The sequence below is a fragment of the Merops nubicus genome, unplaced genomic scaffold (assembly GCF_000691845.1).
Source record: "Merops nubicus isolate BGI_N331 unplaced genomic scaffold, ASM69184v1 scaffold22549, whole genome shotgun sequence".
In the NCBI taxonomy this organism is placed as follows: Eukaryota; Metazoa; Chordata; class Aves; order Coraciiformes; family Meropidae; genus Merops; species Merops nubicus.
The window spans coordinates 1-52,156 of record NW_008629269.1 but is presented as its reverse complement, the minus strand read 5'-3'; the positions used below and the strand labels follow the sequence as shown (position 1 = coordinate 52,156).

The 52,156-nt window shown below is 42.3% G+C and overlaps 1 protein-coding gene across 1 annotated transcript; it reads left to right on the top strand.

Annotated features, from left to right (window-relative positions):
* Positions 1–22,856: 22,856 nt before the first annotated feature.
* On the top strand, positions 22,857–51,972 carry JADE3 (jade family PHD finger 3). Its single transcript, XM_008946947.1, has 10 exons — positions 22,857–22,905; positions 24,000–24,082; positions 33,365–33,522; positions 35,375–35,565; positions 37,378–37,589; positions 40,184–40,351; positions 45,474–45,590; positions 46,028–46,501; positions 49,464–49,581; positions 51,086–51,972. The coding sequence occupies exons 1-10, from the start codon at positions 22,857–22,859 to the stop codon at positions 51,970–51,972; spliced, it is 2,457 nt and encodes an 818-aa protein (XP_008945195.1).
* Positions 51,973–52,156: the final 184 nt, after the last annotated feature.

Sequence of the window (52,156 nt, the reverse complement as noted above, 5' to 3'; positions counted from 1 at the left end):
AGAGGGCTGGGAGCTGACAGCTGGAGTTGGGAGGGAGGAGGCGTCTGGGCTGAATCTTGGTGGATGGACAGGAAGGATGGGAAGGTGGGGTGCAGAGTGAGGGACAGCATGTGCAGGTGTGGCAGCCACCAAGGCCTTAACACAATGCTGCATTGGGTGCCCGAAGAGTGTGTGCGAGAGGAGGAGAGGAGGAAGGTGGGTCCAAGCATGGATCCAGTTCCTGAAGGTATCTGTTCACACAGCTGCAAATCAGTACTTGAATCGGAGAGAGGAGACACTTCTAGTGCCTTTCCCTCTGGTGTGTGAGCTGGCTGTCCTGAACGTGCTGGGCACTTTGTCCCACTTGAAAGATCTTTTCCTTTGCTGCAGGGGGAGGTAAAGCCTTGAGGGGTTTGTTGTTTCTTGTTCTGGAGCAAGAGAACTAACTTGAAGGCACTGAAGTTGCTAGTTTAGTGTTGCTTCAGTCTGAAGTCTAAATCTGGCCCTTCATCTTTTATATTGTCAGTGAGTGGAGGATCCAGCAAGGAACAGTGATGCTGCTTCTAGCATTTGTTAACTCTCTTGTGTGTGTGGTGGGGTCATGGGACTTGTTACAGAGTGTATGAGAATGGTGTGGCTGTGCTATCAGAAATATAACATCTGTTGCCATACTTTAAAAGTTCTCATATGTGAAGAATAATGTTATCTTTTTTATTTTAAGATCTTCACTGAAGATATCCATAACTGTGCACAAATATAGTTGCATTAAATAATGGAAATTAGCTATGGGAAAAGATGCTTGTAGGTCATCTAGACTGTTGCTTCCAAAAAGACCTTCCTGTCAGAACACTGTGTGAGGTGGTACTGCCCTCACTCACAAGCACAGCTGTTCAGTACAAGTCAGATGAGGTGGATTGATGGTTAAAATCCAATTGAGCGACGTGTGGAGGTGGCTAATGGCAAGACATACAGTGCTCCCTTTCCTCAAGAACCAGTTTATTTTTTTGGCTCCAGATACTCATAAATAGCCTGGTTTTTCTGGTCTGTGGCTCACAGCCCTGTTCCCCAGCTCCTGGTAGTAGGTAGCACCAAAAGACATTTGTTACTTCTGCCTATACCCTTTTCCAGGCTTCATGGGTTCACCAGTATCCTGTCAGTTCCCAATACTTGTATGCCAATTTAGCTCTTCTACTGCAGACTTCTGCCCCGTGCACTCATGGGCTCTTTCTGCTGCACTCCCCCTGTTAGGACGCGACCCTCTGCAGGGAGTTCCGAGAGACGCCTCCTGCGCCCGGCGGGAGTCATACAGCTCCACTTCACCCTGAAAAATGCCCCATCAGGTACCCCAGCTGGTGTGCAGGAACTCCTTGCATGCTGCTGTACACCGTAGCGTCCCGCGGGGGGTGTGTGAATGGATATCCATCCCTCAGTCTCTGAGGTGGGCAGAAGAGAAGTCCACGTGGAACAGCTATGTGGGGTTGCTTCGCTGTCCCTGACGCGCAGTGGTGCGTGTGTGTGCCGTGGGGTGGGCGATGCTGGTGCTGGCTGCTCCACAGCTGTGTGGCTGGTGCAGCCCTCTGTGCAGACAGGCCGAGGGAAGTGCTCTGTGCAGGCCTCCTCTTTGTACTCGGGTCCTGTTGCTGCCTCGCCCTGGGAGCATGTTGTCTTGGCAGGACGGCCACCAAGAATCTTGTCCAGTCTTTGTCTAAGCGTCAAGAGCTACAGCCTCCGATCCTTCCCCTGGAGACAGGGACGAGCAGTTCTGACTGTCAGGATGCTTCCTTAATGCTCAGCTTAAATTTTCTTTTTCTTAAATGTATCCCGTTAAATCTCATCTCATACAGCCCCCTATCTTTGTTTCACTAATGTTAATACCCTACTGGCATATGAAGACTAAACAATTTGTGGGCACCTTAGGGTAGGTGTTTTAAGTAAAATCCTGCATACATGTCAGCCTCAGCAGCTGTTCCCTGTAAGGGCAGTTGTTTCAGCACCGATTTGCTTTTTTGCATGTATATCTTAACTAGACTGCATAACGAATAATTTCAAGTCAGAAATTAGAAGTTTTGGGCATTTTTCAGAATGGCTGGTGCTACATGCACACCAAGTAGCCGCTGTGTTGGGTCACCGGCCCTGTGCCCAGGGGCCCAGGACTTCAGAGTGCTTCGTAAAACTGCTTGACATCACTGGTTAGTTGCCTTATGAAACCTATCCTTCTAGACATCCTGCTGCATTGTTTGTCTGAAAATGGGGTAAGCTGCTGTGGAAATTGTTTTCCCAGCAAGTTTTAATTGGTTGCTGGGAACTACTAAGTCTGTGGCTATTATTAAGAGTAGGCTTATTGCTGTGTAAAGGTGTAATAAAATATTTTTGTGTTGGTGGAAGGAAGTGAAGGTGCTAGAGAGTTGCAGGCATTGCTAGATGCTTTCTGTGTCTCTGACTGACCTTGAGGAGCAATGGATTCTCTCTCTAGATGTCTACAGTGGGGTTGTGAATTTATACTGAATTACTTTTTTTGCTATTCTGGTGTGGAAGAAGGATAAAAATCAAGAAGCTGCTGAATTCTCACTGTAGTTATCACTTTTAGAAGGCTGTAAAGAAGCGTCAGATCACAGTTTAATAAAAGCAAAAATACAACCCTGTTTGTTTTGAATACTTAATAAGGATTTTAGGAGACTCTTCTTAAAACTTAGTGACTTTTTCTTTTCTACTCTTAGTCCCCATAGGGTAAGTATTGCCTGCAAGTATCTCTTCAGTTAAATACGATGGATACTGTTTTGTCATTTGGATACTTGTTCCTATTACGATTTTTCCAGAACTGTAAGGGGAATAGAAGAGTACCATTACCTCCCTGCTTCATACTATTAACTTATTTATAAAATCAAAACCTACTAGTTTTATTTCCTATGCTGTCTTGGCAGTGTTAAAACCTTAGTCTGCCTTTTTTAAGGAGGTCTGTGTAAAGTTACTGGTAGTCCATGGGGAGCTCACTGCAGTTGTTAGATATCTGATACAGTCTGGAAAAAAAAAAAAAGGCCATTATTTTCTAATACCTTTCCCACATAAGCAATTGTCAGATTTGTTTCAGTCCTGAAAGTCACTTGTGAGGTGGGAATTGCACAGTACATGATGCGAGACAATGCATGTTGTTTGAAACAAGCTAAGGAAATGTGTATTAGGTGGAATGCTCACAGGAATGTTTGCAGCTGCTTGGAAAACTGAGAGGATAGTCACTTATCAGTTTCAAACAAGACAGGAATTTGGTGAGATTGAAGTGATCTCTCCTTGATTCAGTATTAATTAATGTTTGCCATTAATGATGTGGGTAAAGGAATGAGGACTCTGCTCATTAAATACCCAGATTAAACTGGGTGGAGCTGCATGTCTGTTTGGGAAAATGCTTTGAACTTGGAGTTATTTAGACAGATTGGAGGAGTCTGGAAGGAGGGGTGGGTGGGGCTGAGCAGGGGGCTAAGGGGCAACTCAGTGGTGGGTTCAGCTGCACACCTGCAGGCTGGGAGCAATGGGCCCAGCAGCAATTAACTGTTCATGGCCGTGACCTGAGACAACAGACCCCTGCTGCTGCAAAAGCAAGTGCTCTACAGTTTGTATTTGGAGTTACCTGTGACTTGTGTGACAGCAAAGGGTGTTTTTCTCTAACAACAAAATAGTATTTTCCATATAGTGAAGAGTTCAGCTGGAAGACTTCGCCCAGATTTGGGCATCACACTCTCACAGGGGTTTTGTACGCCAGCCCTAGAAGAAAGGATGGTGGAGAGCAACAACTAGAAGGATCAGAAATGTAGGAAAGGTGGCCTGTGAATGGAGAGTGAAAGAACTGGTTTTTATTTAGTCTGGAGAAAAGCTAGGACATACTAACAAAAGAGTTAAGCTTAGTGTTCACACATGACATCAACTGTGTAAGGAAGAGAGGGATGCTCTCTTCAGGGTCCCGTACAGACAGAGGCCTGGAAAAGGGCTTAAGATGTGTGCCTTAAGTGCCAGGAGAAGGTTTTTTTCACTGGAATGTCTGTTATGCACAGTCTGAGCTCTTGGTCCCATCTTGGTGTCCTTTTTCAGGACCCTGGCAGATCTTTTTTTTCCACGACTGTCTCTTTTGAAAATGGCAGCACAGTGTGTGGGGCAGCTCAGGAGAGAAGGACTGAGCGCTGTTTTCAACCAGCACAGTTCTTGTTTTGGAGGCTTGGCCGTTGGTAAGTACTGTGGTAAATTACAGAGGGAGGGACAGTATAATAGTAGTGATAACTGCAAAAATAGGTCTTTGTTCCAAATGGCTTTCTGTTGTTAAAAGTTGTATTTTAAGAAATAAATCTCCCTGATGCTTTTCCCCTTGGTGATGCTTCGTTTCCAGGCAGTATTTATGCAAAGCTACTGTGCGTTTCTAAGTCTTGTTTTCTGCATCTGCATTTTCCTTTAGTTCCTATAAATTTTTTTTCTGTTTCTCTGTGCCAGAGCTGTGTTGCTGCCCCGTTGCTTGTTCAGGCACACCCAGGGAGCAGAAGTGCAGACTGCTGGCACGGTGTGTGCGGAGCGGAGGGCGAGCGAGCGTCTCCTGGGTGTTCGCTACCCTGCTCCTGAACTTGCTGCTGACGGGGAGCTTGGGGGGTTGGCACCCTTCCAGGCTGGGGAGCACTCTTGTGGTTTTCTGGTTTTTGACCTATTAGCATAGAGCCCCCTGCTCATTAACTCGAGGTGAATTTGTTTTAAAGTTTCCGAATCAAGGTTAAGACTGGCTTTCAAAAAAAATTAATTAAAAAAAGAAAAGGGGGAAGTGGTATTTTGTGGTATCAGCTCTACCTTTCACGCTATTTTGTACACGGTTGAGAAATAAGTAAGGTTGAGATTGAAGATTATGAGAGTGCAGTGTAAGGGTTAGAGAAAGATTTTTAGTTGAACCTTTTGGTATTTCAGAATTCATCTTGGCATTTAACTGAGCAAACAAATGTGTTTTTAATGAAGAGTTCAAAATATATTAGTTTTGTGGTTCAGCTGGGAGGCAAAAGCTGTGGTTTTGTTCACGCTTAGAAGTTGTAGGCTGTGTTGCATTTTAATGATGCCATTTGAGCTCCCGCAACCAGGGCTTTGCTTGTGTGCATGAGGAAGACTTATATTAAAGGGATGCAATCAGGACACTAAAGAATTATCCCATAATGAAACATCTCAAAAAGAATTTGTTGGAAGTCATGGTTGAAAAATTGATCCAGGCTTTTATAATTTGTTTTACTTTTGTCTCTTCTCTTGCCCTCCCTCTTCCAGTATGTTTTGTGGGTGAGGCTCTTGGCATTTCTTAGCTGGAGGGTAGAGGCAGTGTTAGTGCTGGGGTTTTGGGGCAGAGCAGCAGTGGGCTTTTAACAAGTCCCTCTGGCCACCCCCATTCACTGTGTGACAGCTTGGCACGCGGGTTTCTGCTGCACGAGCTGAGTCCCTCTGCATGGAGACAGGAGGTTCCCATCGATGCTCATGCCAAGTACACTTCATCTCCTGCTCATGGGCCCTGTGGATCGCTTCAGGCCACGTGTGTGGTGGTGACAGTGGAGTGTACCTGCTTATCTTGAGCTAAAAACCCGACCCACGGAGCGTGATTCATGTTTTGGCAGCCTTGGCTCTGGTACTGCTTTGATCTACACATCTTGCATTGCTCAAAATTAATTGCTTAATGCAGGGGTATAGCCAGAGACTGTCAAGGAGGTCGAAGAGAAAACTGGGATGATTTTTAAAAAAAAAAAAAAAGGGTGTGGAAAAAAACAGCCAACCAAACAAAAAAAACCCACACACAGAAACAAACCCCACACAATAACAAAAAAAAAAACCCACCTTAAAGTACACAGACACAAAACCCCTGAAGACAAAACCTTAAAGAAAATCATCATAGCCAAAACTTAAGAGTTTTATATGGCCAGTGTACAGGAGCTACAGTATATTGTGCGATTCTCTTCTTGATGCTTCCAAGTGCAAGGAAACGTTTTCCTTTGATGCCACAGCCTAAGCTGAACAATAGTTCTTAAGTAATAGGATCTGTGCCACTCCTCAGTGGATGGGTGGTGGTATCCTTTTCTTGTACTGCAGATGGGTGGAGAAGCAGAAAAGTTATAGCATGGTGCTGACACTTTTGCCAGAAACAGCCTTATTTCAGTTAGAAAGACATTGCTATGACCCCCTCTCCCTGCCCCCTTTGTATTCTTTTTCTTCTGGCAGGATATGCATTATCAGTTCCTTGGGTTTTACTTGAGTTTTTGCTCTCTAATACTTTGTTCCCCAGCTCATAGCAGTTCTGGTTTTGTTTGCCTTTTACTCTAAGGCATGGTGTGGACTGTCTGCCAGCACAGACTCTTGTTTAACTGCTGACATCTCCCAGGAGTGCTGCAACTAATCTGTTGGGTGTAGCAGCTTCAATGCTTTTGCTGTGTCCATCACAACAGGACACAAAACATATATGTGCATGGTCCTGCAGGAGGGGAATGCAGGCAGCTGGTGGAGGGAGAAATTCCTTCTGTTCCCATACTTAATATTGCCCAGGGCTTGGGACTAGATTAAAAATGGTGAGTAAGTGGAATCCCTGCCAGGGAAGCTGAGCTATCCGGGATTGTCAAGGAGAGGTCTGAAGGAATGTCTTGGGGATTTAAGGCAGGAGGCACATGGAGCTTTCCCTCCGTACTCTTTATTTGCCTTCCTATGAATTTGTAAGTGTACTCAGTTCATAGAAGACCTTCTAGAAGGAAGAAAGCATCAGTGTCTGGAGAAATCAGCCCCCTAAGTCAGCTGAATAAATGTGCAACTACTTGAATGTTTATTATTTTCTTACAATTCCCAAAACAGGATGGAGAAAATGCTAATTACAGTTTTGTTGTGTTGGTAAAGTTGGTTCCCATTCATGTTAAGAGGATGGCAAAATCAACTTGGAGATTATTCTTATGACTTTACTTTTAATTGCAGTACTTTGTGTATTTATATTGTAGTATGTGTACATACAGCTGATGAGTTTCATTGTTTATATTATGGGTGTATCATTTGCTTGGGAAAATCGCTATAAAAACATAATATACCCTTCACTTACTTGCCAAAAACTAATTGTAGCTCAAACATGAAACGCCTGATGTCACTCCTACTACCTAAATAGCACTCCTTTCATTTTTTTAGGAGCTTGTGATGTCATCAGCTGAAGCGAAAACATCCACCTCATGACCTGGCATGTAAGTGAAGGAGGAACTGATATATGAAAAAATGTGTGTGTTGGTGTTTACAATGTGTAAATTGCACCTATATACCTTCAACATTCAGATATCACCTTTTAAATGAAAGCTTTGTGGATTTTTAAAGGAATATAAAGTTTTTTTTTAAAGGAGAGGAAGTCATAAAAGAAGCTGTTAACAATGAATTTCCAGCCTGCAGAACTCCTTGTAATAATTTCAGTTAAAATCTGTGATGTATCCTGTAATGCTTAGAAGGCTGATAGGCATAGACAGAATAATTTTTTTTCTCACCACAATATTTACATGTGCTACTTCCACTCCTTTTTATTCTGTGCTTCTTTTCTAGATGTAAATTTCAATAGTTGTGCTGAATACATACTGCACATGGTGATAGCCTTCCTAAAATTATAAACTGTTTGTGCACAAGGTTTAGATTCTTCTACATGCTCAGATACTTTGCAGTAAACTTCTTGCAGTTTTGTGACACTTCTATTTTTTCCCCTTAAGCAAGCAAAAATATTTCGATCCTCTGAAGAGGCGTTTTCTGAGTTTTTTCTGTTGGTTTTTTTTTGTTGTTGTCCACCCGCTCACTGCTTTGCTTTTATGTGGCCTAAAGGATTAAAATGCAGTCAGTGCTTTGGGGGGCTGATGTCAGCAGTGAGCTGGGGACTCCTCATTAGTGCCGCCACCTGTACCTCATTAGGAAGCCTCCTTCAAGCTGTCCAGTGAACCGAGGGAGCTGCTCTCTGTTGCATGTCTCTAATGTGATTATAAAGCCTTCTCCTGATTCAAGTTTTATTACTTATTCAACTTTTGGACTGATGTGGGAAGTGAAGCTAAGTTGAGCCATTTGGCTGGCTACCAAGGATGGTAAGGAGTGGCAAAGGGAAGGGGTGCAGTCATCTCCATTTCAAGACTTCTAGTTCAAAGCTTGCTTCTGCTTTGACTGTTTAAATTTGAAGGGGAAAAAAAAAAAGGGAGGGTGGGTGTTGTGGGTTTTTTTTTGCCTAGTTTTTAGTGTCAGATACTCTAAGTCTAGTGACCAGATCTACAGACTCCAGCTGAGCTCTGAACATCTGAGTGCAGTTGCTGTTGTGCATAACCCATTGATTTTCTGCAAATCTTTGGCCTAGATTGCTCTTGCACTGTTGCTTTGTCTTCGAGGGGTCGGGGCTTAGAAACTCTTCTCCACACAAAACCAGTGTTGGTCTCTCCTCCCACCTGAGTATGCACTGCTAGGGAGGCTACAGTGCAACAGGCTTTGCTGCTGCAGTTGGAAAATAAACCTCGGAGACAGATTTGACTAATAAAATTCATGACTCAGATGAGGTGGATTGCTATCATGCTTGGGCTTTACAGACAAAGGTTTAACCACAGTTATATTTTTTTTCTAAGTAGTTTAAGTGGGTTTTTTAGAAGTTGAGAGTACAGAATTCAAGCTTGCAGCAACACAATGGTGGCTGCAGGGTTTGGGTTATTTCCCTGTGAGTGAGGAGGGAGACCGAATAGCTTCAGATGTGTATCTTTGGAAGTTTTGTGATAATAAACCTGTGAGGATTCATAGGAGAACACTGTACTATTTATTGAAATTTGGAAAAATGGAAATGGAAGTGTAGTGGATTCTTAAACTTCAGACATGGAACTGAAAATAATTATTAAAGGTTTGAATCTGCAGAGTAGAAGCCTTGGAGGGGAAAAAAGTGGAATAATAGGCATAAATGTCTGTGTTTTTCTGTATTAAATACCACTTGGATTATTAACATGTCACTCTACAAGAATGTCTTAATGGTCAGCTTCAGGAAAGCTATTATTCAAGTTATTCCTGCTCTGTAAAAGTGCTGACCATCAAGCTATTATATATTCTGATTTTGGATACTTAAACGGTTTTAGCTCTTGAGAAATTCTCACAGCCTGTTTGGTTTTGTGGTGGGGTTTTAATTTTATTTTTTTTTCCTATGGGGAGTGGTTTTTAATTTAAATGACTTTTGTTTATTTTTAAAGTTTCCTTGGCTTTAAATTGATGTAGCCATTTTTAAGTCCTTACAGCACATTGTCTTCAGTGTTCTCTTAGCTTTGTGCAAGCTTAACTACAATACCTAGAAATGGAATATAAGGTTCATTTGTATACTATAAGCTAAAATATCTTGTCTATGTAGATTTCTGATATACATTATCTTTTTATATATATGTGTCAGTAGATATTCATCTTAGATTGAGACATGACTTACAGGATTTGGGAGTAGATATAAATAGGTGCATCTCTGCTACTTTGTGGGAGATCTCAAAAAAAGACAAAGTAACAGATTTCAAAGCAGTTGTTTTGGTGAAACAGTTCTTCAATAGCTATATAAAGCTGAAAGAAGCTTCACCAGTGAGTTGCACAATGCTTGATGGTGATTTTAGGACGTAAGGTGCTTGATGTGTCAGAGGCATACCTGTGCATCCAGGGGCAGCAAGGTAAGGCAGAGGCTGCTCTGCTCTTTGCATGGGTTTGTGAGGTGCAGTGGTAGTTTGTGAGTGCATGCCTGTGCATGCACATATGTTTCAGGTTGTTCCAGGATGCTTTTTGGTTCTCCTTTCATTCTTTTGGGTTCTCCAAAAGAAAATCCTGAATGGATAGTCCCCTAAGGTGCATGTAGGCTGTATTTGTACAGCATGTTTATTTAATCTGTTGGGTTTTAAATATAAACCAGCAACTGTAACACACTGGGAATGGTGTAATCTTTTACTCAATCATTTTGACTAAAATAGCTCTCTCCAGTGAACATTGATTAACAAAATCTTCAGGGCAACAGTGTGTCAACTGTCAGAATCTGTTTGTTTTGCTCCTCATAATCAGAATCTTCTCTGATAAGCATACTCATTTCAGTATTTACCATGGCCCTAAAGACTGCCTATTAGATCCCCAGTCCACAGAGGTCAGGTTAGGAACTGCTACATTAAAAAACAAAATCCATTGCACAAAGGTCTTAAATTGTCTTAGATCTGGTTTCAGATGAGCTCCCTTACTGAATTAGGCCAATTACTGACTCTGATAATGCATAACAGTGGACACCTAGGTAAAGAAAGCATTAGAGAGCTCATATAGACTCTGTTTCTTGCAAAATTTTGACTTTGGGATTTCCAGCAGATTGACATGAGACACTGTGTTTAATAGCCCTTGTCCTCCATCTGCCTAACTTCTTTCAATCTGTTTACCTTTCAACCCCTGCAGCATCCTCTAGCACTGAGTTTCTCCAAGTAGTTTTGTGCAAAACTACTTCCTTCCACCCCCCTTTAATGACTTTCCCGTAACGTTTGTTCCATAAGTTTTTGTCTTCCTTGTCTTTTGGGCCATGAGAAGCTGTGAGTAGTCCCTTTATCCTGTTCACTTCTTTGTACGACTTGGGGCAGATATCTCCTATTCTGCCTCCTCCTTTCTCAGCTGCATAGTCTCAGCCTGTTTAATCTCTTACCCTAAAGCCATGCCATGCTGCCCTTACAGCTGTAGTTGAAATTTCACATTCTACAAATACTTCTCCAGTGGTGCTGGGGTATCTGGAAGATGCTCTTAGTCCAAAGGAGTGATCTACTACTATTGCTCATCCATAAAGCTTCCTCCATGTGGCTCAGCGGGTGTAGCAAATGAAACCAGAAAAGCTGGTATCACTGCTTGTCACCACTGCTCTTGGGCCTTGCCCGGGTGCCTCTCTTGTATGAACATGCAGCTCTCCATGCTTGTCTCCTCCTATAGCAGTTATTGCTACAGCTGATTTAGGAATGCCCAAGGACCCTGTTTTTAAAGTCATTCTCAGGGAGTGGATGGACTGTGCCTGAGCTGTTCCCAGGTCACAGCTTCAGTGTGAATAACAGGTCAATTTTGCTCTTGCAGAGCTGGGGATGGTGAAAGAGGAGTTTTGGGTGGAATTACTCTGCTGTGGCCTGAGCTCAGATTCAGTTGTGCCTTGTCTTGGTTGCAGAGCCCTGGACAGCACATACAGTGCAGCCTGCCCCATGCCCTGCAGCTGCAGAGAGGGAGACTTCTTCACAGTTTTATAGAAGCTCACTGACCAGCTGGAATTGCATGTACAAAATGTACAGGCTGTGCAGGTTTTGCGTTGTCACAAAGTCTTAAGAGAGATTCTGCTGTAAAGGTGGATTTGTTTTGTTCAGTTTTACAGTTGCATTTGTAGTTGTAACCTCCCCTTTTCCCCATTTCTCAGCAGAGAATATATTACTGCTCTTGACAGCATGGGATTCGGGTGCAGCAGCTGCAGCATGCTGAGGGCTCTTACCTATGAATAAAGATGTGGTGAAGCACCTCCCTACTTCCATTGCTTGTAGGCATTTCCCTTCTTTCCAGTACAGGAGTGGATGAAGGGACCTGCTTTGGAGTTAGATTCTTTACCTCACACCCCTGCAGCTCTGAAAGGTCAGCTGTGATAGTTCCTTATCCTCGGGATGGAAAGGACAGTATTTTCCTCTACTTTGACTCCACCTATCCAAGTACCAGTGCTGTTTGTGATCCACCCTGTGGGTTGGCACCTTTTTTCCTGTGCCAAAAAAAGCCACCTCCGTCCACTTACTCAGCTTTAGCACAGGTTGAGTAGCTTTCCACTAGCAACATTAGAAGTGTGGTGATCTAATCTTACTCATTTTAATCTTATTTAGACAATGGGGAGAAAGAAGAAGGGGGAATTTAAAGTGTTAATGATCAGTACTAATCAGCGTGTCCCCTCATTCAAAAAAATCTAGAAATACTTTGGCTTCACCTAGGCTGTTTGCTGAGAAATTGAACCTTGTGTGGTCTTTAGGATGCACCTCTTGATAGTGTTCTCAAACAAGATGTGCCATTTTAGAAACCTTGGACAAATATAATCATCCTTTGGTTCCCCTTCCCAGGATGGCATCAGCCCCAGTGGGCAAGTTTGCTCTTAATTTTGTCATTTCTGCACCTTGTGTTTATGACAAAAAATAGTAATTTTTCTTTTTGTCTCTGCTCTCTGCCAAAAAAAGAACCATTAGTTGGTTACAGTATCTCTTTCGTGATATCTTCTCCGACATCATTTTAGTGATATAGAGAAACCTGGAATGGTATTTATGTTCTTATAAATCTGTTTTAAATCTGTCTGACTAGAAGACCTCTCAATGTCTTTGTTATGTGCTACAATCTGCAATATACAACACATTAAATTATTGACAAATTTTGTTGTCATTTAGATAAGTTTTTTTTTAAAACTAAAAATTAAGTGTTTTAACAAATCTTACAGTAAATTTTTGCTCACGTTTTGATGTTTTGACATGGAGAACCAAAATAATAGTGTAACTGCATATGTATGTCATGTGTGACATGCTAGAAAATATATTAGGATGTCAGTATCCAACCAGTGATTTGGAGTATTTCAAATACCATTTTGAGTTGTAGCTGTGACAGTGCATTCTTTTTAATTGTTCCTATCCAGTGATCCCCTCAGTGCCCTTTTTTTACTTGAGAAAAATTTGAGCATCCAGATTTGTTTACTTTCAGCTTGTAAATTAAAACCATTTCTTGTCGGATCAAGAAAGAAATTGCCAACTTAGTGTTTCCTATAGGAAAATATTTGTTTTCTTTCTCTTTTCATTTGAGTAGAATATAAAGACACAACTTGATGTTTTCTGCCTTTTGCAATCCTTCACGTTTTGTTAATGATGCAAAACATCGCAGGAAAATGGTTAGCCCCTTCAGAGCATTATAAACAAGAAATAAGTGAGTCAAAACAGATAAAATATTTAATGCAGGCTGCTGTTGATTTTTTTTTTTTTATTATTATTTGAGATTTAGGAAAACCAAAACAAGAACAGTGAAACCTACTTTATGTATTAGCAGGTACTGAAAAATTAACCGATTATTTTAAACAAGTATTTTGCAGGATATGAAAACTTTGTCTGTACTATTAATAGAAAAGTTGTTGTTCTTAATCCCAAGTAGTGCACACAGTTCTAGATTCTTCCTTCTTTGATAATATCTCCTGCCTGTGTTCCTAGCTGTGATACTAGTTCCTTACCTGTGTTCTGTCATGAAAGCATGCATCAGTAGTACAGCTGGAGAGAAGACAAACAGATACAAGTGGGCAACTGCTGGCAACTTCAAGCTGATAGGGCAAAGTGGCAGCTTCACTTGAACTAATATAATACTGGTTATTGCCTAATTATTAAGTAGCAACAATTTTGTTTGGGGTTCTTTTGTGGTAATTTTTTTATCCCTTGCTCCCCTTGCTGCGTTGCAGTTTCACCTGTGTACGACAGCAGGACAGTACTCGGAAACTTAGTGCATCACAGGGATTTTTCTTGTGTTTGCCTCTGCATGTGTTTTTTTTTAGCGAGTGGCGAGGTCGTGGGATACACGCTTGGGAGACCTGGATGCAGCTGCCTGCTTTGCTGGAGGCTCCTGGCATGATGTATGGCTGCTTGGAACTGCAGCTCTGAAATGTCAGGGCTCTTGGTGCATGCTTAACGTGAGTTTATCGTGCGGGTAGATACAGTAAAGACTGCAAAACACTTAGAGCCAAGGTAACGTGAATCATACCGGTTCTTAAAATAGAAATCTCTGCTAAAGCTCTCTGAGGCTTTTCTGCTCAGTCATATTGGTGAAGCGTGTGTGTGCTGTTCCTGATTCTCGCTGGCACTTGGCACGCCTGTGACTGCAGTCTCCTTGCAGAGACAGTGCATGTGGCTGTCCTGGGGTTTTGAACCCCCTGAGGAGGCAGCTCCTGGACAGACAGCTCCTTGTTTACCTGGCTTAGCACCACGTGCAGTGACCTGGTACTGGTCCAGTTTTAGTAGCAGTGCGTCCACATCAGTCTTCCATCAAAGTGGAGGTTGTCCTTAGCTTCATCTGTTGAGTAAGTACATGTGGGCTTGTGGGGTTTTCTTTTTTATTTTGCCCCTTGCTTATGAAGTGCCTGAGGGTTAATGTTGGGTAAAAGTTTTCTTCTGAGGGAACCCTGTAAAAGAGATGACACGTGATCAGTAACTGCATCTCCCCTGTTGAGGTGTCTTTATAGTGAACGAGTGCACATAGATGGAGTAGCTGCTTTTCAGCAATGCTTGGTGCACAGGCACAGAGGGCTGTATGCGAGCTGGCCCCTGCCTCTGGGGGGGTCTCCTTGAGGGATCAGCTACCTGCTGAGGAATTTCTAACAGCCTGAGAAGAGGTGAGTTTCTTGTGTGATGCTGGCTGGGGAAGGGAGAGCCATGATGGCTTCCCTCGGGCGACATGGCGCCCTGCCCTGTGGGCCTGCCTGCCCTGCTGGCCACCTTGTCCTCTGGTGCTGTCCTGATGCCTGGCAGCCGAGATGATGACCCTGCACAGGCTGCCCATGTGTTTAATGCTGCTGTGACTTTGCTGCTGGAATCTTTTTCCTCATTTCATCGTGCCAGGGCTTTGTGGCTGCCCCTGGGAGGGGCTGTGGGGTGGCCCTGGCCCTGTGGGGGCAGAAGGGGAGCACATGCAGGGTGTTGTGTCCCCTTGGCCACACACAGGTGTCGAGCACAGTACCCTGCTGAGGGCGGGCAGCTCCCTTTCCTGAGGGCCATGCTCTCGTTTTGGCTTTTCCCTGGCCTGGGGAGCAATGCTGGGAGGTAGATGAAGAGCGTTCGCTGGGCCGTGGGTGGGCAGACACGCCTCGGGCATGCCAGTATGGCAGCGCCTGGCATCGCTGGGCTGGTTGTGGTTTCAGGGGAGGAAGGGCTTTTTCTTCCCCTGTTTATTTTATTTTAAAAACAGGCTTTTGCTCAAACTCAATGTGGTATTTTGAAGGAAATTTGTTGTGTGTGTCCAAATCTCTACCGCTGTTTTAGGAAGACAATACTTCTGTTAATAAACAGCTGGTGTAAAAACAGTGTTGTGTTCAGGAGTGGAAAGTAATTACGAGGCCTGAAACAGAGAGGAGCAGAACCACGTACACACGGGTGTATTTGCTTGAGTTAATGACAGTCTGATGTGATTTATTTTTAAAAATTGATTCTGTCCAGATCAGTGTCATCTACAGGATGCTAATGCTAAAGCAGCAGTATTTAATGTGCAGAACTATTTCCATGTGAGCCTGGCCCACCTGGCCGCTCAGTGTGCAGGCCAGCACAGGCAGCGTGCTTCAGAGATGACAGTAAGGCTGCTTGGTCTGTGCTGGGTGTCGAGGAAGCAGCGTGATTTCATCTCTTTCTAGCCTCTTGGAGTGTTTCTGTTGAGGTAACAGTGGCACTGTGAATGTTGCTGGTGACTTGCCCTTTCCAAGAAGGATTTCTGATTTGTAACAAGCTGCTTGACATGAGGTGATTGAGCTGTAGGGCTCTGGTGAGAATCTGTCTCCCCTGCCCTCGCGGTGAGTTGACGCACAGACACGGTGCCGGAAATTAAAAGCTGCACTTTAGTTTTCAGGGTAGGAAAGGCAGTTGTACTTGGTGTGTGCTGTGTTTTATTGTATCGTCAAAGCATGTTATGAATGTGAAGTAGCATCAATTCACCTCTTTTTATACTCATAAAGCAAAATGATGGGCGTTAAGTGGTTTGCACTAGACCGAATGATGAATCATCGTCATAGAAGGGCATGTGAAATGATGTCAGGGTTCCCTTTTGTCCCATAATCCACAAATGAATACGGGGGGGATTATATTTGGGGGTTTCTTCATTCTAGTTTTACGATCTGTCACCTGACTTCCATCCAGAATTTAACTATTTCAGGGGTTGTTAAGTCATGTTGGAGGATGGTATTTTGCACCTTTGGTTCTTCCTCATTTTTAAACCCATGGTATCCTTTTTTGGATAAAATTAAATGTTAAAACAATGTAGATAAAAAAAGGCTGCCAAATTGCATTTTATAAAAAGGTAATGTGTAAGGAAAGCAGAGCTCAAGACTGCCTAGTTGCTATCGCACTTCATGGAGACCCATGTTATTACCCACATTTCTGTAACATGCGGTTCCTTGCCTACTAAAATTGCTTATTTGCCTAATGACAAAGGAATTGGCTGTTGTTGATGGTGTGGCTTCTAAAAACTGGCAAATCTCTCTGTTGAATTGGATATTATGTTAACCAATATTTAGTATGAAATAGTAGCTAGAAAAGTTTTATTTTGTGGTAGGCCCAGGTACCGTCTTCAGAGAATAGTTAAAGGTGTTATTTTGGGGGTGAGGGGAGGATAGGATAGATGTGGTCACTCTGTTACAGGGTTCTTGAATTATGGATATATTACTAATTTAAGAGAAAATAATTATTCAGTTTAGAGTCAAATGAATAAATGTTCCTTTTTTGCTGAACTTCCTTTTCTGTGAGTTGTTTAATCTTGCAAACCTTCTGAGTACAGCAAATACGGCTAACCCAAGTTCTGAGTGGGTGTCTTTCCCAGTTTATATAGCCTTTTTGTGAGATTGGATAGGATGTTAAAAAATAATAATAAAAAAACCAAACATGAGTGATCTCCCTTCCTCTAGTTATTTGAAAGGTTGTATTAACTCTACTCATATTTCATAATTTCCCTGGCAGTTGACTATGAAATTTGACCTATTTAAATGGTTTTACTGTACTACATTTCTTGGAGACCTTTCAAGATAATTTGCTTCCTAATCTAAATTTAAAAGTTACGTAAACCACATTTTGGAGACTTGGAAATTTCTACCTACTGCCTCTGCCTTTGGGTTTGGGTGGGTGTGTTTTTTTTTTTTTTTTTTTTTTTTAAGACGAGCTATATTATAAAAATGTAAGTACAGAATTTTAATCTGAGATTTGCATGTAGTTTGTCATTTGGTTTTCATACATAGATGCTGTTTTTAATAAGTAGATTATTTTTTTTGTCCTGCTTGAAAGTTTCCTTAGTGCTGTGGCCAGTTCCACAAAATCTCACAGGTCTAGGATGTATTTTGTTACAGTTCCTATTTGCCTTTTACTTCTGTGTAGGTCTTTACAGGTACTGAGCAGCATATGGCTGTGTTTAACCTTGTTCTGCAACAAACTGAAGCCAGGAAGGAAGGACTGCCACTTTGTAGAGATGCTGTTCACAAATCTTGGCTGGATTTAATGATTAATTCTGTACACTTGCCACTGAATTCTTGCCTAATACACTGTGTGAATCTGGACTCTTAGATACCTAATCCTTTCTGCTGACTTTGCTACTGATGAGCTATGCTGAGGAATATGTCAGAACAAGAGGATAAACTTCATAGTTTATTTGGTCAATTTAGTTGTCTACTCTGACACAGACAGAAGAGGGAAAAACATTTGTTGATATTGCTTCTGCAGATATTTGAAATGGGGTTTTGGTTTGAGTAAGGCTCTGAAATTTTAAGTGTCTGTTGTTTACATAGGCTGCTTGACTGCTTTTCTTTCAGCGATGCGTGGTAACTAGCTTTTCAGAAATGGCAAGTGCCTCAAGTCAGTGCAACACGGATTTTCCTCAGGGAGAGGAAGGAATGGTGGTGGAGTCAGGTGGCTGTTTCTTGTTCGCTTCAGCAGTGCAGATATTTATGAATCAGCAAGCATACTTTATAATGAATTATTTCTAAGTTATCTCCCCTAGATTTTTGGAAATATCCATGTTATCCTTTTAGACAGATTCTTGCATGCACTGGCTGATATGTTGATTACTTTTAGCTTGAGATCCATGTTTAATTTCAGCCAGGTGAGTTCACGGTGGCTTTTTCCTGGCTTTCCTTGAAAGCGCAGTGGTGTGCTGGATCCAGCATCCTTTTTTTGCTCCAGGGTGAAATTCTGAATATGGGCAGCAGCCCTGGGGAAGCCAGGGAAATGCTGGCAGCTTGATGTCATTGCTGGTGGCTGAGGAGAGTGTTTCCTGCAGTTATTTTTGGTTGAACACCTGCAGGGTTCAGGGCATCTTCACCTGTGTTTAGGTGACAGTGGGGAATGAGGCTGATTTCTCTTCAAGTTCCTGTCTTAGGCTGTTGTGAGCAGATCAGGGATACTGATGCAGCCACAGCTTGACAAGTCAGAAGCGTGACAGGTGTGGAATATGGTGCAAGTTTAGGAACCACTCTGGTAATTGATATTAAAAGTGATGTCAGAATATGTTCCATTGCAATAATTGCCTGGAGAGCTGAGTATCTTTTTGCTGCGACATGGTGATTTCTTCGTGTCACTTTGGTGTTTTAATTTTCATTTAAAAGATCCCTGAAGGTGAGCATCTTTGGACTTTGTGTATGTTGCCACACAAGTGATTGATTAGTTGTTGGTTGTCCTGTGGATTTTGGGGGGAAAAAAAAAGGCAAAAAAGCGCTTTAGAACAAGGCATGTTATATTCTTATTTTTAATGGCAATTTTTAATGTAATCTGTGCTTGACCATAAGGCTTGAGCACATTTTGAATCCACAGTCAGACCATCCCTACTTACCTTTAGAGGTAGTGAGAGTCATCACTCGGGGACTGGGAAATAAAGATTTTCTTGGGGCTTTTTGGGGAGGTGGAAACACCTCTTTCCCTGTGCAACAGCATTTCAGCATTGAGTTGCTTTACATGTGTTTGTTTTTGTTTGTTTGTTTTTAGAACTGTTAGAAAGTTCAAATGCCAGAACTAAATTCTCAAGATTTAAACAAAACATTCAGCATGCACATTTGCAGGATGCCTGGGTGAAGATAATGAAAGTGGAAGGAGGCTGATGGGTTTAGCTGCGTGCTGTCTGGTGTTTCCATCATGCTCCTGATGATGGCTCATCTTTCCTTATCTCTTTTTTTTTTCTTCATAAGTAGCATCTGTATGAGACTGTTCTCTAAATTTCTTCTTGAATTATTCTGTGGAAAAAAATTATCTGCTATAAAAATATACTAAGTTTTTAATTTTGTGTGTAAAAATAATATTCACTTGATTCTCTGTTGATGTTGCCACATGCTGTTCATTATAAATGATACTCTGAGGTAGGAAAAGGGCACTGGCAGCCTCATGAATCTACTTCTCACCATTTCATTAAGTCGTAATGCACATGTTGAAAAAAAAATTGTTCTCCTTTATTCTTGGCTTTGTCACCATAGATTTTGGGGATTAAGTTAGAAAAAGGGTAAAGCTAGGATATGTGAGAGATTGTACCCATTTCTGTGGGATTTTTTTTGTTATGCTCGATGTGGGTTTTTGCTATGTATGGATTGTCCTTTCTACATTTAAGGCCTTTTAGGGATGCTTGTGTGTTTGTTGTGTGGGGTGGTTTGGTTTGGTTTTTAACTTCACAGTACTTTGGGAGTGATAAACTGGACAGAAGAAGCAGGATTTTGAGTTGCTTGCATCCTTGGTCTGATCCAAGTCACCTGGCTAATGGTATCATTGTCTGAAATAGAGGAATAAACTGGAGGGTTTTGGGCTGCTCTAGGGGGAGTTGGGCTGAAGCAGGGAAAGGCTAATGTTGGTTCCCATGTTGTGGGGTCTGTCTTCACATCTCCTGTTTTTTTGATCCCAGAAGCTGCTGATTCTTGCACGTTGTGCAAAGGCAGGTGAAGGAGTGAGGCCCGAGCTTTACCACAAAACGAGTGTTACTTTGGGATCCTCTGTAATCCTCTGTAGTGGCTAGAGAGCAGAAACGTCATTAGCCAACCTTTCTGATGAGCCCCCATGCTTTGGGGTGGAAATAAGCTGGAAGTTCTGTGGCCATCCCAGCATACATAAAGGGTACAGCAAAGGAGTCTCCTAAAACCAAAAGAGAAGCTCCCTGCAGAGGTGGTCCTGTCAAATGATGCCAAGGCCATTACTCCTGTATCATGTGGGGGCATGTGGAGAACTTGTAGCCTGTTGGTCACTTTAATAACCTGTCCCACTGAATGTAGCACACCTGTGATTTGTTGCAGTTCTGTGGGCTCCTGTTCATTGTTGGTGTGGTTGATTTGCTACAAAAAATCAGGCAGGAATCCAGTGTTATTCCTGTTCAGGGCTTTTACACTGACTGACTGCTTTTTCCCTTTCTGTCTGCTATGATGGAGGTGTAAATCTCTTGCCTGAGCTGCTACAAATCCACTTCTCAAATACAACTTTTAAATGTTTGGGGCTTTTTTTTTTAGTTTTGCTTTGTGGATAGTTTTTTGTTATTCAGTTTTGGTTTTTTTATCCCCCTAGACAGTTGTTGGCAGAGGTGTTCCTTCTGTTCTGAAGTTTTTGTTACAGTTGCAGTTTCTGTGTAAGCTCTTTGAAGTAGCCATTTCCCAGTTGCCCAGGCAGAAGTCCAGGCTTCCTGGGTGTTCCCTCCCGCAGTGGTCTCTCTCAACCTTGTGGTTGACCCTACTTTAATTGAATGTTGGTGTTGTGCTCTGCAGAGAGCCGGCCGTCTTTAGTAGGCAGTGAGAAGGTTTTATTGCTGCCTGTTTATATAGGCTGTAAGAGATGAGAATCACCTGCCATAAGCTTTCAGCGCCTTCTAACAACTACTCAAAAACTCATCTGAGCATAAAAAAGCAAGCAGCAAGCACTTGGGTCTCTTGCTAAGGAATGGAAGCAGGGAATACTGCTTGGCACACCTTGTTGCATCTTTCATCATCTGCCAAGGTCTTGTAACATGCCCGATGGCCCATAAGCCAGGGCTGTTTGGAACTGAAGGTTGCCAGCAGAGGAGGTGTTGCCACAGGCAGAACCTGCTCCTTTTTAGGGGAGGGTTGTATGCTCCTGGAGGCTGGGTTTGGCTGCTGGAGTACAAGCTCTCAAACAGACAATACCATTTTACTTGCTCTTGATTAAAGTCCATGCCTTTAAACTACACGAGTTGGGAAGATGAAAGTAGTCTTCTAATCATCGCTACCCGGGAGATAACTTCAAGTCTGATGCCCCCAAAACATGCACAAAGACAGGCCCTTCTGGCCCAAGTGCCTTTTACCCATCAAACAGCTTTTGCCTAAGACATACATGGATGTTTCTTCATCTGACAGGTGCTTGCACAAGCTGGAAGTGGAGTCCTTTGGCCTTCTGGGTGTTCTGTTTTTGATGTGAATCTTGGGTTTGACACTGGTGTCTGTATCTGGTGTGGCTGCCTTGCCTCCCGAGGTTGCTTGTGGTTTGAGAAGGTGAATTGCTGTGAAATGAATCGTTGTGCAGTAGGAGTGTATAGCTCCCCTAATTGATAACAAATTACACCTATGGATGATGTCCTGTCCTGTTGGCCACTGTGTCTGTCTGTCCTTACCCCAGGGTAAATACCTGATGCCAAAGTCTTGTATCTACCTGCTTGTAAAGTGCACACATTGCTTCCTTTTCCAGCTTCCAAGAGCATGGGCAATGTGTTTTTGTAACACATACGTTAAAAGGATCATTCTGAACTTCAGAGTCATCATTGCATTTAGATTCAGTAAACTCACTCTTAAATATAAAGGCTGCTGAAAATTTCCACTAAATTCAATGTTTGCACAGCAAACAATTCAATTGCAATCTTTTCAAAGCCTTTGGAGAGGCTGCTTTTACCTGAAAATATTGTTTATCCCATGCTCTTTGGATAATCTCAAGACCCATTGTAGAGTAACTAACTAGAATAACTAACTCCGGAGGGTTTATCAAATGGGATATTTAGCTGTGTTGGGTCTTTTTAGCGATGTGTGGTTTTGTTTAAGAAAGGAAGTTGCTTTTACATTTCAGGTGTGGCCAGGCTGGCACTTCTGATACTGCAGACATCTCAGGTTCAACTGTCTGTAACCTACTTGTGCCTGTCTTCTGCTTACAGCAACAACAAAAAAACCCAAGTTGGTGTCTACTCTTGCAGACTCATTTTTTACTACGTTTCTCTAATGATTTGCTCATTCAATCAATTAAAAAGATAGAGCTGATTTTACTGTTATTAATTGTAAACTATTATTAGTTCTTGTTTAACAAATGTGACATGGTATATTATGGAATGGCAGGACTTCTAGGAATGTGTATGGATTTCTGTTGGCACTTGTTTAGAGTGCGTAGCTGATCAGTACTTGATCTTTCTTTTATCAAGTAGCAGTGCAGAATTTTCTTCTTACCTGTTCTCTGTCTGTGTTAATTTTGAAAATCAATTTCAAAAAGCTCCATACCTTTTCTAATGGAACCGGTGCAGCACCACAGAAGTATTTCTCAGCAGTGCTCTTGATCACTTCTCAAACTTCTGAAGACGACATTTCTTGTGAACTCTGCGATGATCAGATGATTTAAATTAAACAGTATCAGCCACCATTTTCTGCGTTGTCCCTGTTTAAAATCTGCCTTCTATCTTGTGTGGATACCTTCGGAGTTTTTTCCTCTCTTCTTTTTTGGCTTGTTTTTCAAAGTGAGTTTTATTTCTAAATCCTTGCCTTGCTGTGTGCATCCACCTTATTTCCTGGCCTCCACCCATCTCTCAGCTAGCGACTGGCACCATGGCAACTCTTCCTCTGGCTGAACAGATGGGACATTGAGTCTCCTCGGAGAGCGGAGCGCCGCTCACGCCCTGCCGGGAATCAGCTGGCGGTTGTGCTCCTCTCTGCAGAAACCAGAGCAAGCTTTGCCCAGCAGAGGCATGCGGGTCTGGAGGGTGCTCAGTTTCACAGGCAGTCCCGTGCTCTAATAGTTGCTTGCAGAAAAATGGTGTAGTGGCTGAACTGAGACTGCTTCCGTGTTTGAAAGCTCTTCAGAGGCGCTTTGCCTTCAGTGCAGAGAGCTTGGCGTCAGCCAGCAGCCGGGGGTTTTCTGGTAGAATGGTTGCCATCAACTTTTTTTTTCTCCTTAGGATGCGTCAGGATGAAACGCCACAGGCATCTAAGCACCAGTGACAGTTCAGACAATGAGAGTAAGTAATACCTACCAGTTTTTCTTTGGTCTGTCACCCCCTTGTGGTTTCCTTCTGTGGTTTGAGGGCAAACCATTTCACCTCTTAAAATTTAAGAAAGATGTTTCTTGCTTGATTTCTTTTTGTGTTCTGTGGTCTTTGGCTTTCTGAATCCTGTTACAGGAAGAAAATGAGGTGAAGGGTCCTGTAAACCTGGGGGGAGTTTTGAGTCTACTTAGAGTTTGAAGGCAAACTTGTCTGTCCTTCCCTTTCAGAGCTGGGAAAAAGAAATCTGTAATTCAACAGAAATTGTACTGTCCAGGGTCCTATTTGGTACTTACTTTTTTTAAAAGGAGATCGGTTGTCTCTTGTTTTGCAGAGCCTCCACTTTAAAATACTGGAGGTGGCAAGCTATTTGAGCATTTATATGTTAGCTATATATAAGATGTTTATAACCAGTATATTGATTGTTCTTTTATACTAGTCCTTGATCTACTCGACTTTGATCTGTTATACAGTTTAATAAAGATGTATTTTAAGTGTTCCTTAGTACACATCTGCCTGAGGTTGCATTTGTTTCTCATAAACGTGTACCTGTACAGTAATTCCACACGTAACGATGATTCATTGTCATCTTCATTGCAAGTCATCAGGCTGTCCTGTACTGAAATAACATCTTGCCCAGAAATGTCTAGCCATCACACCATGATTTTTTTTTTTGCATCTCTCATCAGCACACTTTAGTACTATTGCTTTTTTGTTGTTGTTGGTTTGGGTTTTTTTAGCACTTGCAAACTCTGTCGTTGGTTTTGCTCCTCCTTCCACTTTGTTAGAAAGGAGATGAAGAAAAGTGATCTGCCTGCTTGTCTGTTTACTTCTGCTTGCATTGGACAGAGCAGAATGTACTATAAACTCAGTGTGCTGTGGTTTTACAAAGAACAAGTGGAACAGGAGGAGCTGTAATCAAGCCTACAGACTGCCTAAGTTTTTTGCCCACGTCTTGTCAAAAAGTTATGATAATTCAAGAGATTGAAGTGCCTTGTGCTTTACTAGAGAGTGAATGAATTGAAATGATCTATAATGGTCCTTTTTTTTTTTTTTTTTTTTTTAAACAGGTCCTTCCACTTCCTTTTCTTCCTGTTCTAAATACAGGAGCAAGTCAAAAACACCAGCAAATGAACAGAAGAAACCTGCTGAGGTAAGAACCAGGGTTAAAGATTGGTTGCTGGTAGGTTTTTTGTCACGTAGTTTTCATGTTTCTAAGCCTTGAAATTGTGAGCTTTGAACTAGTGCCAGTGAGTCCTTTTGTCACCTGTCAAATTCTCCACGAGACTGTTTCCCCACTGCGCGAGTATTGTAGGAGCTATGGTGTTTGATGTCCCAGAATGACTTATGGCATTTGCAGACAGTAACATGAGTTCTTTCTTGCCCTGAAATTTAGTCTCATTTTGAAACTGAAAAATCTGGGATGATCTTATGGTTTGAGAGCATGCCAGAGAAAGAAGCAGTTCGTGTGTGTGTATGGGAAGGAGACTTTCTCTGCTTTAGGATAAAACAGCGGCACATTAAGTGGGCAGGATATGTGTGAACAGGGCTTACTGATCTGTCACTTTCTCTCTTAACTTTCTACCTGCAATAAGGTGTTTTCATTCTGCTATCCCCACCTGTTGGGACTGCTACACCTGTCACTGCACTGTGACTGCATCTGCACTCACCGGTTGGATGAATTGGCAGTTATGCTCAGTGCTGTGCTCAAATTCATCCTGTGAGCCATTCCACTGGCAGCCCTTTTCGGGAGGATTTGTGGGCTGCCTTCTCCAGATTTGCTGCCTGCTTTCTTAAGGGCTGAAGTAAGATGATAACTGCAAATGGGAGAAATGTTTCTTGTAGCTAATTCCCCGTACTTGCTATGACATTCCCTCTGAATGAGTCCTTCAGCATGCTGGTGTGACTGTTGATGCCTGAGGTTACTGAAAAAAGAGACTGACAAACTCCACTTTGTTTTTCTAGATTTTGAAGCTGAGAGTTATGTCTGAGAAGTAATTTTGTGCACTATACCAGCAGCTTTTTACCTGTTTAGGTACTATTGCAAAGAGTATCATAGAATATACAGATTGTGCTTATACAGCAAAAGCTATTCAGCAAATGTGCTTCTTGCTTTTCTAAATGCTGCTAAATAGATGAGTTTGGTTTGGTAAGAACAAGGTAGATGTTACAGAACACATCCTTTCTTTGGAAGCGTCGTTTTTATCACAAGCCAATTGAAAAAAACTCGCAGATTAATTTCTAAAAGAATTCTAATTAATTATAAACAATAATTGCAAAGATGTGGTCAATGCCTATAGCATACAAGTATTCGGTTCACTTCTAGCAAAAAGGAGCAATGTTTTCAGTTCCTCCTCTTGAGTGCATCTTTGCTGCTTTCTGCATGTTCCAAGACAAAATATTGAACTATTTAATGCCTGAAAATATGAAACTTTGAATAACAAAATCGGGACTATGTAGACTTAAGATGTGTTTCATAACATCATCCTTCCAGTAATACTGGCATCTTTTTGTTGTCTTTCATGTAAGATCTTCCTCCTGGATGAAGATGGGGGGAGAGGAAAAAAAAACACACATAGCCAACCAAAAAACACTAAAACTTTAGAATATGTCCTCTTCTGGAGGAGTATACCAACTACAGTATTTAAAACAACCCTAAAAAAAAAGTCCTTTGGGAAAGGGAATGGAAATGAAGGTGACAGTAATAATCTCTACTGATGGTATATAAGTGTCTAGGCTGTCCTTCCAGTTTCTTTTCCTTCTGTTAGAAGCAAGGACTCCTTCCAACCCCTTGAAAAGCATATGCTGGAGAGTGTATTACATGAAATGCTGTTGTCAGCAGAGCATTGCAATTGATTTTTTATGCACCATGTGGTGACAAGGGTGTAAAGCAAAGGCTGAAAAGAGACCCTACTGTGCACCCTTCGAAAAATCATGTTGTGATTCCACAAGTTTATTGTAGTAATAGTTGTCTAATATCTATTAGATAGAAATTTAAAATATCAGGCTGTCAGCATCCCTTTAGCAAGGGCTCTCTTTAACAACTTGGCATTGCTCTCCTTTCATTCACCTCTGCTTGCCAGGCAGCAGGCTGTTTCTTGAGTTACTGAAGCAGAAAATCTAAAAGGTCAAAGCTATAAATAGCTGTTTGGGAATCTTTTTGCTCGTGGTCTTCATACATTAATTTTTGTTTCATACCAGAAAGCCTGGCTTTCTCAATTAAATCACATGTGAATGTATAGGCTTTTTTCCAGTTCCTCTGCCATCTCCAGCCCAACCCAAGCACCTGGGTTCTCTCTCCAAATAGAGTTTGGTTTTGGTACTGTAACCAACAAGCAAATTAGTGTGTCTGTCAGTTGGTTCACAGGACTTGTCTGTGTGTGCTGTGGTCGCCTGCAGAAGGTGGTGAGTGGCTGCAGTTGAGGGCTGCTCTGTCTTGAGTCGCCTCCCGGGTGCTTCAGGATGGAGGTGGGTGCAGGGATGGCCTCAGTGGGGTGAGGTCACCTGATGCTACTGCAGGCAGCGGGGTGCAGTGCCAGAGTGCAAATGTCAAAGCCCATTCCTAGAGCCTGACTTACCCAGGGGTTTACATCAATGCCAGAGGGATGTTACTGGGTCAGACCTGGGGCCTGCTTACCCTCTTCTCCTCCTTGGAGAAGAAGGTGAGAAGAGGGCAAGCCTGTAGTGGCGCTTCTTCAGACCAGTGTATTTCTCTGTGTAATTTCAAAAGCAAGACTGTGGCCCTTTCGTGGTGCTCCCCTCCTGGATTACAATCTATTGCAAACTACTAAAACAGTGACTTAAAAATTCTGCTATCCAATCAGCATTTGCTTTGTATAAATAAATTCTGTTTAGGTTACAGGCACACCAGTACTATAAGTCGTAACAGTTTTTCAGACCTTTATGATTATGTTGGCCTCATGCTGTGTGTGGTGTTGCCCCTCACAGATTTAAGTGTAGAGAGGAGGGGCTCGGAGGCCTGAGCAGTAGGCAGTGTGGGAGTAGCAGGGTGGGAAGCATTTGGATGTCTGGCTCAGCATGAAGCCTGTGCTTTGCAGCTTCCTGTCTCTGTCTCCGTGGAAGCTGCAGCAGAAAATGATGGCAGAGTAGTTGGAATAATTTTTGCAGGGAAAACGTATTAGCTGGACCTGTCTGACTGTTTCTTTTCCCTTAGGCTAGTGGGGTCACAAAAGAGCCTAAGAGGTCTTTAGACACTGAAGCTTACATGTACTTTTTTTTCCAGTCCTCTTTCCCTCTTGAAATTGTAAAAAAGTTAGTATTGTGCTTTTCTTAACCCTTCCCATACAAGATGGCAGTATTTTACTTCTCTTTGCAAATATGGTTTTGAATGTCACAGCAAGGGCAGTTTTTAATCCCACTTTGCTGATAGTGATAGCTGTGTTATCATGTGAAATGTGGCTTGTCTTGTGCAAGTCAGTGGTCTGCTTTCATTGTTTGGGTATGTGAAAGTTTTCTTCATGGCATTTGACTGCCACATAAATTGCAGGACTTGATCCAGAGGAGCATCCTGTCAGACGGGACTCTTGGCAGAAAATTGATTCTTTTTGCAGTTTGAAAGTAGTTGGGTTTGGTCTGAAGGTGAATAGGCAGCGTGGTTAAATCATTGCTTTGTATATCCCGTGGTTGTAGGGTAGGAGGCTGTTTACTTTGTCTACACACCTTTACCTTAGAAAATCCTGAACGAACTTGAATGTCTGTAAAGGCTTCTCCAGACCTCTGGTGAACATGCTGTACACATTTCAGTGAGCTGCTTTTTAGCCTGCTAGGGTTAGTTGGTGTAACAAAAACAAAAAAAATTTACAATACTTTTATGTAAGTCAGAGGTGCAACCTTGTTGGTTATTTTTATGACCTTTTTTCCTTTGAGATATGATCTCAGGCTATATGAACTCTTTAGCAAGAGGTGACCCAAATGCACAGGGGCATGGAAAAGCTTGCCTTGCCTCTGAACAGGCAGAGCTGTTTTACCTTTGGAAGTGAATGAGCAGGAGTAGCATTGAAGTATGAATGGTCTGGAAGCAGCAGAGCTAGAGCTTCACTCCTGCCTGTCTTTGTGATGGAGGAGCTGGGAAGGAAAGGTGGGGGGAGGGACAAATGAGGCCAAAAGTTAGGAAATTTGTAGCAGTTGAAAGCATAATCCTTTCCCTGCATAGTATTATCAGACTATGAAGGCTCATCTGCTACAGGAAGTTGTTGGGACTGAGAATTAAACAAGATTAAAAAAGGAATCAGACAGATGATAACGAGTACAGATTTTTCTAACTATCTGTATAAATTAATATCCTTTTCTGAATGGCTTGTTTAGGATTAATCCCAAAATCTGAAGCTTGTGCCTGATTAGCAGCCAGAAGGAAATCTGATGTGTTCTTGCACATTCTTCTGGCTCTTGAGATACTGTCAGAGACATGATGTTATATAGGGCTGATTTTAGTATCCGATATCCTGGCTTTTCCTATACATGCTTGTAAATGAGACTAGGAAGATACATGGCTACTTAGAAGCATATTTTATTTGCTTGAGTCCTGGATAAGTAGTTGTAGGGAGTAAGGATTCAAACGTTAGGATTTACTCCAGTGCGTGCCCAAATTGTGTGGATGTTTGAGAACTAGAAATTCAGTGCTACACTTATTGCTGTCTGTCCCAGCTTTTTTAACTTCTGAAGTTTGTCAGTCCGTTCCATATTCATGCCTGGAACTGTAGCTTCATTTCCATTTAAAAATTCTTGCCTTTTATTTACTTTGTTACCAAAGGAAAAACCCACGTAGCCAAACAAAAAGCATATAGAGAAGTCTGGAGAATCAAGACAGTATAATAATTCAGAAATTCAGAATTCTTAATTCAGAAACTTCATGTCCAGACTGCAGTGTAGTAATGAGGAAAAATTCTAGCTCTCCAGGATGAGCCCACCACATTTTGTCCTTTGAGCTTCATCCTCTGTAAAGGGGCAGTCTTTTGCACTTACTGTGGAACATCTATACAAAGATTAAACTGTGCTTAGAATCTGTGTGGCTATATTACACTTGTAATAGGTCATCTTACAATTTGGTGTGTGTTTTATTATTTAGGAGGTAATTTTAAGTGTAAAGTGCTTTATAGGTGTGTTTAAATTTTGCTGAGGGTGTTCTGCTTGAGAGCTACAATAGTGGAATAAACTTTAATGCTTATGGGAATAAAAAAGTTACTAGATCCTTTCAAAGGTGAATAAAAACAGACTGACCCCAAATATGATGGAGAACTCTTGTGTAATTTGCTTTGCACTTTACAGAAGGTGATCACTGTAGTTTTAGTGTTTGGCACCAATTTCAGAGTTGGCCTTTGAGATGGGTTGTGAAGACGGCCATAGATCCAAGAAAATGCTACCTTTTTCAGCTTTCTGGGGTTAGCAGCATGGAACAAGAGCTAGTATCCTCTCTTTCTGTAAAAGATTTCTGAGAGTATGTTCTTGGAGGGGGGACAGGACGGGGCACAGTAGTTCCCCCCTACCTTTTAAAAATCGTGGCTCTGTTTCTGGAGCAGTGGGTCTCCTGACTGCCGAAGTGGAGGAAAGGAGGACTTGCTGGGGCTCTGCCAGGCAGAGGGGAAGCCTTATGCCTGGAGCAATTAGATGCAATCCAGCAGAAATCCTGCTTTGACTGTAACAATAGGGCAGTTAACTCATAATTTACTTAAACCTTTGAGGTGGGGTTCCCAGTGGGGGCCTAGGTGCCTGTGACCAGCTGCCTACCCTTGTCAGGGGTTTGTAAGCAGGTGATCAACCTACCTAAAAGTTCAGAGTGCCACAAGAAGTAGTACTGTTTTTCTTTCCAATCTTCAGAGATGATACAATCCATTTGTTTCCCCTCACACGTGCATTTGGCAAGAGAAGGTGAATGAGCAATGGCATCAGTCAGCTTGTAGAAGGGTATTGGAAAAGGTATTTGACTATTATTTTTTCTTGTCTCTTTTATGTTACTTGAGCTTTGCAATGATCGTGAACAAAAGCTGCCTGACAGTCTGTGCAGATCTGATGTTTGAATTGTTCAGTGAAGATGGGGTTTGTAGAAGGCTATTGTAGTGTCCAGACCCACTCTGTTTTTGATGTTAATACTTTACTGTAATTCTCTATAGCATTACTCATATCCTCTGTCATCTGCAGTGGATAATGATACTTCACACAAAATAGTGTTCTTTGTTTCATTGGCTTGATTTATTCACAGAGCAAGCACAGGAGGGTCCTGTGAGGAATATTATAGAGAGCTTTCACAGAGTGCTTCCAGAAGGAGTTTGGGCTAAAGTCATAGACAGCTTTTGGTCATGCATTTATGAATGGATTCTAAGCAGTTAATTTTCCTTGGACATACTCTTTTAACATAATTTCCAAATAAGACGTGGAAGTCTGGAAAGCAAATGAAACGTGTGAGCCATATTTTCCTTCCCCAGATCCGTGATACCGTTGTTGCTTGGTGTGTTAGTGCCATGGGGGAGCAGACTATCCTTATTTCTGAGGAATTTTTGTAGAATTTGGCTTTTAAAGGCTTTAGAGATGACAGTGCATCTCTGCAGAGGTGACTAGGAAGTTCTCATTGCCTCAGCAAATCCAGGCAGACTTTTACTGCAGAGCAGCAAAAAGCTACTCTTGACTTAAAAACAAGGTCTCTTCTAGATTTAAGCCCCAGGTCTAAAGCATGAAATTATTAGTTTCTTAGCAAGTCTTCTCAATATGTGTGGTGTTTGAGATGACGTTAAAGTTGAAGGGTTGTGTTTTACATGTGGTAAGAAACAGAGTTGCTTTTGGGTGACTGAAGGATGATTGCTGAGCTTCACGGTCTAACTGTGGAAGTGCAGGTGGTCCTTGCCAAGAGAAGTATTTGCTGTGGAGTGTGGTCGCTGTTGCTTTATGGATACAGTTAGTGAAGGAGCTGTATTGTTTTTCAAATAAGTGTCCAAAAATAAATGACCATGAGGAAAAGCTGGCTATCTAAGTCCCAAAGGACTAGGTCTGCTCTTTGAGATGGCTTAGTTCATAGCCTTGAGACTTGACTGCTGGAGTAAAGTTTACTTGATTTGTCAGAAAACTCTCTTTGGGTCCCTCTGGGTGCTTTGGTTTGCTTTAACAACAAAGGAAATACAGAGTGAGTGTTCTTATATGTTGTCCTCGGAGTGTTTTACTTTTGGAAGACCCTTCTTGGCCACATGTGAAGAAATGAAGAATGACGAGTGCTTGAGATTGTTGAAAACTTAAAGCACCCCAAAACTCAACCCAGACATCATAAGAATTGCCTCTTCATACCTGGGAAAACAGTGCAATGAGTCCCTGGAATCATAACGGTTATGCTTATATTGGTTAAATTTTTGGTTAAATTTTTGACCTTCAGTGATACATCTATCATAGTTTTTAGAAATTTGAAGCAGAGAACTTAATATTAGGGTGTGGTGATGGTGTGGTCAATACCATATACAAGTTTAAAAAAAAACAAACAAAAAAAACCACCAATCACTAAGAAGTCCATACTCCACGGAATTTGTGCTTTAAAAATACAGATGATACAGTTCACATATATAATAGGTAATCAGGAGATAAATTTGCTGCTAAACAATATAGTTAGAATACTGATACCTTTAATAGCATTTTTCATCTAGTGTTTAAAAAATAGTGGGCTTGATATGAAGCACTCTCCTATGTTCAGTAATTGGATTAAAAAGTAGTTTGTAAAGCACTTACCTCAGATAAGGCTTGAGGAATATCTTTTCTGGTAATTAAACCAGTCATTGCACTGCTCATTTATCGGATTTTTTTTTTCTTTTTCTTTTTGGGGCTCTTGGGAATTGTGCCATGTTAGTGTTTCTCATAATCCTGGTTCTGTACCTGTAACACAGAACACGAAAACGCTTTTTAAGTGGTGTAATACATTTGACTTTTTATTTTTGGTGTGTACATATAGTGCTTGGGAAAAAAATGGATGCTTGCAGTCTTAATGCTTTCACTCCTATATTAAAATCTGAATGACGAGCCTGTTAGGTACTTGAGGAGTTTTACCCACAAGACAGCAGCCAGCAGTCTGGTCTGAACCAGAGCAGGTAAGGAATGCGTCAGCAGCAAAGAAGAGAGCCTTGAGGCTGTGGTTTTGCATTCCCTGGGTCAGCTCGCTCTCCTGGCCGCCCACGTGAGCCGTGGTTGTGGGACGTAATGGAGTAACGCCCATGTGCCAGGTCACCAGCAGCCGATTCAATACCTGCTTTTAGCACAGTGCCTTTTGAAATTATGTTTACTTGATGATTTCCAGGAACAGCTGAGAATTTTTGCAGTAGGCATAACCAGTCTGGTGCTGTCAAATTGAAAAGGGTACACGAAGATATTTGGCTCTGAGATACTTTATTACTCTTCTGGTTAGAAAACTGAATTAGTAAGAAGAGAGTTCAACCTGTCACAGCTTATTGTAGGGATTTTTTCTGTTTTGTTTTATTGGCCTTTGGGGGATTTGATTTCTTGTTATGATAATAAAGTTAATTAGATGTGAGACTGCCCTAACACCAAGCCACAGTCACTGTTTTGCTTTTATGAAAGTTAAACTGGTGCAGTGTAACAGTGCAGGGGGAAAAAAAAAAAACCCACACCAAACCACAAAGGATGCAGATGCCCTTTTTTAAATTGTAGGGAGGTGTATTTGATGGACATGGACATTCAATAAGCTTTAAGATGACTGATAATGATGATTGCATGCTTGTAAAGACTTAATCCTCTTGAGCCTGGAGTTGAATGCTAGGGCTGGAGTTTTGTCACGATGGGTTTGCTTTGTCTCCTGCTGGGCATCGCATCGTAGAAGTTTGCTAAAAGATGCTGAGGTGGGATTGTGTCACTGCCTGCATCACAGGGAGCAACACAGCACTCCTCTTTCAGCAAAGGCCGCTCTTCATCTTTGATCTTGACCAGTAAAACTTGGAGTGGTTTTAATAAATGAACAAGTGCCTATACATCAATTTCGCCATGGCAACTGCTCGTAGCCCATGATGAATATGACAGTTTAAAGTGGCTAAACTGAGTGAAGGAAAAGGATATGCTGCCTTGTATCTAAGCTGGGGTGAAGCTGACAGACGGGCAAGTAAAATAAGTGATTGGTGAGGGCTATGGTGAGGAGTGTAAATCAGATACAGGTGTCCTTTCCCCTCTCCTTGGTCACTTGTAACAGCCTGCTTCCTTCTCATCAGCCTACGGGCAGCAGCATGGTGTTGAGGTGGCATAAACTTCTTGCCATGCTGCACCTGATACAAAGAGAGTTAATCATCTAGGTAATTTCAGATTGACTTGTTTGTGCATTGGTACTCTTTGAAAAATTATCAAGGTATATGCATCGTTTCAGTGTAGATTAAGAAGAATACCTGCTGCTTCCTTTAGCACAACCTCTTTCTCAACCACTCTTCCCTGGTGTTTCCTGCAGGTGTTCCGCAAGGATCTCATTAGTGCCATGAAACTACCAGATTCTCACCATGTCAACCCTGATGAATATTACATCTTCGCAGACACGTGGAAACAAGAATGGGAGAAAGGGGTTCAAGTTCCAGCCAGTCCAGAAACTATTCCACAGCCTTCTCTCAGGTAATGGTCATGAGGCACAGGTCACCTGCCTAAAATGTCAACTTGGCAAAGATGGTCTCTCAAAACTAAGTTGTCTAAGTGCAGTCAGCTTTTCTATGTAATTATATTTAAATCTGCAGTGCAGCCGCCTTCAGGCATGTTCTTAGACCAAGCAAGTACCAATTTGGAAAGTGTTTCTGTGGTACTTCAGTCCCCATTTGGTTCTGTCTGTGCTCTGTTATAGTATAGACATTGTGAGTTTTAAAAGGGGCATCTTTTTAACCTAGGTCACACAGTGCTATGGATTAAAACTTTTCTTATTTCAGTATAGTAAGTTTAATAAATTTTAAAAAAATCTCACACACGTTACTTGAAAGGCTTCCCTATAAAGTGTGATGACATAGAGCAGTAGGCATGCAGTACCCGATGAAGTTACTCATTTGTTCACATAATTTAGTTAGTTATTGTTGCCAAAGCTTTAACCCTTTCTGTCTTCTCTCACTGCAGATAGCTGCCTTAACGTTATAGAAGTTTTGTGATCTCAGCTTCATGAGATAGATAAATAACCTTTTGTTCTCTCACACTGTGCTTAGACTAGGAAAATACAACACCGTAGTCCTGCAGCCCTTCCTGGTGGAAGCAGAGTATGTTTCATCATAGAAATGTTATTGCCAGCATGGTCTTTGAGACGAAGATAAATGAATTGTCCAGTGGATGTGCTGATGCCAGCATAATTTAATTTCCACTGGGGCTATTGTCAGTACCAAGTTATTAAAAATAAATATATTGCATCTCATACTAGCAGTATTACATTAGAGGAAAAAAATTGCTATAGATTTGGCTGGACCAGGGAAAAGAAAAGCTCACAAGGAAAAAAAATAGCAGGATGGAGGAAGAATGGCAGAAGAGCATGGTTTGTGCTAACACTGACAACCCGCGTTGTCGAATACGAATTATGTGGGATACTGCTTGACTGCTGCTTGCTCCTTTATTCATTTTGCCTTATTTTCCACAACTTCTCTTTTCTCCTGGTGCTGTGGAGGGTTAGCTCTAGAGAGTGTGCAGAGCTGCTCAGGCGTGGCACCGTGCCATTCAGTATCTTTCTGGCTTCCTTTCACATGCAGGGCCTCTTGTGTTGAATTCAGAGAAAAACTGACTTTATCTAGCTATGGTCAGTCTTTCCATTCCCATAGGCTAGCTTACTAATCAAATGCTGAGTTTTATCTCTTAAAATAATTGAAAGATCGAAAATACCAATGTTTTTCTCCCTTGCTTCCTGGATGGTTTTTAGCAGTGTTTTCCCCTTTACATTTTTGCCTTGGCATCAGAATGATTCTTACATAGCAAAAATAATACATTTGTTATGTGGATAAAGTGTCATTTACAAAATAAGGGTAGACTGTTTATCCCAAATGAAGAGCAAGCATTTCTCCATACATGGGCACACACACTGCAGCAGAATAAATTAAGCTTCCGTGAAAAAGCTGGTATTTTCAAGAAATCTGTTGGCAGGATTTCCTTCTATCATTTAAGGATATAGAACAAAGATTGTAGGGGGGTTTGTGCATAATAATTTCTGTGGGTTTCAAAACCACTTGTGTCACCACACTTAGTAGCATTTGTTAAATTGAAAATCATATGCATAGGCTTACATTTTAAAAAGGATTCTTTATACGTAGCAAACCTTAGCACATTTTGTGTGAAGAAATGACATTTAAAGAATCCTGTCTCTCTAGCCTGGCTGTACTTACTGGCTAGTTTAAAATCCATGAAACACTAGGTTTCTTTGCACTTACAGCATGTATTTAATGTCTTTCAAGGATAGATCTTTAAAAGCTGTAGCTCTCCATTTCTTATTTTACTTTCACTCTAGGGTTGTAGCAGAAAAGGTGAAAGAAGTACTGTATACACGACCCAGGAAATACATCCACTGCTCCAGCCAAGAGCCCACAGAACCAGGCTACATCAACATCTTGGAACTCGCAGAATCTGTGTGTCGCTATGACTTGGATGACATGGACATCTTTTGGCTTCAGGAGCTAAATGAAGAGCTTACAGAAATGGGTAATTTCACAACATGTTCTAATTTTAAAAGCAGCAGTTAATTTCTCCGGTTTGAGTTGTAGTCTGCTGTGCGAGATCTCTTAAAGATGGCTGCATGAGAATTGAATGGAAATGCTAAGCAAAACAGGGGGTAAAAATGGTTAAAATAATGACTTGCTCGATCTGTTAATGTTTGATGTTTTACTCGGTGTGCCTGAAAACTTCTTCACATCCAAAATTGTGTGCAACTTCTGCAGACTGAGGCAGGAGAGAAAAACCCCACACCAGGTGGAATTAATTGTACGACTTCAAAAGTTAAGAATTTTATGTAGGAAAAGCAGATGTTTCAATTTTTTAAGCTTGAACACATTATTGCTACAAATTCAGAGTTCTGAGAGCTTTCATGCTGTGTTCTTAACAGAATAATTAAGTTCCACACGTTAGCCCATTTAAAATCAGCTCAGTAAACTTACTTTTTTTCCATGCAAATTGTAGTTATAGAGAGCTATGAGATGGAAGATAATCTTGGAATTATCATTGGAACAACTGAGTTGTGGTGGAATAGCCTGTGTGGCTGGCATTCTTCCATGGGTGATTGTAGGCCCTTTAGGAAGGACAAGTGGGCAGAAGAGGGAGATATTGGGCATCTCCTGGATTTGCTGTTCACAACCAAGGAAGAACCTCCAGGGATGTGATAATAGATGGTGGCTTGGCTGTAGTAGCTATGAAGTAGTGATGACTGAGGAAAGGAAGTAGAACTCTGGTGCTGGACTTCAGGAGACCAGGTTTCTACTTATTTGGATAACTGGTAGGCGTGATGTGGGAGGCAGCTCTGAAGAGTGGAACTGCTGAAGAAAGCTAGCAGGTCTTTAAGGACAGTGTTCTCCAAGCACAAGAGTGATCCATCCAGACGTTCCGAAAAACAAGCAGAAGTCAGTAGACCAGCTTGGTGAAGGAGGGAACTCATGACTAAGCTCCAGTGCCAAAGGATGTAAGAGGCAGAAGCAAGGACGAGCTTCCCAGGCATACAAGGATGCTGTTAGCAAAACCAGAGCTTTTTCTACGGGGCAGTTGTCCATCCATGGACGTTTTCAAGGTCTGACTAGATATGTCTTTTGAACAACAGCTTTTCCTGGATTCACTGTTGATTCTGCTTGGGGTTGGAGATCAGGCTGAAGCCCTCTGAAGGTCTCTTCCCACCTGAAAGATTCAGTAATCTATTAATTCAGTAAGTGAGAAAATATCCAGGACCTGTGAGAACATTTTAATAGCAGAAGACACTTGGTATCAGCAGTCATGTCTCTTTCCCATCTCCCTGTTTATCGGTTGCAATAAGGGATCCAAATTAGTAGTAATATTCTTGTGCCTCGTCCAGCAGTTAAAGTGTTAGCCTCTGATATTGATGTTATATGAATATCCCAGCCCATGAAGTAAATAGCAAACTGTGGGCAGCAGCAGCATCCGTGACTGAGGATTTTGAGAGGATGCAGTTTGGAGATTTCTTGTAGCTGTGGACATCATGGGAGTTCTTATGCAGCATACATTGTGAAGCTGCAAGCTGAGGACCAGTCTCATAGCAAATACTTTTTAAGTAGTTCTGCTTATGCTACGTGTGATTAGTGGCAAGTGTGTATAGCGTGTAGCGTTCAAGTGAGCAGACAGTACGGATTGCCAACAGTGTGTATTTCGTTTTTAATGTGTGTGACGGGAGAGAAGACGCCGTGTCTACTGCTTTAGTTGCTAGAAGTCACCCTTCAGTCTTCCTGCATCTCAGACTCAGTCGGGGCACCTGACTGAACGTCACTCGTTCCCCTGCCCTGTTCTTTGTTGCAGGATGTGGGCCCCTGGATGAAAACACAATGGAAAAGACAATTGAAGTGCTGGAGCGGCACTGCCATGAGAACATGAATCACGCTATTGAGACTGAAGAAGGATTGGGTATTGAATATGATGAAGATGTCATCTGTGATGTGTGCAGGTCCCCTGACAGTGAAGATGGAAATGACATGGTGTTTTGTGACAAGTGTAATATCTGTGTCCATCAGGTTAGTGCCTGCAGAAATGTTGACGCTGTCCTCTGGTCTTTGTTTGTCTTGGCAAATGTGGAATTTGAACTGGTACTAAACGTTAATTGGAGGACTTTGTGATTTTCTAGGCATGAAGAGTGGTGCAATACTAAGTGGGATTTTTGTGACAGTTACAGCAGATTAAGTGGCCTAGCATGGTAAATATGTGGACATCTGCAGTCTAATAGGAGCACAAAGTGTGTTCTTGGGACTTAAAAGTACTTACTCTCCAACCGTAAACAATTTTTCCCCTATCATTAAACCTGCTTTTGAAGATAAATAGGGCAGGAAATGTTGGCTTGCCTGTCTGAAGAATCTAAAGATCATTTGTTTCGGAGCTGGGGTTTTTCTTCCTTGACTTACAAGTTAATTGGCCAGACACAGTCTGTCCAAATTTAGCCATCTGAAACTACACGTAGGCACTTGAGCAGACTGATGTTTTTTAGAAGGCATAAGCACCTGCAGTGACTGTGCTGTCAGTCTGAATGTTGCTCACGTTTCAGATGCAGCCAAGACTTCCCAGTGGCTGAGCTCGGCATAGTCAGGCAGAGGTATCCTTAGAATCGGAACAGGGATGCGAGTCCTGTGGTTCCTGTACGTCCTTTTCTGGGAGGCTTGTTTTCTGTAAATTGAAAAGAAACTAAGAAGGTTTTTCAAAAAATGTGTTTTTGTACTGACTGCAAGTAATACCCAGTATATGTGTGTGGCTGAAAAAGGACCTGTCATTTCCCTGCTTGCAGTGGGCTGGCGTCCAGCCTGGCCACTTTCTTGGTCTGATTCACAGCATGAGGCAGCCGTGTGAGCCTGAGCACCAGTAACCAGGCCAGTGACAGGCCCAGGGCTACAGCTGGGCTGCCTGCTTCAGCCCCTGCTCCTGCCCCTTCAGAAGTAACCAGGAACTGGCAGTCAGAGGCTTGAGGTTGACTGCTGACAGCTGGGCTAGAGCTGGTGGCCTGCTGCCTCCTTCCACCTGACCCTTCCCATGCCCCACCTGCCTGAAACAAACTGTGGAGCGTGTCTGGGCCAGAGCTAATCCTAACAACAATAAACAAATCATTCTGCTTTTAGTCTGGGTCAGCCCTGGTTCACTGTGTAGCCCTAGGTCGGTCTGTCGTCGCAGTTTGGAGGTGAGGGGAAGGAGGAGTGACAAATTTCCTCCTTCATGGTGCCCTCTTGTGCCAGTGCAAACACATGGTGAAGTTACTGCGATAGTAGTCTAGGCCTGCTCCACTCATTAGCTGGATCAAATCAGAAAACAGCTTAAGTCTATTTCCAACCACCTAAAGGCGATCTTAGGTGATTCTCTGTGGCCTCTTCCACGTTAGTAAAAGCGAGAATGCTAGTGGGAATGTGCCACTTGAGGGTAAAAAAAATCACTTGTAAAATTTAGATTACAGCTCCCTCTGTTGGGTTTTTTACGACAGTTGTCACATAAAACAATAGTGTTGAGGTTAGTCTTGGTGTTTCCGTAATTAACGCAGCTTTTCATTCAGGAAAGTCCTCATCTCCCCACGCCTGACATAAATGTGCAATGTTTTATGATACCGCTTCATATCAAATGCTGAGATCTTATAATCAGAAGGCTGGGGAGGGCAAGTGTAGGAATTTTATGAGATTTGAATCTCAAACGCTGGTTACAGCCAGTGATCCTGTTTTGTTGAGCCTTTCAATGTTCCCAGAGATAGTGTTGGGAACAGTGGGAGTTCCTCTGAAAGCCACCCTTTTGATAAAAAAAGCTTTCACTTGGGAGAGTTGAGTGGAATTGGACCTTGGTGGCAGCCAGTGGTTTTAGATACACTCAGCTTTAATGTGTGTGTATATATGTACAGCCAGAATGTATCTGGATGCATATGTAGTTAGGAGTTTCTGATTCAAACTGCTAGGAGTTTGAACTGGAAAGCAGACTTTTTTTTCTTTTTCCTTTTTGGTTTTAATTCTCAAACCTAGCAAAAAAATAAGAAATTTCTCCTTTTCTGGTTAAGTGCAATACTCGGGAAGTAGGCATAAAACCATGCACCTCGTAATTTCAGTATATGTGGCAATTTTTGTTGCAATACTGTATAAATATTTAAAGTAACAATTCGCAGAACTGTAACCACAAAGGTAATTTAATGTTGCAGGAAATGGTCCTCATTCCAACAGCTCATATCCCTTTACATCTAAATAGAATTATGGTAGAGGGTAAAGTTATTAGTGGTAGGAAATAGTGATTTGGAAAAGGATTAGATGCAGAAGCTAATTTAAAGCAACAGTCCATGGTTTTTCCTTCAGAAATTTAAAAGTCATTAAAAGGAGAGACAAAGGTTCTTAACACCAGCAGTGTTGTGCAGTCACAATGGGTACCTCTTTCATTATGAACAAATAATACCAGCACATATTTTAAAGAGAAACTGGCATAAAGGCTGTTTGTGTCTCTGATCACTCAACTTGCTTTAAGGTAAAGAAATCAGAGAAGGAATAAATGAAGACCAAACTGTGCCTTCATTATTTGAAAGCTTTGGTCCATGTGAATATTAACGCTTGCATGTGAAGTCACCCCAGTGCAGTGATCTGGATTCCTGTTTTCCTCCAAGGCGTGCTATGGAATCTTAAAGGTACCCGAAGGGAGCTGGCTGTGTCGCACCTGTGTCCTGGGAATACATCCTCAGTGCCTCCTGTGTCCCAAAAGAGGAGGTGCCATGAAAGCCACCAGGACAGGGACCAAGTGGGCACATGTGAGCTGTGCTCTCTGGATTCCAGAGGTAAAAATTTCTGCTGTTTTTTCATTTGGATCATAGACGTCTCTCTGTCCTCATCCTTCTCGTTCTCTCCTCTGCCTTTTTTATGTTCTTGTGATTTAAGGTATCTGTCTGGCTTCATACTGGACTTGATTCTGATGAGTCTGCACAGTCTGTGAGGACTGGGAGAGTCTGCAGCTTACGTTCCATTAATTAATCACTTTGTCCCCTCCATTTAATCGGCAGTCACTTCTTGGTGTCATTGTGGCCTCTGAGTGACCTGTTAGAAAGCGTTAGCACTGTGCAGCCGCAGCTTCAGCGTCTCCCTTGTTGTCTGATGAATTTGTGTGTTCAGTTAGATGTATAATTTGCATGCATATGTCTGCTCTTGCATTATTTGCATAGGATGGACTCTATAAGATTTGAACTAAGACTTTTCTGAATAGTGGGGAGGTGAGGCTTTTTATTTTCTGTTATTTTTATAAGTAAAAGCTTTTTTGATCTATCTGTATATATACATGAAGAGTATAATAATGAAGCCTTGCACTTCTCTAGTTTGAATCCAGCTTAGCATCACATTATGCTGTAAATCAGAATGTTCACTTCTGAATAGGTGGGATTTGTGTTTAATATTGTACTTGGAATATTTCTGTTTTCTTTCTGGTAAGATCCACGGACCATTCTGGTGGGTGGTTTAATGTGAGGCGGTAGACAGGTCTGTCAGCACCATGACATCATGGGGATGGTTGCCTTGTTTTCTGAACCTTCTGCTCCCAAACACAGCCAGGCCTCGCTTTTGCAAAACTTAAAGGCAAATATTAAGATTCTGGGGTTTTGGTGGGGTTTTTTTGACATAGCAACCAGACGAAGTGTGCAATTCCTAGCTCTGCCTCAGGCGTGTATTTGCTTTTTAAGGAAGTTATCTTTGCAGTTGCACTTTTCCTTCCAGTCCTGCTTGTAGTTTCTGGCATTTCTTACACCTTTAGGATGAGAGAAGTTGAAGAAAAAAACCCAAATGTTTTATTCTCAAATTAAAAAAGAACACTATTTTTTCTCTCTGCTTTTGAAATGTCTTGGCTGGAAGTTCTCCTGGCTCTAAGCAGACTGGTTTTCCTAAGAGCTCCTTCCTGCATGTGATTGCCTTCATGCTCTCCCCAGCGGAAGAGGAACCTGCAGGTTTGGGAAGCAGGTGATGGCAGGACAGGGAGCACACTGCCTTCCCACCTGCCCGCCTCGCCCTGACTGAGGGAGGGAAACTTCTGGGAGAGCATCCAGATGGGAGAGGACACCTCTTCCCCTCCACAGCAATGCCCAAGCATGTTGGTGGGCAGGTGACCCCTGCCAGCAGGGGTGAGAAATGCCTCTTAGATCCATTCTCTCTCTTGGTCTCCCGTGTTTTCAACTGTAAAACAGTTCAGTTGCCAGAGAACCCACTGGGAACCTGCTAAAATGGCAGGTCAGTTCCTGCCTGAAGAGTCGTGGCCTTACGGGGTATGGGGACAAGGAAGACCCAAGGGTGAATACTTTAGGGGAGGAGAATGTGTTCTCATACATCTATTTTTTTTCTCCCCAAGATCGCAGCACATCGGAACTCCCCAAAAAGAGACAGGTGAATGGTAAAGTCACTGCCATTTCTTCTTATGGCCCGGAGAAAATGGAGCAAGGTAGAACACAGAGAGGAGTAGGCCATAAACACGTGTGTCTTGTTCCAAGAGGAACTCCATGGGTTGCCAAGTATAGGCTAGCATTATTGTAGGCAGTTGCACCAGGTGTTTTCCTGCATTAGCTCATTCAGTACTGTCTTAAAATGCTTTCTTCCCTCCCTTCCTTGTGAGCTAATGCTGTCCAAAGGCTTTCTTAACCATTGCTTGGCTGATGGGGACATATGAAGGTTTTTACTTTCCAAAGCATACCAAATTGTTGGTCTATATTCTTTTATTCTTCTATCTTTTTTTGTGTTTTAGTGCAAATGTGTAGTCTATTTCATCTTTTCTTAAACAGCATTCTTCAAAAGAAAGAAAAAAGTTTAAAAAATCAACCTTGAGAGCAGAAAACTTACACCGAGTGTTTTGGAATTGGAGGTCCTCCTCAGCCTCGGATAGCCCATTACAGTTACATCCTCCCTCAGTTCATGTGGTGTTGGCTGAAGTAGAAAGTAATTTTTCGTGCTGCAACTGGCAGGGTGTCAAGTAGCCTGTCCTTTGGTGCTGCTGTGGGTGGCCATGCTCCAGCCACCAACACAGGTCACTGTGCTTTTGGGGCTGCTGGGGGCACCCAGCAGGGCAGCAGAGGACTGGGGGTGACAATCAAGAGGGCAGCTCATGTGCATAGCAGCTGCAGAGAAGAGGCTTCAACAGCCCATTGTCTTCACTCTCTCCCACTCTTCACACTCCTTCAGAGTACAGTAGTCGAAAGGTAACCTGGTACAAGGTGAGGAAGTAATGGAGAAGGCAGTTATTTGTTCAAGCAGATGGATCATTTCTGCCCTGGGGTGGGAGGTTTTGGGGAACAAAAAGTTCGGCCTCTCTCCTGGATCCCTCTTGAGCAGCAAAGTTCAAACAGACTGTCTTGACTGCTCTTTTGAGTATCAGAAACATGCATGCAGCAGGAGGCCAGTATAAATAAGTGGCACCTGACTCTTTAAGTGCCTTTTTGTCCTTTTACAAAGTGGGGTCATGTAAACAGGCATCCTTACAGCCAGAGTGGACAATACTTCCAACACAAATGCTTCCTGACATTGAGTCTCTGGGGGGAAGGAGCAGGGAGAGCATTAAAGGGGGAAGAGACAGACAGGGAGAAGGTCTGTGTCAATTCCCAGCTCCTGCTGGGAAGCCCTTAGTCTCCAGAGAAATGCACAGAAGATTCTGGTTTCTTTTTGAAAACAGTGTAAACAACCTCACAAGTGGATTCAATCCCTTAATTCCCAAAGGAAGTCTTGCCTCTTAGTGTGGTGGTAACTGGGACAAGAGTTGCAGTCAGTCTTTGTGCAGTGCTGTTTCAGAAGTACCCGCCTGACTTGTAACTGGCTCTGTTTTGAGCAAGGTCATGTGAGGTTGATGAAAAGCTCTGTAGTTTTGGAAGCAAAAAAGCTACGTTTGCTGATGATTAAGAGTGTTGGATGTGATTTTGTGGAACTATTCATGTGTCTCAAGGACAGGTTTGTCACGTTCTCATCAGTTCATAGCAAGGTCACAACAGATTAAATTGTCATCTCTACCTGATGAGGGCATCTCATACTGCCTGCCTGGTCTCCTTTTCTGGTAAAACCCAGACCTTCTCTGAAGCATCTGCCTGTCTTCCTAATGAAGACTTCTGGAAATGCCATGCAGCAGGTTGACCTCACTAAGAGGGTGAAGTACTATTACAAATATAAATCTTATTTCAGTCAATTTGTGTAATTAATTCATGAATTGCTGATCAACTTCTTTTAATGTAGAAATGATGAGCCAAGTAATTTCTTCCAAAGCTGTCTCTTCCACCTACTTAAATGATCCTTGGAGCAATGCAGTGACAAGGAGAGAGTAGCAAAAATATTCAGTTTGAGCATGGCAACTGTGACTCTTGGACTTGATGTGCTTAGCACTGCTGTCTCTGGGTAAGTCTAACCCACAGAGCAGGTCTGCTGGTGCAGAGGCTTTCCTCCTCGGGGATTAAGCAGGTTGCAAAATCAATACGTGCGTCAAAGTGATTGTTGATGTACCCCCAAAGGGAAATTGTAAAGTCAACAGTTTAATTATCATGTGTTAACATAATACATGGAACTTGGTTTTCCCTAGGACAGGTTTATTATGGAGTTAATCTATGAAAATTACTGTAGCGTGACGCTTTTAAAGTTTTCTAGGAAAAATTGCTGTTCATACCTCAGTCTTAACTGCTCGCTTAAGGAATGGGCTCTATTCTGGCCTCAGCGCCACAGAGCATGACCTAGGAGCCGCCTTTCTTTGAGTTCTTAGGTCTGACCTCTGTGAGAGGAGGCCCCTATCCTACCACTGGAGATACAGGTCTGCTCTGTTCAGGTGAATTGTTCACAGAAAGCATGGAGATCTTCCTAGCTAGAATCAGCATTGTATTTCTCCTTCAGACAGGTAGCCCTCCAAACTGCTGAATCAAGAAGTGCGGTGTGAGCATCAAAATCTTAAGCTTTTGGACACTGGCTTGCTTCGGACAGAACAATTATCTCCATGAAATCTTCTGCCTTGTGCCGTTCTCATACTGGCATGGTTCTGCATGTTGGTCATTCAGAGCTGGCCAACTTTTTGTTTCTGGCCTTAGATAAATCTTGCCTGTTGGACTGTCTCAGGGATGCCTGCAGAGACAGTTCATGTCTGGTTTGGTATCCAAATTAGGGAGGATGACTGTTGTTTCCCAGCATGGACAACAGGCAGCTGAGAGATTTCTCTCATGATGGATATGTTGACGTTGGTATAACAAAGAACAAGAAAGGTATCCTGTGTTTATCTGAATTTTTCTTCTAGTATTAATATCCATAATCTGGTCTACCAGAGGCAAATGGATCATCCAGACTAAGTATGTCAAAACTGGCACAAGAGAATATACTGTGCTTTGCAGTAAGAGAAGTTTGTTGTATTCTTTCTCAAATGATACTTGATATGATCTGTAGTTAGGAAAGGTTTAGAATCACCTCTGGTTTTGGGAGTGCTTACTGAAGAGGCAGAGCTGATAGATCTGGTTCTGCCCCAGACTGTGAGCTGGCAGAAGTAGCTATCATAGCAGATCTGTGGACCTTAGAGAAGGTAAGTATGAGTAAGTGCTCCTATCTTGTTATTTCTAAAGTTAGACCTGTTAAAGCAGCACAGGAAAAACAACCAAAACAAAAAACTGAATGGGAGGGCAGTAAACATAAGCATCACTTACTGCAGTCTCTCAGCTGGCTGATAGTAAGGCATTCTGGAGGTACCTCAAATATTTTGAAGAATTGCCGCTTTTAGCCACCAGGTTAAACTAGTCATATTCCACACACTGTTTTTATGTAGGATCTTTTAGGGTCCCTTGCTGAGAAGTAAGAGCACGTGGAGATCTGACATTGGGATAAACGCATGGTCTTATTTCCTCTTCTGGTATGAATGGACAGCTTGGGTTTACTGCCTTGATAACTGCTCTCCATGCTTTTTGTTGTTGTTCCCAGGTTAGTATTGCGTGCCCCGAAAGGATGGAGCCAATCACAAAGGTGTCTCACATTCCACCAAGTCGATGGGCTCTAGTCTGTAGTTTATGCAAACTGAAAACTGGTGCTTGCATTCAGGTGCGTACTTGGCTGCAGTGACTTGACGTGGTGAGGCTGAGAAGGGCAGTTTTGGGTTTTTGTATTTTGTTTTTCCTGTGTTCAGAAGTGCTTTACAATGCCAGTGACTGTTGGATAAATGCCTACTTCTTCATAGCTCTTGGCCCTAGCCCAGAGATTGAGGAGTTAGTCTGAGTTGCCTTCTTTTGAATAAGGCTGAGATGTGTAAGGTCTGCATTAGGGATGGGTGAAAGGGTCTGTCCATTGAAAACTGTTCACAAACAAGAAAATATTAAATTGGATGATACCAACTTCACAAAGATCAACAGCTATTTTTAGGAGTGCTTAGGAAATATGTTTTAGTAGGGATGGACTTCTATGTAATTAAGATCATTTTTTTTTCTATTTTGTTTCTGTTTGAGGTTTATTGTACTGAATTTGGTTTATTTTGTCCGTAGTGTTCTGTGAAAAGCTGCATCACTGCCTTTCATGTCACCTGTGCCTTTGAGCATAGCTTAGAGATGAAGACGATCCTGGATGACGGGGATGAGGTCAAGTTCAAGTCGTATTGTCTAAAGCACAGCAAGAACAAACAGAATTCGCTGCCGGATGTGGAAGAGCACCCCAAGAGTGTGTCAGACCAGAAGCAAACGGAGAGCGAGAAAACCAGTTTGCGAGCCCAGAAGCTCCGAGAGCTGGAAGAGGAGTTTTACTCACTGGTTAAAGTGGAGGATGTCGCAGGAGAACTGGGCCTTCCTAAACTTGCCGTAGACTTCATCTACAATTACTGGAAATTAAAACGAAAAAGTAACTTTAACAAACCATTGTTTCCTCCCAAGGAGGATGAAGAAAATGGCTTGGTGCAGCCAAAAGAAGATAGCATTCATACTCGCATGAGGATGTTCATGCATTTGAGGCAAGACCTAGAGAGGGTAAGAACTGAACTGGTAAGGTTTTGAAAAACTGTTTTCAGAGTCCAAATAGGTGAAGCACAGGGGGATGATTTTAAAACCAGTAATTAAAAAAAAAAAAAAAAAAAGTCTATCAGCTTCAATCTTTTGATATGCTGCCCTGCCTGCTGGAGAGGCTTTCAGGAAGTGTGCCTTCTCAGCGCAGCGAGAGATCCAGTGTGGAAGGAGGGCTTCCTGATTTGCTTAGAGCTCATTCCTTAATGTATTTTAAGCTGCATGTTTATATGCAGAATGGACACATTTGCTAATTGACTATTTTGATTTCAGCTTCAACTGAGTAAACTTTTCTGGCCCAGCTGCAATAGTTTTTACTGATACAGATTCAATCACAAAAAAAGTGTTAATAGTAAGTGCAAACAGCAAAGGACTGGGGCAAGCTTAACAAATTCTTATCCTCCACCTTTTGTCTTGGGATGGGGGAGACTCCTCCTATATAATTAAAAAGATGGTTTATAATGGTTATAATAGAATAGTAAATATTAACTAGTTCCCTTAATTATTAGGACTCTCTTAGCCTAGATGTTCTGACTGCTGCCTGAAGTGCTACTGCTCATTAGCGGTCTGAAAATAACCCACTGAGCCTAGTGCTGCTTGTGGCTTTCCTGAGGAGGAGGAAAAGGAAATTATCTTTTTATTGGTAGCTAGCTGAGCTCTTATCAGATTGCCAGCTAGTTTGGGTATTTTGAAAAGATGGAATCCATCATCAAAACTCAGAGTAGTAATTTATAAGGACTGCACAGAGTACTTTTTTCTGGCAGCTGCTGGGGAAGGAAGCTGGGCTTGTTACCACTCGGAGGCTGCCCATCAGGTTGGCCTGGTGAGTAGTGATCACCTGGGGTTTTCAAGTGCTTAGGGATGGGTAGAGGATGTAAAAAATAACAAAATAAAGTAGATGTGTTCGATGTGATTCAGAGATGTAGGAGAAGAGAGGGTAAGGAAGAGCAGAAGAGAGGAAATAATGTTGTAAGAAAAAGGAAAACCATATTGGAGAGAGAAGTGAAAATCCAGGGAGATGAGTGTTGGAGCCAAGGCTTGGGCTTGTCACTGCACTTAATTCAATCTCAGATCTCTTTTTCTAGGACTGCTTTGGACATGGATCCTCATTTTGTAAAAAACTGAAAAGCCTAGAACATGCTTCAAATGGCGGGTTGGAATTCTGAGGCATTTTTAGTTTCAAGAGATTATTTCAAGCTTTTTAATTTTGTTTGACAAGTGGTTGGTTTCCATTTTGTTGAAATGGATGCACTTACTCTAAGGGGAGGTAACTCATAGTTTGAAATGTCCATCTCAGTTGCAGAACTTCTCATGCCACAGGTCTTTCTACTCAGTTATATCTTGGGATAAATATAAATTTGGGAATCTTGGAATTTCCTTCCTGGGGAGAGATGTTCTGGTTCTGAACAGATGGAGTTGAGTGCTGGGGGAAGTAAGCTTGGCAAATACCTTTCAACCAGCCCCTACACTGTCTGTGTTCTGAAAGGTCTTTCAAGTGTTTGTTAAAATCTTTCAGTGCATTTTCAAGTCCTCGTTACATGAGGTGAAAATGTTGCTATTAACTGTGAAATTGAAAGTAAAATTATGTGGAAAGAATTATGTGAAAGTAGAGTTATGTGAAACTGAATCACAGGGTAGTTGGGCTGGAAGAGATCTTTAAAGATAATCTAGTCCAGCGCCCTTGCCATGGGCAGGGACATGAACTAGATCAGGTTCCACAGAGCTCTGTCCAACCTCACCTTGAGCACTTTCTTACCATGAACATATCCACAGTTTATTTGGACAGCCTGTTCCAGTGTCTTGCCACCCTCACTACAGTGTCTTACTTACACACGTTCTAAACCTACCCTCCTTCAGTTTAAAACTGTTGCCCGTTGTCCTGTCACTGCAGGCCCTGGTCTGTCTTGTAATCCCCTTTCATACAATGAAAGGCTGGAATAATGTCTCCCTGGAGCCTTGTCTTCTGCAGGTTTAACGACCCAGCTCTCTCAGCCTGTCCTTACAGGAGAGCTGTTCCATCCTCTGGACCTGCTGGATGCAGTACTCCAGGTGGGGTCTCATGAGGACAGAGTAGAGGGGTGGGATCACCCTCCTTGACCTACTGGCTGTTTCTTTTGATTCAGCATAAAACTGGCTTTCTGGGGTGCAAGCACATGTTGCTAGCTCAAGTCCAGTTTTTCACGTGCTGGTGCCCCGAAGTCCTTACCCAAAGGGCTGCTCTTAATCCATTCATACCTCAGCCTGTATGATCCTGGAGATTGGCCAGGCTCAGGTGCAGGACCTTGCACGTGGCCTTGTTGAACCTCATGAGTGAATGCAATGGAGTTGAAAAAGAAACTGATAAAAGGGTCAGCCAAAATGTGTACATTGCACAAGACGACAGAGGTGATCTGCGTGTTGGTTTTGGTCCAAACAGGCCAATTGTCTTGGGTAGCTTTGTAAAAAGTATTACTTGAAATATTGTAGTGATTTTAGGGGAAGCAGACATAGCATATCTGTTAAAAATCATTCTGTGAAACACTTTTCAGGGAAATTCTCAGAGAATCCAGCATTGTCTGCAGTAACATCCTCAGCATCATACGTAGTGAAAGCAGACCTACAGTGAAACAGTCTTAGAAATTACTGACTTTTCTTCTGCCTGCTGGGAATTTTGGGTTTGCACACTGCTCTTGTAGATGGAAATACGTTCTGCTGTCTTGCAGAGTATATTTAAGGCATTCTTTAAATTGGCAATTAAAAAAAAAATTCCAGTATATTTTGTGTTGGATTTGTAGTTACATACTACAAAAAAAGTAGTAACATTCACAAGAACTTTGCCAGGGGCTCTTGCATACAATGTTGTTTCAATTCTGTTGTTGATGCACTTTTTAAAACTACATCAGGATCTGTTTTTTAATGGCCTGTTAAGTCTCCTGTTATTTCTCCATAGGTAAGAAATCTCTGCTACATGGTAAGCAGGAGGGAGAAGCTGAAGTTGTCTCACAGTAAAGTACACGAACAGGTCTTCAATTTGCAAGTCCAGCTCATTAATCAGGAAATTGCTGCAGGTAATCATACCAACGTGAAATACTGACAAATTCTGTTTGTATTTAAACTAAAAATTGTGTTCTTTTCTTAATGTTTTTAACATTGTAAATCTGCCTTTAAAAACTTCCTTCAAATACACGGTCAACAAAAGTAGCGACACGCACGAACCTTTTAATCTCTTAAAATATTTACTTGGATATTTCTTTATTTTATGGCTGTTCCTGGTGTGTGCTTGTTAGTTATGAATCACTGTGGGCACCCAGATAGCAAAAGTGAGCTGATGGGGATCTCTAGCTTCTGCTTCCTTGGGCTGCTGTTTTCTGGTGCTGTTTCTCCATGGCAAGCTCTGCCTTGCTGCTTGGTTCTCCTGCTGAGGTTTCTTGCTTGCTGCCAGTACTTTGGTTCCTTCAGGCAAAAGAGCAGAGTGATGGACAGGAATCACCGTTCTTCTCACATTGCCTTCCACACTTGATGACCAACTCAAAGAGGTGTTTCTTAGCCTGCCATCTGCAGTTGCTCTCCTTCCTTCAAAAAGAGTTTAAGTACTCTGGTTTTTAATGGTGAACAGTAACTGGTTAGGAATGCTGACTTACCAAACCCACTCTGCCTGTTGTTCTTATAGTGACCATTCTGAAATTAGGAACACATTTGGAAAGAGGGAGAGTATACATTACAGTGCAATTACTTTTTTTTTTAATAGGGCAGGCAGCTATTTCTTCAGTGTGAAATTAAGAGCTGTCTGTTCTTTCAAGATGTATGTTAGATTTTTAATGACCAACTTAGAGTGAAGTCTTTGTGCTTTTTGTCCTCTACCCCTGAAACATGGATAGGTTTCATTAGTGGAAAAAGCCACAAGGTGGGCTTTTTTTTAAACTGTTTTAGATTGAACTAGTACTTTGTGGAAACAGCAGTACTTTGGTTTTGCATAAATGCATCTTATTAGAAATGTTTACTAAATTTATTTTGTCTTTACAAATAGAAGTTTTTCTAATCCTTATTAGAATAGCTTGATAGCTACTTTGTAATGGTGCTGTATGCGTATGATGTCATAAAGAGTAATATATTGAGGTGAAAAGATTTTTAAAGTTTAGAGACATTTTATAATAGAAAGAGAGAGAGTTGAACTAAGTCCAAATGGAATCTGTTTGAAGCATTGTTTTTTCTCCATCCAAAACTGAATTATTAACCTTTTTTATAGCTTTGTTGGAACTACTTCAGTCATATCTCAGAGTTGGTTCAATTCACTGGCTTAAAGCCATGTAGAAAGGGCACATTGTTGTTTTTAATGGAAATATTAAAACGCTTACCTAAAATTTGAAACTGTGGATAATTTGGAACAGGTGTCATTATCCCAACTCTACTCTAATGTCCTAAAATAATTTCACACTAATTGTTTGCAAATGCTTCTTAGTGTGGAATGACCTTCTAATGGACTGTAAAACTTGTTACAGATAACAAAATGATTACTTTCTTTTTAATGATTTTTTTTTTTCCCCCCTTCATCCCCTTGTCTTTCTCATGTAGGCCATACCCTGACAAGTGCACTAGAGAACACGCTGTTCTACCCACCTCCCAGGATCACCCTGAAGTTAAAAATGCCCAAATCGGCCCTAGGAGATTGCAAAAATAACTCGCTGAAGCCTGGCAACAGAGCGCTTTCTCCTGACAGCAACAGCGCCGTTTACAGCAAGCGGAGCGTGTCGATGGCAAAGGAATCGTTTGAAATTAGAGCAAAATCCTACTCCAGGTACCAGCACGACGGCAGGAGTAACGGGCTGCTGGCAGGGATCGGCAAGCCGCGGGGCGAGGCGAAGGACTGCGGCCCCACGCCGGAGTTTTACCGGGGCCAGCCCTCCGGGAAGCCCCTGGCGCTCCAGGCTGCCTTGCACGGACAGGCTGCCATTGGGAACGGCCGGGTGCAGCAGGAGAACTCGAGGCTGGCGGCCAAGTCCAACGGTCTGATGGGCAGGGCTGGAGACGTGAGCCAGAAAGACAGCTCCAGCCAGACGCCCTACGAACAGGAGTCCGTCCTCACGGCTCACTTGGCCAGCCAGAGCGGTTTCAGAAAATCCACCATAGAACATTTTAGCCGGTCCTTTAAAGAGGCCACCAACAGTCTGGTGAGGACCACGGAAGATCTCCGGTGCTGTGAAAAGCCAACGAGAAGACTCGCGACCAAAGATCGCTTATGGAGCAAGCAGACGCTTGAAGGGGCTCCCTACCAGGACAACGACGGGTACTGTCCTGACTTGGAGCTGAGTGACTCTGAAGCAGAGAGTGATGAAAACAAAGAGCAAGTGAGGTTAAGACGAAGTAGCTCAGAGAGAGAAAGCCCTAGCAAGGACTTTGGAAGAGATTGTCACAGTAGAAACAAAAAGAATATGATTTCTCACGGTTCGGTACAGAGGTGATTAGAAGCCCCCACGGGGTAACTCGGCCTTTATTCCATGTATTCCAGTGTACCAGTGCAAAACTTGGCATCAGGAGGTTCCAGAAAATAGTCCAGGACCTACATCAGTGAGAGTGGCAGTAGGAGGGGGGCAGGGGGAGAAGCCGGAGCGGTTTTGTGGGGCTGTGAACCGGCTCGCTGTCGTG

What these genes read in the sequence shown, in the direction of transcription:
- JADE3 (XM_008946947.1), top strand. Translation starts at nt 22,857, where the DNA reads ATGAAACGCCACAGGCATCTAAGCACCAGTGACAGTTCAGACAATGAG. An exon ending in AACAGAAGAAACCTGCTGAG is followed by an intron (nt 24,083 to 33,364) that starts GTAAGAACCAGG and finishes TGTTTCCTGCAG; the next exon opens with GTGTTCCGCAAGGATCTCAT. An exon ending in TGAGGCAAGACCTAGAGAGG is followed by an intron (nt 46,502 to 49,463) that starts GTAAGAACTGAA and finishes ATTTCTCCATAG; the next exon opens with GTAAGAAATCTCTGCTACAT.